Source organism: Monodelphis domestica, chromosome X, assembly GCF_027887165.1.
Source record: "Monodelphis domestica isolate mMonDom1 chromosome X, mMonDom1.pri, whole genome shotgun sequence".
NCBI lineage: Eukaryota > Metazoa > Chordata > Mammalia > Didelphimorphia > Didelphidae > Monodelphis > Monodelphis domestica.
The window spans coordinates 32544054-32616142 of record NC_077235.1 but is presented as its reverse complement, the minus strand read 5'-3'; the positions used below and the strand labels follow the sequence as shown (position 1 = coordinate 32616142).

Sequence of the window (72089 nt, the reverse complement as noted above, 5' to 3'; positions counted from 1 at the left end):
TTTTTTTCTTTTTACAAAACACCTTCTGCCTTAGAATCAGGCAAAAAAGTACTAAAATCTAGAAAATGGAATTTAAGTGACTTGTCCAGGGTCACACAGCTAGTAAGTGTCTGAGCCCAGCCTGGAACCCAGGATTCCCTGTCTCTGGGCCTGACTCTCAAAAGACAGAGTCACCAAGCTGTCCCAATGACTCATTATTTTTCTTTTTGCCCTTTCTTAAAAAAACACTTTTTTACAAAATACTTACCTTCTGCCTTGGAATCAGGCAAAAAAGTACTAAGGGCTAGAAAATGGGAGTAAAGTGACTTCTCCAGGGTTACACAGGTAGGAAATTTCTGAGCCCAGACTGGAACCGAGAACCTCCTGTCTCGAGGCCTGACTCTCCATCCATGGAGCCACCTAGGTGTCCCAACTCTTCATTTTCTTTTTTTCTTTTTACAAAACACCTTCTGCCTTAGATCAGGCAAAAAAGTACTAAAATCTAGAAAATGGAATTTAAGTGACTTGTCCAGGGTCACACAGCTAGTAAGTGTCTGAGCCCAGATTATACCCCAGGATTCCCTGTTTCTGGGCCCGACTCTCAATAGACAGAGTCACCAAGCTGTCCCAATGCTACATTTTTATTTTTTGCCCCTTCGTAATAAAACACTTTTTACAAAACACTTACCTTCTGCCTTGGAATCAGGCAAAAAAGTACTAAAATCTAGAAAATGGAATTTAAGTGACTTGTCCAGGGTCACACAGCTAGTAAGTGTCTGAGCCCAGCCTGGAACCCAGGATTCCCAGTCTCTAGGCCTGACTATCCATTGAACCTCCTCGGTGCCAGAATCCTTTGTTTTCCTTTTCCCCCATTTTACAAAACACTTAACTTCTCCCTTGGAATCAGGCAAAAAAGTAGTAAGGGCTAGAAAATGGGAGTAAAGTGACTTCTCCAGGGTCACATAGCTGGTGTCTGAGCCCAGACTGGAACCAAAATTCCCTGGCTCTATGCCTGACTCTCAATAGACAGAGTCACCAAGCTGTCCCAACTCTTCATGTTCTTTTTTGCCCCTTCTTAAAAAACACTTTTTATAAAACACTTACCTTCTGCCTTGGAATCAGGCAAAATACTACTAAGGGCTAGAAAATGGGAGTAAAGTGACTTGTCCAGGGTTGTACAGCTAGGAAATTTCTGAGTCCAGACTGTAACCCAGGACCTCCTTTCTCTGGGACTGCCTCTTGATCCACAGAGCCACTTAGATGTCACCACTCTTCTTTTTATTATTTTTCCCCATTTTACAAAACACTTATCTTCTGCCTTAGAATCAGGCAAAATAGTACTAAAATCTAGAAAATGGAATTGAAGTGACTTGTCCAGAGTCACACAGCTAGTAAGTGTCTGAGCCCAGCCTGGAACCCAGGATTCCCTGTCTCTGGGCCTGACTCTCAAAAGACAGAGTCACCAAGCTGTCCCAATGACTCATTTTTTTTCTTTTTGCCCTTTCTTAAAAAAACACTTTTTTACAAAATACTTACCTTCTGCCTTGGAATCAGGCAAAAAAGTACTAAGGGCTAGAAAATGGGAGTAAAGTGACTTCTCCAGGGTTACACAGGTAGGAAATTTCTAAGCCCAGACTGGAACCAAGAACCTCCTGTCTCGAGGCCTGACTCTCCATCCATGGAGCCACCTAGGTGTCCCAACTCTTCATTTTCTTTTTTTCTTTTTACAAAACACCTTCTGCCTTAGATCAGGCAAAAAAGTACTAAAATCTAGAAAATGGAATTTAAGTGACTTGTCCAGGGTCACACAGCTAGTAAGTGTCTGAGCCCAGACTGGACCCCAGGATTCCCTGTCTCTGGGCCTGACTCTCAATAGACAGAGTCACCAAGCTGTCCCAATGCTTCATTTTTATTTTTTGCCCCTTCATAATAAAACACTTTTTACAAAACACTTACCTTCTGCCTTGGAATCAGGCAAAAAAGTACTAAAATCTAGAAAATGTAATTTAAATGACTTGTCCAGGGTCACACAGCTAGTAAGTGTCTGAGCCCAGCCTGGAACCCAGGATTCCCGGTCTAGGCCTGACTCTCGATCCCTTGAGCTTCCTAGGTGCCAGAACCCTTTGTTTTCTTCCCCCCCCCCCCATTTTACAAAACACTTACCTTATCCCTTAGAATCAGGCAAAAATGTGTTAAGGGCTAGAAAATGGGAGTAAAGTGACTTATCCAGGGTCACACAGCTAGTGTCTGAGCCTAGACTGGAACCCAAAATTCCCTGGCTCTAGGCCTGACTCTCAAAAGACAGAGTCACCAAGCTGTCCCAACTCTTTATTTTCTTTTTTGCCCCTTCTTAAAAAACACTTTTTACAAAACACTTACCTTCTGCCTTGGAATCAGGCAAAAAACTACTAAGGGCTGGAAAATGGGAGTTAAGTGACTTGTCCAGGGTCACACAGCTGGTGTCTGAGCCCAGACTGGAACCCAAAATTCCCTGGCTCTAGGCCCGACTCTCAATAGACAGAGTCACCAAGCTGTCCCCACTCATTTTCTTTTTTGCCCCTTCTTAAAAAACACTTTTTACAAAACACTTACCTTCTACCTTGGAATCAGGCAAAAAAGTACTAAGTGCTAGAAAATGGGAGTAAAGTGACTTGTCCAAGGTTATACAGCTAGGAAATTTCTGAGTCCAGACTGTAACCCAGGACCTCCTTTCTCTGGGACTGCCTCTTGATCCACAGAGCCACTTAGATGTCACCACTCTTCTTTTTATTATTTTTCCCCATTTTACAAAACACTTATCTTCTGCCTTAGAATCAGGCAAAATAGTACTAAAATCTAGAAAATGGAATTTAAGTGACTTGTCCAGTATCACATAGCTAGGAAGTGTCTGTACCAAGACTGGAACCCAGAACTGCCTGTTTCTGTACCTGACTCTCGATCCCTTGAGCCTCCTGGGTGCCAGAACCCTTCATTTTCTTTTTTCCACTATTTTACAAAACACATACTTTCTGCCTTAGAATCAGGCAAAAAAGTACTAAGGGCTAGAAAATGGGAGTAAAGTGACTTGTCCAAGGTTATACAGCTAGGAAATTTCTGAGCCCAGACTGGAACCGAGAACCTCCTGTCTCGAGGCCTGACTCTCCATCCATGGAGCCACCTAGGTGTCCCAACTCTTCATTTTCTTTTTTCTTTTTACAAAACACCTTCTGCCTTAGATCAGGCAAAAAAGTACTAAAATCTAGAAAATGGAATTTAAGTGACTTGTCCAGGGTCACACAGCTAGTAAGTGTCTGAGCCCAGACTGGACCCCAGGATTCCCTGTCTCTGGGCCTGACTCTCAATAGACAGAGTCACCAAGCTGTCCCAATGCTTCATTTTTATTTTTTGCCCCTTCATAATAAAACACTTTTTACAAAACACTTACCTTCTGCCTTGGAATCAGGCAAAAAAGTACTAAAATCTAGAAAATGTAATTTAAATGACTTGTCCAGGGTCACACAGCTAGTAAGTGTCTGAGCCCAGCCTGGAACCCAGGATTCCCGGTCTAGGCCTGACTCTCGATCCCTTGAGCTTCCTAGGTGCCAGAACCCTTTGTTTTCTCCCTCCCCCCCCCCCCATTTTACAAAACACTTACCTTCTCCCTTAGAATCAGGCAAAAACGTGTTAAGGGCTAGAAAATGGGAGTAAAGTGACTTATCCAGGGTCACACAGCTAGTGTCTGAGCCTAGACTGGAACCCAAAATTCCCTGACTCTAGGCCTGACTCTCAAAAGACAGAGTCACCAAGCTGTCCCAACTCTTTATTTTCTTTTTTGCCCCTTCTTAAAAAACACTTTTTACAAAACACTTACCTTCTGCCTTGGAATCAGGCAAAAAACTACTAAGGGCTGGAAAATGGGAGTTAAGTGACTTGTCCAGGGTCACACAGCTGGTGTCTGAGCCCAGACTGGAACCCAAAATTCCCTGGCTCTAGGCCCGACTCTCAATAGACAGAGTCACCAAGCTGTCCCAACTCATTTTCTTTTTTGCCCCTTCTTAAAAAACACTTTTTACAAAACACTTACCTTCTACCTTGGAATCAGGCAAAAAAGTACTAAGTGCTAGAAAATGGGAGTAAAGTGACTTGTCCAAGGTTATACAGCTAGGAAATTTCTGAGTCCAGACTGTAACCCAGGACCTCCTTTCTCTGGGACTGCCTCTTGATCCACAGAGCCACTTAGATGTCACCACTCTTCTTTTTATTATTTTTCCCCATTTTACAAAACACTTATCTTCTGCCTTAGAATCAGGCAAAATAGTACTAAAATCTAGAAAATGGAATTTAAGTGACTTGTCCAGTATCACATAGCTAGGAAGTGTCTGTACCAAGACTGGAACCCAGAACTGCCTGTTTCTGTACCTGACTCTCGATCCCTTGAGCCTCCTGGGTGCCAGAACCCTTCATTTTCTTTTTTCCACTATTTTACAAAACACATACTTTCTGCCTTAGAATCAGGCAAAAAAGTACTAAGGGCTAGAAAATGGGAGTAAAGTGACTTGTCCAAGGTTATACAGCTAGGAAATTTCTGAGCCCAGACTGGAACCGAGAACCTCCTGTCTCGAGGCCTGACTCTCCATCCATGGAGCCACCTAGGTGTCCCAACTCTTCATTTTCTTTTTTCTTTTTACAAAACACCTTCTGCCTTAGATCAGGCAAAAAAGTACTAAAATCTAGAAAATGGAATTTAAGTGACTTGTCCAGGGTCACACAGCTAGTAAGTGTCTGAGCCCAGACTGGACCCCAGGATTCCCTGTCTCTGGGCCTGACTCTCAATAGACAGAGTCACCAAGCTGTCCCAATGCTTCATTTTTATTTTTTGCCCCTTCATAATAAAACACTTTTTACAAAACACTTACCTTCTGCCTTGGAATCAGGCAAAAAAGTACTAAAATCTAGAAAATGTAATTTAAATGACTTGTCCAGGGTCACACAGCTAGTAAGTGTCTGAGCCCAGCCTGGAACCCAGGATTCCTGGTCTCTAGGCCTGACTCTCGATCCCTTGAGCTTCCTAGGTGCCAGAACCCTTTGTTTTCTCCCTCCCCCCCCCCCCCATTTTACAAAACACTTACCTTCTCCCTTAGAATCAGGCAAAAACGTGTTAAGGGCTAGAAAATGGGAGTAAAGTGACTTATCCAGGGTCACACAGCTAGTGTCTGAGCCTAGACTGGAACCCAAAATTCCCTGACTCTAGGCCTGACTCTCAAAAGACAGAGTCACCAAGCTGTCCCAACTCTTTATTTTCTTTTTTGCCCCTTCTTAAAAAACACTTTTTACAAAACACTTACCTTCTGCCTTGGAATCAGGCAAAAAACTACTAAGGGCTGGAAAATGGGAGTTAAGTGACTTGTCCAGGGTCACACAGCTGGTGTCTGAGCCCAGACTGGAACCCAAAATTCCCTGGCTCTAGGCCCGACTCTCAATAGACAGAGTCACCAAGCTGTCCCAACTCATTTTCTTTTTTGCCCCTTCTTAAAAAACACTTTTTACAAAACACTTACCTTCTACCTTGGAATCAGGCAAAAAAGTACTAAGTGCTAGAAAATGGGAGTAAAGTGACTTGTCCAAGGTTATACAGCTAGGAAATTTCTGAGTCCAGACTGTAACCCAGGACCTCCTTTCTCTGGGACTGCCTCTTGATCCACAGAGCCACTTAGATGTCGCCACTCTTCTTTTTATTATTTTTCCCCATTTTACAAAACACTTATCTTCTGCCTTAGAATCAGGCAAAATAGTACTAAAATCTAGAAAATGGAATTTAAGTGACTTGTCCAGTATCACATAGCTAGGAAGTGTCTGTACCAAGACTGGAACCCAGAACTGCCTGTTTCTGTACCTGACTCTCGATCCCTTGAGCCTCCTGGGTGCCAGAACCCTTCATTTTCTTTTTTCCACTATTTTACAGAACACATACTTTCTGCCTTGGAATCAGGCAAAAAAGTACTAAAGAATAGAAAATGGGAGGTAAGTGATTTTTCCAGGGTTACACAGGTAGGAAATTTCTGAGCCCAGACTGGAACTGAGAACCTCCTGTCTCGAGGCCTGACTCTCCATCCATGGAGCCACCTAGGTGTCCCAACTCTTCATTTTCTTTTTTTCTTTTTACAAAACACCTTCTGCCTTAGATCAGGCAAAAAAGTACTAAAATCTAGAAAATGGAATTTAAGTGACTTGTCCAGGGTCACACAGCTAGTAAGTGTCTGAGCTCAGACTATACCCCAGGATTTCTTGTTTCTGGGCCTGACTCTCAATAGGCAGAGTCACCAAGCTGTCCTAACGCTTCATTTTTTCCCCCCTTCTTAAAAAACACTTACCTTCTGCCTTGGAATCAGGCAAAATAGTACTAAAATCTAGAAAATGGAATTGAAGTGACTTGTCCAGAGTCACACAGCTAGTAAGTGTCTGAGCCCAGCCTGGAACCCAGGATTCCCTGTCTCTGGGCCTGACTCTCAAAAGACAGAGTCACCAAGCTGTCCCAATGACTCATTTTTTTTCTTTTTGCCCTTTCTTAAAAAAACACTTTTTTACAAAATACTTACCTTCTGCCTTGGAATCAGGCAAAAAAGTACTAAGGGCTAGAAAATGGGAGTAAAGTGACTTCTCCAGGGTTACACAGGTAGGAAATTTCTAAGCCCAGACTGGAACCGAGAACCTCCTGTCTCGAGGCCTGACTCTCCATCCATGGAGCCACCTAGGTGTCCCAACTCTTCATTTTCCTTTTTTTCTTTTTACAAAACACCTTCTGCCTTAGATCAGGCAAAAAAGTACTAAAATCTAGAAAATGGAATTTAAGTGACTTGTCCAGGGTCACACAGCTAGTAAGTGTCTGAGCCCAGACTGGACCCCAGGATTCCCTGTCTCTGGGCCTGACTCTCAATAGACAGAGTCACCAAGCTGTCCCAATGCTTCATTTTTATTTTTTGCCCCTTCATAATAAAACACTTTTTACAAAACACTTACCTTCTTCCTTGGAATCAGGCAAAAAAGTACTAAAATCTAGAAAATGTAATTTAAATGACTTGTCCAGGGTCACACAGCTAGTAAGTGTCTGAGCCCAGCCTGGAACCCAGGATTCCCGGTCTAGGCCTGACTCTCGATCCCTTGAGCTTCCTAGGTGCCAGAACCCTTTGTTTTCTTCCCCCCCCCCCATTTTACAAAACACTTACCTTATCCCTTAGAATCAGGCAAAAATGTGTTAAGGGCTAGAAAATGGGAGTAAAGTGACTTATCCAGGGTCACACAGCTAGTGTCTGAGCCTAGACTGGAACCCAAAATTCCCTGACTCTAGGCCTGACTCTCAAAAGACAGAGTCACCAAGCTGTCCCAACTCTTTATTTTCTTTTTTGCCCCTTCTTAAAAAACACTTTTTACAAAACACTTACCTTCTGCCTTGGAATCAGGCAAAAAACTACTAAGGGCTGGAAAATGGGAGTTAAGTGACTTGTCCAGGGTCACACAGCTGGTGTCTGAGCCCAGACTGGAACCCAAAATTCCCTGGCTCTAGGCCCGACTCTCAATAGACAGAGTCACCAAGCTGTCCCAACTCATTTTCTTTTTTGCCCCTTCTTAAAAAACACTTTTTACAAAACACTTACCTTCTACCTTGGAATCAGGCAAAAAAGTACTAAGTGCTAGAAAATGGGAGTTAAGTGACTTGTCCAAGGTTATACAGCTAGGAAATTTCTGAGTCCAGACTGTAACCCAGGACCTCCTTTCTCTGGGACTGCCTCTTGATCCACAGAGCCACTTAGATGTCGCCACTCTTCTTTTTATTATTTTTCCCCATTTTACAAAACACTTATCTTCTGCCTTAGAATCAGGCAAAATAGTACTAAAATCTAGAAAATGGAATTTAAGTGACTTGTCCAGTATCACATAGCTAGGAAGTGTCTGTACCAAGACTGGAACCCAGAACTGCCTGTTTCTGTACCTGACTCTCGATCCCTTGAGCCTCCTGGGTGCCAGAACCCTTCATTTTCTTTTTTCCACTATTTTACAAAACACATACTTTCTGCCTTAGAATCAGGCAAAAAAGTACTAAGGGCTAGAAAATGGGAGTAAAGTGACTTGTCCAAGGTTATACAGCTAGGAAATTTCTAAGCCCAGACTGGAACCGAGAACCTCCTGTCTCGAGGCCTGACTCTCCATCCATGGAGCCACCTAGGTGTCCCAACTCTTCATTTTCTTTTTTTCTTTTTACAAAACACCTTCTGCCTTAGATCAGGCAAAAAAGTACTAAAATCTAGAAAATGCAATTTAAGTGACTTGTCCAGGGTCACACAGCTAGTAAGTGTCTGAGCCCAGACTGGACCCCAGGATTCCCTGTCTCTGGGCCTGACTCTCAATAGACAGAGTCACCAAGCTGTCCCAATGCTTCATTTTTATTTTTTGCCCCTTCATAATAAAACACTTTTTACAAAACACTTACCTTCTGCCTTGGAATCAGGCAAAAAAGTACTAAAATCTAGAAAATGTAATTTAAATGACTTGTCCAGGGTCACACAGCTAGTAAGTGTCTGAGCCCAGCCTGGAACCCAGGATTCCTGGTCTCTAGGCCTGACTCTCGATCCCTTGAGCTTCCTAGGTGCCAGAACCCTTTGTTTTCTCCCTCCCCCCCCCCATTTTACAAAACACTTACCTTCTCCCTTAGAATCAGGCAAAAACGTGTTAAGGACTAGAAAATGGGAGTAAAGTGACTTATCCAGGGTCACACAGCTAGTGTCTGAGCCTAGACTGGAACCCAAAATTCCCTGACTCTAGGCCTGACTCTCAAAAGACAGAGTCACCAAGCTGTCCCAACTCTTTATTTTCTTTTTTGCCCCTTCTTAAAAAACACTTTTTACAAAACACTTACCTTCTGCCTTGGAATCAGGCAAAAAACTACTAAGGGCTGGAAAATGGGAGTTAAGTGACTTGTCCAGGGTCACACAGCTGGTGTCTGAGCCCAGACTGGAACCCAAAATTCCCTGGCTCTAGGCCTGACTCTCAAAAGACAGAGTCACCAAGCTGTCCCAACTCATGTTCTTTTTTGCCCCTTCTTAAAAAACACTTTTTACAAAACACTTACCTTCTACCTTGGAATCAGGCAAAAAAGTACTAAGCGCTAGAAAATGGGAGTAAAGTGACTTGTCCAAGGTTATACAGCTAGGAAATTTCTGAGTCCAGACTGTAACCCAGGACCTCCTTTCTCTGGGACTGCCTCTTGATCCACAGAGCCACTTAGATGTCACCACTCTTCTTTTTATTATTTTTCCCCATTTTACAAAACACTTATCTTCTGCCTTAGAATCAGGCAAAATAGTACTAAAATCTAGAAAATGGAATTTAAGTGACTTGTCCAGTATCACATAGCTAGGAAGTGTCTGTACCAAGACTGGAACCCAGAACTGCCTGTTTCTGTACCTGACTCTCGATCCCTTGAGACTCCTGGGTGCCAGAACCCTTCATTTTCTTTTTTCCACTATTTTACAAAACACATACTTTCTGCCTTGGAATCAGGCAAAAAAGTACTAAAGAATAGAAAATGGGAGGTAAGTGATTTTTCCAGGGTTACACAGGTAGGAAATTTCTGAGCCCAGACTGGAACCGAGAACCTCCTGTCTCGAGGCCTGACTCTCCATCCATGGAGCCACCTAGGTGTCCCAACTCTTCATTTTCTTTTTTTCTTTTTACAAAACACCTTCTGCCTTAGATCAGGCAAAAAAGTACTAAAATCTAGAAAATGGAATTTAAGTGACTTGTCCAGGGTCACACAGCTAGTAAGTGTCTGAGCTCAGACTATACCCCAGGATTTCTTGTTTCTGGGCCTGACTCTCAATAGACAGAGTCACCAAGCTGTCCTAACGCTTCATTTTTTCCCCCCTTCTTAAAAAACACTTACCTTCTGCCTTGGAATCAGGCAAAATAGTACTAAAATCTAGAAAATGGAATTGAAGTGACTTGTCCAGAGTCACACAGCTAGTAAGTGTCTGAGCCCAGCCTGGAACCCAGGATTCCTGGTCTCTAGGCCTGACTTTCAATCCCTTGAGCTTCCTAGGTGCCAGAACCCTTTGTTTTCTTTTTCCTCCCTATTTTACAAATCACTTACCTTCTCCCTTAGAATCAGGCAAAAAAGTAGTAAGGGCTAGAAAATGGAATTTAAGTGACCTGTCCAGGGTCTCACAGCTAATGTCTGAGCCCAGACTGGAACCCAAAATTCCTTGTCTCTGGGCTTGACTCTCAATAAACAGAGTCACCAAGCTGTCCCAACTCTTCATTTTCTTTTTTGCCCCATCTTAAAAAACACTTTTTACAAAATACTTACCTTCTGCCTTGGAATCAGGAAATAAATTTCTAAGGACTAGAAAATGAGATTAAAGTGACTTGTACAGGGTTACACAGCTATTAAGTTTCTGAGGAAATAGTAGAAGACAGGACCTCCCATCTCTAGGCCTGGCTCTCAATCCAGAAGCCACCTAGATGCCTCAACCCTTTTTTCCTTTTTAAAAAATTCTTACCTTCTCTCTTAGAATTCCTAAGCAGAAAACAGATAACGGTTAGGCTTACATGACTTACCTAGGCTCACACAGCTAGAAAGTGCCTGTAGATATTTTGGTAGCCTCCTTATGGGATTCAAGTTACTTACCTGTCCAGTGTCACACAGCCAGGAAGTGTCTGAGGCAAGACTGGAACCCAGGTGCTTCCGTCTCTAGACTTAGCTCTCAATCCACTGAGTCACCCCGATGCCCCCAGAGGGCCGTCAGACGACAGCCTCAGCTGGCTGAAAATGTACCACAGAGCCGCGCTGGCCCAATCACCTGTGTTTGACAAGAGAATGGTTGAAAGACCCTTCCCACTAAAATCTTTACCCTCAGAATCCACTCCTCCAGAACCTCCCTCAGAAACCTCTCCTACTCACCAGGGGAGTGGTACCAAGACGCCAAGTGGAATCATCCTCCTGCTGTGGAGGATGTCGAACTGCTACAATCCTCTCACCGCAAGGGCGAGAGAGAGAGAGAGCTGCACTTCCTCCCGCTCTTTTTTATTAGCCAGCCCCTTCCGGGCCCGCTAGGAATTCTGGGAGAACTGTGATCGCTAGGTCTTTAATGGCTGCCGCCTTATTCCGTTTCTTAGCTAAACACACAACAGGTTAGGCAAGGAAGAAGGACGGGCCTTTTCTCTGGAAGAGAAAAGGAGAGGGGAATAAAATCATGGAAATATGCAGTGTTCTGCAGTTAGTCCCACGGTCTCCCCCACAGTCCCACCAATTCCAAATTAACCTTATCCGACCATCCCAATCAGTTTTGTGTTCTGCTCAAGCACCTTCCATAGGCCCTGGTAGACCACCAATTTATCGTACAATTCATTAGCCTCATATTCCCCACTCTCTATAATCTTCATTTTTCTTTCCATATTTATCTACCATTTCTCCCTAACATGGTCGCCTTCCTCCTCCCACCTCCCCCCCCCCCCCCCCCCCCGCTCGTGCCCCACCCCCATCCCTCCATCTTAACTAGACGACTCACTATTCTGTGAACATTAGCCAGGATTTGCCATGGTCTTTAGCATTGGCTCAGGTTTCTTTTTTCACATGGAAGAATCTTTATTTATATATACGATAAAGATAATTTATTTTTACAAATTACTTGAAATAAATTACCACATAAGTTTTTTCAAGTTACATGATTCAAATTATCTCTGTCCCTGCCTTCCCTTCCCTCACTCGAAAATGGTAAGCAATTTGATCTGGGTTATTATACACATATTATCATGCAAAACATATTTCTATATTGGTGGTTGTTGTAAGAAAATGCTCATAAAACCAAAACCCCAAATGAAAACCCAAATAAATCCAAGTGAAACATCACATGCTTTGGTCTACATTCGGACTCCACCTGTTCTTTCCGTAGTAGAGATAGATAGCATTATTTCACAGAAGTCCTCCAGAATTGTCCAGGATCGTTGTATTGCTGAGAGTAGCTAAGTCTCCCTGGCAATCATTCTAGAATATTGCTCTTACTGCATATGATGTTCTCCTGGTTCTGCTTATTTCACTTCTCATCAGTTCATGTAGGTCTTTCCTGCTCTTTCTGAAATCATCAAAGGAATCATCATTCCTTTGAGCACAACAATATTCCTTCACCATCTTATACCCCAATTTGTTCAGCCGTTCCCCAATTGAAGGGCAGCCCCTCAGTTTCCAAGTCTTTGCCAACACCAAGAGAGCTGCTATAAAGATGTGTGTATATGTACATCCTTTCCCCTTTTGAACAATCTTTGATTTATCAAAAGCCAAAGCTAATTTCCAACAAAATCCTTCAAGACTCATTTTAAGGAATGTACAGTCTATTGGGGGGAAGGAGGGAAGCACCACAGAGTAGTGAAATATGTGCAAAAGTAACCACAATACAAGTTGACAGCAGCTTCAGTGTCTAAGTATGCTCTGGATTTATGGATCCAAACTGTAGAGATTAGGGAAGGCTTCACAAAAATGGTAATCAATAGAAGTAGGACACTTGAAAGCACAATTTCACAAATCAGAAATGTAGAATGGCTCTGCTAACAATGTGGACTTTCTATGCAAATGAAGGGGGAAAAAGCAAACAGTCCAGTTTGGGGAGAATAAAAATTTGGGAAGAGTAGTGTTGGACTGAAAAGACTGGGAAAATAGGTAGGAACCACATACTGGCAAGTCTGCAGTGCCTTAGCAAAGAAGCTGTTGCAATCATGTGATGACCCCCTTTTTTGCACCATAGACAAACCTGAAAACCATATACAAACATACAAGACAGGTCCATAGGATGTCCTCTCCCACTGGTCTGTCCCGGAGAAACACTGGCATAATCTTGTTCTATCTAGAACACTACTTTTTTCTCTTCTTTAAAAAAAAATATTGATTTTTAACATTTAAAAACGTTTTAAGTTGGGGGCAGCTGGATGGCTCAGTGCATTGAGAGCCAGGCCTAGAGATGGGAGGTCCTAGGTTCAAATTTGGCCTCAGACACTTCCCAGCTGTGTGACCCTGGGCAAGTCACTTAACCCCCATTGCCTAGCCCTTATGGCTCTTCTGCCTTGGAACCAATACATAGTATTGATTCTAAGATGGAAGGTGAGGCTTTAAAAAATAAATAAATAAATAATAAAAACATTTTAAGTTCCAAATTCTCTCCTTTCCTACCCTTCCCACACTCATTGTGAAGGCTAGAAATGTGATCTTAAGCATATATATGAAATCATGCAAAACATACTTTCTTACAAAAAAAGGAAGCAAAAGAAGAAAAAATTGTGCTTCAATCTGCTTTCAGACTCTACTTGTTATTTCTATGGAAATGGATAGTATCTTTCATCATATGTCCTCCAAAATTGTCTTGGATATTGTATTGCTAAGTCAAGATGTCTCATCTTCTTGAGTTCAAATCTGACCTGGGACACTTACTAGCTCTGTGACTCTACGCAAGCCATTTAACTTTTGTTTGCCTCAGTTTCCTCATCCATAAACTGAGGATAATAGCACCTACCTCCCAATTTGTTAAGATCAAATGAGATAATAATTATGAAGGGTTTAGCACAGTGCCTGGCACAGTCCATGCCTTATAAATGGTATTTTTATTGTTATTAGTTATTGTATGGATCAAATGAGATATTTGTAAAAAGAACTTGGCACAGTGCCTGGCACATCATTTGTTGTTGTTCTGTAGTGTCCAACTCTCCGTGACCCCACTTGGGGTTTTCTTGGCAAAGATATTGGGTTGGCCCTTTTCTTTTCCAGCTCATTTGACATATAAGGAAACTGCCTGAAGCTATTATGGTTAAGTGACTTGTCCATGTTCACAAAGTTACTATGTCTGTCTGAGACCATATTTAAATTCAGGAAGCTGAGTCTTCTTAACTCCAATCTGGGTGTTCTGCCCACTGTTCCACCTAACTGCCCATCATAGGTGTCATAAAAATGCTTATTCCTTTCCTTCCCTCATTACATAAAATTTTTGCTCTTGAGCTTAGATAGATATTCTTGAAGATGGTGAGAAATAGTTTATTTTTTCCTCTCTTTCTGGAGTTTCTAATAGAAATGGAAGTTGGATTTTGTGAAAATATTATTTTAGCATCTATTGGTACAATCTTGTGGTTTTCACTATATAATGTACTATTAATGTGGTTTATGAAATTTATAGTATTCCTTATATTGAACCAACCTTGTAGTCCTCAAATATATCTAATTTAAACATAGAATATTTTCTTTTTAAACCTTATCTTCTATCTGAGAATCAATACTGTGGTTCCAAGGAAGAAGAGTGGTAAGGGCCAGGCAATGGAAGTTAACTGACTTGCCCAGGGTCACAGAGCTGGGAAGTGTCTGAGGCCAAATTTGAACCCAGGAACTCCCAACTTCAGCCCAGAATCTCTATTCACTAAACCACCTTCTACCCCCATAATATATAATCTTTCCAAATGTGTTGGAGTCTACTTGCTAATAACTTCTTTAAAGTTTTGGGGTCAAAGTTTAAGAATTCTGGTCTGTGGTTTTCTTTCTCTTCTTTCACTCTCACTGAACTGTGTCTCCAGGCCATATTTGTATCAGAGAAAAAGATAGGAAAGAGTGCCTTATTTTACAAATCTTTTTGAAAATACTTTTTTGTAAAATTGGAATTGTTTTTAAATATTTCATTAAATTCCCTTGTCAATCCATCTGGTCCTGGAGGCTTGTCTCTTGGGAGTTTATTTAAAGCTTATTCAATTTTATTTAAAAATTGGACTATTTGAAAAAAATGTGTCTCTTTTGTTCATTTGGGTAATTTTCTATTGTACAAAACTTGTAACATGAAATTCATCTAATTGATTATTTTAGTTAGCTTGTAATTGAACAGAATATTTTATGATTTCTTTTACTGGTTCTTCAACTGGAGTGTTTTTGTGCAGTCATGGGCTAAGTGGAGTTCATAGCTAATTCTCTTTATTTTCAATCTGGTGCATATTGAAGACTTTGCTGTTTTTTGAGAATTTTTGTTCTTCTAGGTTCTCATGTACCACTATTTTCTACTTACTTTAATTTTAAAAATCAAAACCTTTACTGGAATTACTTGTACAAAAAAATTTCCAGTCATAAAGTGTGTGCTAAAAATCTTTGAAAAAGACATTTTGCAGGCATGTATATTCTTTTTGTTTTGAATCATTTGTTTGGACTTTATTTTTCCCCAGTTGTATTTTCTTATCTTTTTCCCCAATTACATGTACAAAGAATTTTTAACATTTCTTTTCCGACATTTTGTGATCTAAATCCCCTCCTTCTCCTGTCTCTAAGATGGGGAAATCAGTTGAGATAGGTTATACATGTGCTATAATATATACATATTTCCAAATTCCTCATGTTGTGAAAGAAGACAAATATCTCACATATAAGAAAAAAATTCCTGAAGAAAATCAACTGAAAAATGGGATGCTTCAATCTGTGTTCAGATGTATATTCTTTAAATAAAAGGATTTTTGCAATTATAAAGTCTGTGTTGTTATCATAGTTCTCAGATGCTCTTCATGAAAATTCATCATCTCTAATGAGGGTTGTGGGTTTTCCCATAATAACTAGTCAACTCAGTAAGTCATTTAAACTTTTTCCCCCTTTAAAAAAATTTAAATATTTTATTTTCCCAATTACATGTAAGGTTTATCAACATACATTTTCTGAAGTTATAAGATCCAAATTGTTTCCTTCCCTCTCTTGCCTCTCCTTTCCTGGAGATAGTAAACAATTTGATCTGAGTTATACCTGCATTATCATGCAAAACATACTTCCATATGGATATAAAAAATAGTCATAAAACCAAGCCCCCCAATAAAAACCCAAATAAACTAAAGTGAAAAATAGTATGCTTTGATCTGTGTTATGACCCCAACGGTTTTTTCTCCAGAGATGGATAGTATTATTTGACATGAGTCCTTCAGAATTGTCCAGGATCATTGTATTTTGCTTGACAGTAGCCAAGTCTTTCACAGTTGATCACTCCACAATATTGCTCTTACTGTATACAATGTTCTCCTGGCTCTGCTTCTATCACTCTGCACATAGTTCATGTAAAACTTTCCAGCTTGTTCTGAAATCACCCTGTTCATCATTTCTTACAAAAGTATTCCACCATCATCATAGACCACAACTTAGTGTTCAGCCATTCCCCAATGGCTAGACATCTGCTCAACATCCAATTCTTTAACCCTATGAAGAGAGCTGCTATAAATATTTTGTACAAGTAGGCCCTTTCCTCCTTTTACTTAGTATCTTTGGGTTACAAGCCTAGTAGTAATATTATTGTGTCAAAGGGGACACATAGTTTTATAGCCCTTTGGGCACAATTCCAAATTGTCCTCCAGAAAAGTTGGATCATTTTACAAACCCACCAACCATGAATTAGTGTGGTAATTTTGCCATATCCCCTCCAACACTAGTCATTTTCCATTACTGTCATGTCGGTCAATCTAATAGGTGTGAGGTAGTACCTCAGAATTGTTTTAATCTGCATTTTTCAAATCCAGAGGGATTTAGAATTTATTTTATATAATTACTGATAACTTTGATTTCTTTGTCTGAAAACTGCTTATTCTTCGCTTTTGATCATTTTGACAAATGATAAGGAAACTTGTGTTCTTATAAATTTGCCTCAGGTCACTTTATATTTCAGAAATGAGGCCTTTATTAGAGAAATTGGTTATGAAGATTTTTTTCAGTTTGTTCTTCCCTTCTACTCTTTTTTTTTTAAAGTAAGAAGACATAGATTTATTTTTTTATTTTATTTGGTCAATTTAAAACATTATTCCTTGGTTATAAAAATCATATTCTATTCTTCCCTCTCCTCCCCCCACTCCTCCTATAGCTGATGGGCAATTCCACTGTGTATTACATGTGTCCTTGATCAGAACCCATTTCCATGTTGTTGGTGTTTGCACTAGGATGTTCATTTAGAGTCTCCATCCCCAACCATATCCCCTCAACCCATGTAATCAAGCAGTTGTTTTTCTTTGGTGATTTTACTCCCACAGTGTTTCCTCTGAATGTGGATAGTGTTTATTCTCATAGATTCCTTCAAGTTGTTCAGGATCACTGCATTACCACTAATGGAGAAGTCCATTACATTCGATTGTGCCACAGTGTATCAGTCTCTGTGTACATTGTTTTCCTGGTTCTGCTACTCTTACTCTGCATCAATTACCAGAGGCTGTTCCAGTCCCCATGGAATTCTTCCACATTATTATTTCTTTGAGCACAATATATTCCTTCACCAACATATACCACAATGTGTTCAGCCATTCCCCAATTGAAGGGCATCCCCTCATTTTCCAATTTTTTTCCACCACAAAGAGCGCAGCTATGAATATTCTTGTACATGTCTTTTTCCTTACTATCAATTTGGGGTACAAACCCAGCAGTGCTATTCATATCCCTTGCCCATTTATCAATTGGAGAATGGCTTGATTTTTTGTACAATTGATTTAGTTCTTTGTAGATTTGAGTAATTAGACCTTTGTCAGAGGTTTTTGTTATGAAGATTGTTTCCAAATTGGTTGCTTCCCTTCTGATTTTGGTTACATTGGTTTTGTTTGTACAAAACCTTTTTAATTTAATATAATAAAAATGATTCATTTTACATTTTGTAATGTTCTCTGTCTCTTGCTTGGTCTTAAATTCCTTCCTTTCCCACAGATCTGACAGATATACTATTCTATGTTTGCCCAATTTACCTATAATTTCCCTCTTTATATTTAAGTCATTTACCCATTTTGAATTTATCTTGTTATATGGTATAAGATGTTGATTTAAACCTAATTTTTCCCATACTGTTTTCCAATTTTCCCATCATTTTATGTCATATAGTGGGTGCTTGTCCCAAAGCTGGGATCTTTGGGTTTATTGAATACTAGCTTCCTAGGGTCATTTACTCCACATCTCTTCCATTGATCCTCCCTCTGTCTCTTAGCCAGTGCCATATTATTTTGATGACCACTGCTTTATAGTACAGTTTAAGACCTGGTATTGTTAGGCTTCCAAATTTCACATTTTTTTCATTAATTCCCTTAATATTCTTGATCTTTTATTCTTCCAAATGAACTTTCTTATAATTTTTTCTAATTCTATAAAAAAAGGTTTTTGATAATTTGATAGGTATGGCACTGAATAAGTAAATTAATTTAGGTAGAATTGTCATTTTTATTAAATTATCTCATCCTCCCCCTGAGTAATTAATGTTTTTCCAATGGTTTATATCTAGTTTTATTTGTGTAAAAGTGTTTTGTAATTTTGTTCATATAATACCTGAGTTTGTCTTGGTAAATCGATTCCCAAATATTTTCTATTGTCTAGAACAGTGATGGGGAATCTTTTGGAACTTTTTAGGTACCACATACCATGCACCCACCCTCCTCAGACTGCATGACAGCGCCTGTCCCCCATTGTGTGCCATGCCCCACCCCCAACTGAATGTGAGGGCATGGCTGCCATGTATACCAGCATATACAATTAGAGGAATATATGATCATTCCCTTCCTGGGGTGACAGGGTTCCCAGTGCAATTTCTACACAGTGCACGAGTCATATTAAAGAAAAAGGGTCAATGACCCAACTCTTATCAAAGCACTTATATTGGTGGGCCTAGGGATATTCAAAGTGAAAAGCTGCCCCTAGAACTGGAGTGGATGCAGATTCCCTGGAAGCCTCAGACATTCCATAGGCCTTTGAGGCACAGAGACCACAGGCTAGGGGCCCAGGGATTTTCTTTGCTTTGAGGCACCCACTTTAGCCACTGCTAATTTAATTAGGTAATTATCTGCCCAGGTAGCTGGGTGTGTATAGTTTAAAACTCAGGAGAAGACTGCCACCTGTTTCTAGGGGGATAAAGGGTTTAATGAGAGAGACATTCCGTGTATTCTGCCCTTCCAGTTTTACAGGGGTAGAGGTAGATAGGATGGCTCAATAGGGACTTGGAAATAACTCAGAACTACCAAGTAGGCAGAAAACTCACTCTATAAACAGGAAAAAAGGGATAGGTCCATTTATTCTAGCCACCATACAGAGTCATGAGCTAGATGCCACACAGAGCCAAAGGCTCTGGGAACCATAGCCCTAGGAGAAAGCACTGTACTAAATGCCAACTCCCCTGGGAGAAGATACCAACTCTGAAGGGAAACTGAACCTGAGAGTCTCTTTATGCCCTTTTGGGAAGCCTACAAAGGCTAACTACAAACAGGTGTGTAAAACCTCTTTGAAGTCTATAGCTGTGATATTAGGGAATGGTCACCTGTAACAAATCAAATGCAAAGGTCAAACTGGGCTTCTTGAGAAGAAACTTTAACCCAATAGAGAAGCCTCAAAAGCAAACAAAAGTCCTTAACATTTCACTATACACAAAACAGGGTGCCTGGCACTGGGGATTTTTCAAAAGGGCAGTGGTAAACTGAGGCATCCAGATTTCATGTTGACAGGACCCTCCCATTGAGATATTAGCAGGTTCCATCCCTTGTTTGGGCTTGGTGTATGAGTTCTCCATTATTCTTTGAAGGATTAGGGAAGATCTGATTAGCATACTTTCTTAGGCTTGGTGAATGGAGCTCAGCCCTAGATTCTCTTAGAGGGTTAATTTAATTAGGGTTAGTGCAATCAGGAGGGCACTTTGTGAACCCAACTTTGTACCTTTTGTAGGGTGATAGGTATGTAAAATCTATCACCAATCTAAGGGGAGTGGCCTCCTCCACTGTTCAGCTCCCAGGAGCCTGGGGATGGATGGGGTGGAGGAGAGCAGCCAAGTCCAGGGCTGAGCCAAGCTCAGCTATGCTCAATCTAGGTGCACTTAACTCCTGCAACAGTGGAAAGAGGCTATAATGCCCCATCCACTCTTTGGGGGTGGGGTCAGCCTCCCAGCTGGTCAAGCCAGGGGCCTGAGCATGCCCATGAAGAGGTCTCCACTTATCTTTGGCACACATAACATAAGTTTTCCATCGCCAGTCTAGAATGATTTTAATTGGAGTTTCTCTTTCTAACTCTTGTTGCTGAGTTTTGTTGGAAATATATAGAAATGCTGATGATTTATGTGGGTTTATTTTGTACCCTGCAACTTTGCTAAAGTTATTAATTATTTCCATGAGCTTTTTAGTTGTTTTTTTTTCTCTAGGATTCTTTAGGTATACTATCATATCATTTACACAATGTGATAGTTTAGTTTCCTCATTGCCTAATTTGAGCCCTTCAATTTTTTTTTCTTCTCTAATTCCTACTCCTAGCAATTCTAGTACAATATTAAATAGTAGTGATGATAATGGGCATCCTTGCTTTACTCCTGGTCTTATTGGGAATGCTACTAACTTATCCCCATTACAGATGATACTTGCTGATGGTTTTAAATAAATATTGTTTATTATTTTGAGAAAAGGCCCGTTTAGTCCTATACTTTCTTCAGTTGCTTTTTTCAATGAGATATTTCATATTTTCTTCTTTTTTTACTCTTTTGACTTTGTTTAATTGTTTCTCGATGTCTAGTGAAGTCGTTAGCTTCTATTTGCACAATTCTAATTTTTAAATTTTTTTTAAAATTAATTTATTTAGTCAATTTAGAACAGTATTCCTTGGTTACAAGAATCACATTATTTCCCTCCCTCCCCTCACCCCACCCTTCCCACAGCCAACACACAATTTCATTGGATATTACATGTGTCTTTGATCAGAACCTATTTCCATGTTGTTGATGTTTGCGTTAGGATGATCATTATTTAAAGTCTACATCCCCAGCCATATCCCAACCCTTGTATTCAAGCGGTTGTTTTTCTTCTGTGTTTCTACTCCCACAGTTTTCCCTCTGAATGTGGATAGTGTTTTTCCTCGTAGATCCCTCCCAAGTTGTTCAGGATCATTGCATTGCCACTAATGGAGAAGTCCATTACATTCAATTGTACCACAGTGTATCAGTCTCTGTGCACAATGTTTTCCTGGTTCTGCTACTCTCACTCTGCATCAATTCCTGGAGGTTGTTCCAGTTCCCATGGAATTCCTCCACTTTATTATTCCTTTAAGCGCAATAGTATTCCATCACCAACATATACCACAGTTTGTTCAGCCATTCCCCAATTGATGGGCATCCCCTCGTTTTCCAATTTTTTTGCCACCACAAAGAGCACAGCTATGAATATTCTTGCACATTTATTTTTCCTTATTATCTCTTCAGGGTACAAACCCAGCAGTTCTATGGCTGGATCAAAGGGCAGACAGTCTTTTATCGCCCTTTGGGCATAGTTCCAAATTGCCCTCCAGAATGGTTGGATCAATTCACAACTCCACCAGCAATGCATTAATGTCCCTACTTTGCCACATCCCCTCCAGCATTCATTACCTTCCTTTGCTGTTATGTTAGCCAATCTGCTAGGTGTGAGGTGATACCTCAAAGTTGTTTTGATTTGCATCTCTCTGATTATAAGAGATTTAGAACACTTTTTCATGTGCTTATTAATTGTTTTGATTTCTTTGACTGAAAATTGCCTATTCATATCCCTTGCACATTTATCAATTGGAGAATGGCTTGATTTTTTTACACAATTGATTTAGCTCTTTGTAAATTTGAGTAATTAGACCTTTGTCAGAGGTTTTGTTATGAAGATTGTTTCCCAGTTTGTTACTTTCCTTCTAATTTTGTTTACATTGGTTTTGTTTATACAAAAACTTTTTAATTTGATGTAATCAAAATTATTTATTTTACATTTTGTGACTCTTTCTAAGTCTTGTTTGGTTTTAAAATCTTTCCTTTCCCAAAGGTCTGACATGTATACTATTCTGTGATCACCCTATTTACTTATAGTTTCCTTCTTTAGATTCAAGTCATTCACCCATTCTGAGTTTATTTTGGTGTAGAGTGTGAGGTGTTGATCCAAACCTAATCTCTCTCACACTGTCTTCCAATTTTCCCAGCAGTTTTTTATAAAATAATGGATTTTTGTCCCAAAATCTGGGATCGTTGGGCTTGTCATAGACTGTCTTGCTGAGGTCACTTACCCCAAGCCTATTCCACTGATCCTCCTTTCTGTCTCTTAGCCAGTACCATATTGTTTTGATGACCACTGCTTTATAGTATAGTTTGAGATCTGGTACTGCAAGGCCACCTTCCTTTGCATTTTTTTTTCATTATTTCCCCGGATATCCTTGATCATTTGTTCTTCCAAATGAACTTTGTTATGTTTTTTTCTAATTTAGTAAAAAAGTTTTTAGTAGTTCAAGGGGTATGGCACTAAATAAGTAAATAAGTTTGGATAGGATGGTCATTTTTATTATGTTAGCTCCTGTGAATCTTAAAAACTACTCAGACTGTACTTTAGAAGATTTTGATTTAGCTATTTCCTTATTATAACCATGGAGATACTTGGTCAAAACAGAATCAGGAATGTGGAACTTTACATTACTCCACCCATACTTAGACATACTTTAGGGGAAGATAAAGTTGTAAACTCCTGATTGAACAATGAATGTACTTAACTCATACCTTATAGTGAAGCTAGAACCTTAAGTTAAGTCTATTTTTAGATCTAATACAAAAGGGTGTTAAGTACCTGTAAAGGTTAAATTAATCACAAAAAGGTCAAGTAACTCACAAAAGGTAAGCTTAATAAAGAAGTGTGAAGTACCTCAAAATATATAATCAAACTAGAGAAGGTGAGAACTGAAGAGTGGTGAGAACTAAGAATGGGCAGTCCTGGAAAAAAGCGTCTACTGTGATTGGTAGACGTAAAAATTTAGGGGGGTGACATAAGAGAAAATTTCTTTAAAAGGAGGCTAAAAAAGTCAGTTGAGGCAATTCAGTTCAGAGTGGAATTGGATTCTGAACTAGTTCAGGAGATTGAGTTCAGTGGAGGACTGGAACTCACCTTGGAAAGGGTCTCGTGGTGAGTGATAAGACTGACTCCCTTTCCCTTAGGTTCAGGGAGGCCACTTTGGCCAAGGCCTTTAACTACTGTCTGCCTCAGCCAGAGCCAGAGCAGTTTAAATTAATTCTCTCTCTCTCTCTCTCTCTCTCTCTCTCTCTCTCTCTCTCTCTCTCTCTCTCTCAACTTTGCTTAATCCCTTCATTTATATTAATTAAAACTCACCATAATTCCCAGCTGACTTGGGTATTTTATTATTTGGGAATTTTCCCTGGTGACCAATTATTATATTTATTTTTAAGTCAAAGTGCCAAAATTATCTTTACACTCCTCCTACCCATGAGCAGTTAATGTTTTTCCAATTGTTTAGATCTAGTTTTAATTGTGTGGAAAGTGTTTTATAGTTGTGTTCATAGAGTTCCTGTGTTTGTCTTGGCAGATAGATTCCTAAGTATTTGATATTGTCTAGGGTGATTTTAAATGGAATTTCTCTTTCTAATTCTTGCTGCTGAGATATGTTGGAGATATATAGAAATGCTGATGACTCATGTGGGTTTATTTTGTATCCTGCAACTTTGCTAAAGTTGTTGATTGTTTTCACTAGCTTTTTGGTTGATTCTCTAGGATTCTTTAAGTAGACCATCATATCATCTGCAAAGAGTGATAGCTTGGTCTCCTCATTGCCTATTTTAATACCTTCAATTTCTTTTTCTTCTCTAATTGCTACTGCTAGTGTTTCTAGTACAATGTTAAATAATAGAGGTGATAATGGGCATCCTTGTTTCACTCTTGATCTTATTGGGAAGGCTTCTAGTTTGTCCCCATTGCAGATGATATTTGCTGATGGTTTTAGATATATACTGTTTATTATTTTTAGGAAAGGCCCTTCTATTCCTATGCTTTCTAGTGTTTTCAATAGGAATGAGTGTTGTATTTTGTCAAAGGCTTTTTCTGCATCTGTTGAGACAATCATCTGATTTTTGTCAGTTTGCTTGTTTATATGGTCAACTATGTGGATGTTTTCCTAAAACTGAACCATCCTTGCATTCCTGGTATGAATCCTACCTGATCATAATGAATAATCCTTGTGATCTCTTCCTGGAGTCTTTTTGCTAGTTTTATATTTAAAATTTTTGCATCTATGTTCATTAAGGAGATTGGTCTATAGTTTTCTTTCTCTGCTTTTGACTTGCCTGGCTTTGGAATCAGTACCATATTTGTGTCATAAAAGGAATTTGGTAGAATTCCTTCTTTGCTTATTCTGTCAAATAGTTTGTATAATAATGAGATTAGTTGTTCTTTGAATATTTGATAGAATTAATTTGTGAATGCATCTGGACCTGAGGATTTTTTCTTAGGGAGTTCTTTGATGGCTTGTTCAATTTCTTTTTCTGATATGGAGTTGTTTTGGTAGTCTATTTCTTCTTCTGTTAGTCTAGGCAATTTATATTTTTGTAAATATTCATCCATATCACCTAGATTGCCATATTTATTGCCATATAATTGGGCATAATAATTTTTAATGATTAGCTTAATTTCCTCTTCATTAGAGGTGAGGTCTACCTTTTCATCTTGCATAATATCAATTTGGTTTTCTTCTTTCCTTTTTTTAATTAGATTGACCAGTACTTTGTCTATTTTATTTTCAAATTACCAGCTTCTAGTCTTATTCATTAAATCAAAGTTCTTTGACTTTCAATTTTATTCATTTCTCCTTTGATTTTTAAGATATCTAATTTAGTTTTCATTTGAGGGTTTTTAATTTGTTCACTTTCCAGTTTTTTAATTTGCATGCCCAATTCAGTGACTTCTGCCCTTCTTAATTTGTTAATATATGAACTCAAGGATATGAATTTCCTCCTGAGTACTGCTTTGGCAGCATCCCATAGATTTTTAAAGGAGGTCTCATCATTGTCATTTTCTTCAATGAAATTATTAATTGTTTCTATGATTTGTTCTTTAACAGATTTTGGAGAATCGTATTGTTTAATTTCCAATTAATTTTTGATTTTCCTCTCCATGTAACCTTACTAATTATTATTTTCATTGCATGGTGATCTGAGAAAGTTGCATTTATTATTTCTGCTCTTTTGAACTTGTTTGCAATGTTTTTATGCCCTAGTACATAGTCACTCTTTGTGAATGTACCATGTGCTGCTGAAAAGAAGGTGTATTCCTTTTTGTCCCTATTTATTTTTCTCCACAAATATACTAACTCTAATTTTTCTAAGATTTCATTCACTTCTCTTACCTCTTTCTTATTTATTTTTTGGTTTGATTTATCTATTTCTGATAGAGGAAGGTTCAGGTCTCCCACTAGTATAGTTTTTCTATCTATTTCATCCTAGCTCCCCTAGATTCTACTTTAGAAATTTGGATGATATGCCATTTGATGCATACTTGTTGAGTACTGATATTTCCTCATTGTCTATACTGCCTTTTATCAAGATGTAATTACCTTCCCTATCTCTTTTAACTAGATCTATTTTTATCTTGGTGTTGTCAGATATCATGATTGTGACTCTTACCTTCTTTTTATCAGTTGATGCCCAATAGATTTGGCTCTATCCTCTTACTTTTACCCTATGCCTGTCTACCTTCCTCATGCTTGTAGACAGCATTTGGTAGGGTTTTGGATTCTAATCCACTCTGCTATTCACTTGAGTTTTATGGGTGAGTTCATTTCATTCACATTCAGAATTATGTTTACGAGCTGTGTATTTCCCAGCATTTTGATTTCTACTCCTGGTCCTGCCTTTTCTTCTTTCACTATTTCCTTCTACACCAATTTTTTTGTTTTTAATCAGTCCCCCTAATTCCCATGCTTATTTTACTTCCCTTTCTACCCCCTCCCTTCTTATTTCCCCCTTTATTTTCTTTACAGTCTTTTTAAACTACCCCCCCACCTTCTCCCTCCCTTGTACTACTTCCCTTCCCACAAATCTGTTTGTTATCCTTCTACTTCCCTATAGGACGCAAATCAATTCTCTGCCCCCAATGGATTGGATTGTTCTTCCCTCTTTGAGTCAATTTCTTTTTTTTTTAAATATATTTTATTTGATCATTTCCAAGCATTATTCGTTGAAGACATAGATCATTTTCTTTTCCTCCCCCCCCCCACCCCCCATAGCCGACGCATAAGTCCACTGGGCATTAGATGTTTTCTTGATTTGAACCCATTGCTTTGTTGATAGTATTTGCATTAGAGTGTTCATTTAGAGTCTATCCTCTGTCATGTCCCCTCAACCTCTGTATTCAGGCAGTTGCTTTTTCTCGGTGTTTCCACTCCCATAGTTTATCCTTTGCTTATGAATGGTGTTTTTTTCTCCTGGATCCCTGCAAGTTGTTCAGGGACATTACACCGCCACTAATGGAGAAGTCCATTACGTTCAATTATACCACAGTGTATTAGTCTCTGTGTACAATGTTCTCCTAGTTCTGCTCCTCTCACTCTGCATCACTTCCTGGAGGTTGTTCCAGTCTCCATGGAACTACTCCACTTTATTATTCCTTTGAGCACAATAGTATTCCATCACCAACATATACCACAGTTTGCTCAGCCATTCCCCAATTGATGGGCATCCCCTCGTTTTCCAGTTTTTGGCCACCACAAAGAGCGCAGCTATGAATATTTTTGTACAAGTCTTTGTGTCCATTATCTCTTTGGGGTACAGACCCAGCAGTGCTATGGCTGGGTCAAAGGGTAGATATTCTTTTGTCGCCCTTTGGGCATAGTTCCAAATTGCCCTCCAGAATGGTTGGATCAGTTCACAACTCCACCAGCAATGAATTAATGTCCCTACTTTGCCACATCCCCTCCAGCATTCATTACTTTCCTTTGCTGTTATGTTAGCCAATCTGCTAGGTGTGAGGTGATACCTCAGAGTTGTTTTGATTTGCATCTCTCTGATTATAAGAGATTTAGAACACTTCTTCATGTGCTTGTTAATAGTTTTGATTTCTTTATCTGAGAACTGCCTATCCATGTCCCTTGCCCATTTATCAATTGGAGACTAGCTTGATTTTTTGTACAATTGATTTAGCTCATTATAAATATGAGTAATTAGACCTTTGTCAGAGGTTTCTATGAAGATTTTTCCCCAATTTGTTGTTTCCCTTCTGATTTTAGTTACATTGGTTTTGTTTGTACAAAAGCTTTTTAGTTTGATGTAGTCAAAATTATTTATTTTACATTTTGTGATTCTCTCTATGTCTTGCTTGGTCTTAAAGTCTTTCCCTTCCCAAAGGTCTGACATGTATACTATTCTGTGTTTGCCTAATTTACTTATAGTTTCCTTCTTTATGTTCAAGTCATTCACCCATTCTGAGTTTATCTTGGTGTAGGGTGTGAGGTGTTGATCCAAACCTAATCTCTCCCACACTGTCTGGGGTCTTTGGGTTTTGTACCCCCAAAACTATACAAGTGTTTCAGGCAAACTATAAACAGGGAAATTCCTTTGCTCCCTTCTATCCTTGAGATTCCTAACCCAAAACATCTGATAACTCCTATAAGACCCTGAGAGAATTATCCTCCTTGGATTGCCCTTTAGATTTTAGATGGACAGAGAGATACACCTCCTTGATATCATCAAGTTATATCTCAGACATCTATCTGTCCTCTAAACTATGAGGGTCATCCCCTATGTCTTCAGGCTAACCTCCCCCCCTGCCCATGCCTCAGTGCATACCACTCAAGACTCATGTCTTCACTGTTGTAAAGAGTAAAAAGACCCCAGAATTGATGTCATCTAGGAAGAGCTTTCCATCCATGCTGTTCCCCCTAGGAGGCAGTCTTCTGGCCAGATTTAACATTACCTTGTAAATTAATAAATTTCTTTTTATTTTTAAGATAAGTTTTGGGGTCTTGCATCCTTGAAAAAGTACCCTTCCTGAACCCCAGAGGTTCACCTCAAGCCCCCCATAACAGTAGGCAGTAACTTTTAGGGGACCAACAAAAAGTAGGCATGGGTTAGGAATACATGAGATGGGTGTCCAAGTAATGGGGTTGGTTTGTTTTTCATTATTTATGTATTCTATTGTAATTTTTGCCCATGAATATAGAAGCTGCCAAATATATAAGTGTTGAATTTTTCCAATGGATAGCATGGAAGAGGTCCATCTTCCTTTGCACAAGTGTGTGTGTTGGAGGATATCAAGTTATAAATCTGGGTCATCTCATCCTGTTCTGTTTGTGAGGGCCCAGTAAGTGGTAACTGGAATGGTCTAATCAATAACTCAGATGTCAATGTCTGGGATAACAATTCTTCTGGGGTATAGGACATAACACCAAAGAAGAGTGGGAAGCCCTTTTCTTAGGGTTTGTTTTGAACAAGGGGGGTAACCTGTGGTTGGTCCAAAGAGTATTTCTGGTGGGTTAGGGTTTCTATAGATATGGGTTGAGGATACAGATTTTAAGATATAAGTATCCTTGTCATTAGTTGTTGTGATAGGGTAATGGTAATCAACCGTCAAACATCCTGTGAATGGGCTGCGAAAGAAAAAGCATATAGGAAAATCTGTAGTGGGTGCAATAAAATTATGTAGACACAGAATAGGAATTATGTCTCCCAGAGGGAGACCTTGGAATAATGAACAATTTGTATAAACAAGTGGTGATTGGTGAAGCCATGATACAAGGTGAGCAAGGTCGGGGTCTGGGAGATAAGCCCAAAAGGTGTTGTTGGTGTGGGCTGGTACATTCATGTCTCCCAATGCTTGAAGTAACTGGCAAGTTAACAATGCTGCCATTGCTACAAAGATTAGGGAGGGATCAGTTCGTCTTTGATCTCCCAGTGGGGCTACCACAAGCTCTTCCACTTGGCCGGTCAGCCTCTTCACTTGTCCCCAGGTGGGTAGGTCAGCCATCCTCATCTGATGAGCCTGGGGAGGGGGTTGGTAAGGTGTGGTCCTTAGGGAGAGCCATTTCATCTTTCACTGCAGCTGCTCCATGGTGCTGTCTCACGAGCCACTCTGGGACCCAGATAGGTGTTGGAGAATCTGTTGGAAAAACACATACAGAGCCTCTTGCCTGGAATGATACTGGGTGAGGACATAGCCATTAATTAGTGAGTACGTCTTTCCACATTACTAGTGGGTGACTGGGAGATTGTGTAGAATGATATTTTCTGCCGGGGATTCACCATTTTATTTGTATTCAGGAAATTTAGAACATAAGTTGCATGTTTTAGAATGTGGTTTGGAGTTCTGTCAAATAAATGGCAAGTTGAGAGGCACTGTATCTGCCTCTTTTAAATTCAAATGAGCTCTTTCCACAATTCCCTGTCCTTGTGAGTTGTAGGATATTCCAGTTTTCAGCTCAACAGAGAACTTGGCACAAAAATCTTTAAAAGGCTGAGAGGTCCGAACCGGATCATTGTCTTGTCTGTTTTTGTTTGGGTATTCACATCACTGCAAAAGCAATAAGGCAGTGTGTGATGACATGCTTGGCTGCTTCTCCAGACAAGCTGATAGAAAACAGAAATTGAGAAAAGGTGTCTATTAGAACATGAACATATGCCAGTTTTCCAAATGATGGAATGAGTGTAACATCCATTTGCCATCTATGATTGGGGAGTAAGCCCTTTGGATTTACGCCATAGGAGGGCACTGATATTGCAGGTGGGCAAGATTGGCACTGTTTCACTATTTGTCTAGCTTGTTCTTTGGTCAGTGAGAACATTTTCCTTAAAGCATTAGCATTCTGGTGACGCACTGCATGGGATTCCTTGCTTTTGTGATAGAATTGGGTGACCTTGTGTTGGTGCAGATAAAGGTGGCTGGGTCAGCCATGAAATTCCCGTAAGTCAGATATCCAGGTAAAGCAGTATGGGATTTAATACGAGCCATGAAAATAGCAGGGTGCTGTTTGAACTAGTTCCTATACATCTTTAAACTGCTGGAATAAGGACTCATCTACTTGTGAAGTAATTAAAGCTGTCTCCATGTATTAGAGAACATGATATACATACTGTCTACATAAAGATTAAGGGGTTCATAAGGAAATAGTGTTCAAGCCAATGACTGCAGCTAGTTCTGCCCTTTGAGCTGATGGATAATTAGTAGCTTGGGAGTAGATTTGGTCTCCTGAATGAACTGCTATCACTTCCATTAGAGAATCCATCTATAAACACTACACAGGCCTATCAGTAATGACAGAAGGGTAGCTGCAAATTGAATGGGTTTATTTGAAGGGTAGGAGCATTTGATTTGTGGGGAATCCTGCAATTGCTATTTGCCAATCATCAGAGGTGTTATTTAATGCAATTACTTGTTTAGTAAATGGGTGTTACTATAATCTGTGGCTCCGTTGCAAATAACTGTATTGTTCTCTTTCTTCCCTGTACTATTTGTTTTGCTACTAGCTGTTAATATGGGGTAAGATTTGCACGGAGTTGATGGAAGATGTCCATTCAAGTGGACCATGCTCCTGATATATTACTGCCCTGGGGATGTAGTAAAAGACTAACAGGGAGGGAATTATCTATTCTGTGTACCTGGGCATTAGTGAGGGCTTGATTAACTAAATATAAGGCTTCTTGAGCTTAGGGTCTTGGGTGAATTTGGCAGAGAGTTTCCTTTTAATATATTAAATAGTGGTTTTAATTGTCCCACAGAAAGACTGAGTGATGGTCCAAGCCAACATCTCTTAATAATTTTTGAAAATCATTTAGAGTTCTTAAATGTTCTGTTCTAGTTATAATTCGCTGGGGTATAACTTTTGATCCCAATGTATCCCAGGTAGAGCCTTAGTCATGGTTAGCCTACCTCACCAGTAGTGCACATAGCAAGGGTTTCCTATCTATGTCATCCCACTAATTTAGATATTCATTAGGCCCATAAAATACATAGTCCATGATCAGAACTACCAACCTGTCCTTATTAACTAAAAGCAAGTAAAGTGGAATATAGTGCCAGCCCTTTGAAATTCTTGGGCCAAGTTCCAAAGCCTCCAGTAACAGCTTCATTTATCTGCTCCATGATCCCAATCCCAGAATATGATCAGAACTATACTTGCTTTATGCTGGTCTATTACCAGAAGAGGTTGCTATACCCATGCACTATATGGGCCCTGCACCCTCTCTCCTTTCCCTTTGATCTTTGGCAATTCTGTCATTGCTGTATATGAATTGGTCCTTTGGGGGAGGAGGATGGAGGTTAGGTCATTTGCTTTTGGTTGAAGCATGATGCCCTCACATAGTGGGGAAGAGTTCAATGTCTCATCAGTATGCTAGGTCTTGGTGTTCTTGATTTAGATTAGCTGGTTGCTGTGGTTACTGCAGGATAGTCGTGTTTTTAACATTCCTTTAACTGTGTCCTTTTCATTTTCTATTAGGAAAGTTCATCTTAATTATAGATTATGATTCATCGTGCCTTATTGCATTTTAAAACTTTGTGCATGAATTGTAGGACCAAAGTTTCCTTTGTTACATAAGACAAAAAAAAAGAAAAGGGGGGAGATGGGATTGAGTGAAGCTTTCTGGGGTTAACCGTCCACTGGAATAGGTTGTATAAGAGTACTGACTGTTAGGTATAAAATTTAGGGTTGGACTGAATATATTTTTAGTTGGTTGCCAAGGATTTGAATTTTAAATCCCAATGAAATACTCAAGTCTGAATGGAATTTTATGGTGGTTTATTTACAATAGAAGGAAGAAATTAAGAAATGAGAGAGGAAAAGGGAAGAAGAGCTGCTCCAGCCTGGTCTGAAGCAGGCAGGAGTTCAGAGGCCTCACCCAAGGGGTCTCTCCAGAAAAGCCAAGGAAAAGGGGAGTCAGCCTTATCACTCACCACAAGATGTCTAAGGTCTCACAACTGAGCGCCTCCATGGTCAACTTCCACAGCCAAAGTCCCTCTCACAGTAAGTGATGTGAAATATAAAGGCAGTTCTTTACCTCACTTCCTGTGTCTTACATGTACCAATGGTGGCTTAAACTTGGCTTTAGGACAGCCCAGGGGGTCAGTCAGTTGTTTCTGATTTGTTACTTGCTAGCACACACAGGTCAGAGACCTTCCTCCCCCACACTTAATCGTTAAGTAGGAGTGTATACATTCCTGGTGGCTAAAATTCTAAAGACTAAGTAGGGTGGAGTAAATTTAAAATTTAAATTAAATTTTAAAATACCCATCAACAATCAGACCCCAAACTATTGCTGGATAACATGAAGCATTTTAGACATAACCATAAGTATGTGAGTCTGCTATGGATCAGCAAGTATCCACCTCACTAGTCCAAATAGGATTTGGGACTCAAAGGCTGAGTTGGAACCAGAGTTAAACCCATCTCACCCATCTAATCTGGTAATAGCTTGTGGCAATATTGTTTGACTATATAAATCCAGTACCTAGCATGATCCATGATAGGTACTTAACAAATAGATGTTGAAGAAGAGAAGAAAAGTCTGAAAGGAGCACCAAGAAAGCAAAGACCTCATCTTAACTTCTTCAAAGCTTAAGAGACAGGCAAACAAAACAAATCTGAGACAGCCATGAAGAACTCTCAACTGAGAGAAAGAAAAAGGAGGGAGAACGACAAGAGAGTGAGCACATCAGCACAGACTCCAAAACCTACCTTAAAATGCTGCATGATAGCAGCACCAGACCCAGGAGACAACAGGAAAGTTGCAAATATGTAATAAAAAAATTTCCATAACACCTAGTTTGGTGACATTGTTTTATTCACCTGGTAAGGGTTTATTTTTTCCCAACTTTCAAGGGAGTATCCATTAAGGTCACCTCAGAGGACCTTTGTAACAAACATCTGCTACCCTTACATTGATGAGAAAGGGCTTTCAATAAAGTTCTGGGAGGTGGTAGCAAACAAAACTGATCCAAGACATCCAGTTCTTCATAGCAAACAAACAACACAAGCAACCTCCAGTGTAAGCACATGTTCCTTCAGGCTGGCTGACCTGAAGGTATTCTCAAAGACTGTAAAAAATTCTGTAAGAACAATGAAAAGTTTATCTAGGAAATCTGGGAAGAAACCAACTCCTGGTTTACCTTCTGCAGTTCAGTAAAAGTGTCCAAGGAACAGAGAAGTAACCTTTGATCCATGGTTTCTTCATCTTCCACATTTCAGTTCAACACAAGTGTCCACAAACACAGAAATGACCTTCAAGCCTCTCAAGGAGGACAGTTCAGGAAAACCGAGAGGTGTTCATGCTTAGTGTAACTTGTGATTACTAACTTCCTAAAGTTTTCTTAATCATTAGTGGTCCAGGTGAACCTGTAAAGAAAAGATGAAAATGTTAAGATGTTCTAGTTTTATTTTCTTTTTATCACTGGATCTATTTTAAAAGATGCTATATTTTTAATGCCCAAGCTTTACTCAAATTTTCACCTTCTTTCACCTATAAGGTAGAGAAGTCGTGTAGCTCTCACTTGCCAGTATTTCTTTAATTCTCATTTTATTCCCATTCCCCATCCTCCTTGGCCCCAGGCCAATGCCTGGAAACCACCAATCCACCTAACTCCTGAGCCCTTGAAAGTAGTTCCATATTCATGAGTTTTGCCAAGTTCTCTCATTATGGTGCTGTGCTTTGAGACATGATTAAAGCTGATAAAATCCTTTAAAAAAAAATGAAAATAAAACATGACGAGTATCTGAGGAAGGAGCCTAGGTGTTGTGTAAATCTAGTTGATTTGCCACAATAATAGTTATTAAATGGGCAAACTTGTGTGCCTGGCTCTGAATATACCTGAAGATATCCAATACAGTTCCTATTAAAGTAATTGTATTTGCAATCTCCTGCTTTCTAGCCAAGGAAACAGATAGGCCTACAGATCACAGGTAGATGCAGCTTTAGGGAAGGGAAAATGAGCCAGATCACACACAATCAGTGCATGTTCAAATACATAAAACTGGGGAGATGTCCATAAGAAAGGTGAAAGCTAATTCTATCTAGGTGGTTTCCCCTCAGAAACTCTGCAATATCCTGACTTCTTTAATTATCTGGGAGAAACCACCATAGGACAAATAAGGACTATAACAATACAAAACTAGAGATATCCTGGATCTCGGTCAACCACACTTTCTTTCTGATTCTCTGACTAGATCTGCTCTTCAGAGAAGGCCCCTGAAGCTGGGCTGGCCAGTTCCTGATCAAAAGTGATGTAATCAACCTTGTAAAAGGATTACAATTTTTCATTTGCTTTAAGTTTTGCTTTTTTCCTTAAAAAAAAAAATCACCATCTGGATCCATTTTAAAAGGATGCTGTTTTCTTTTTAGCGTTCAAATGTACCTCAAAGCTTCAACTTCTCTTTTGTTCCTCCAAGATCTAAAGCTAAAAGTTAATAGTGCTCCCCTTATCCCAGGCCCTTCTCTCCTCTGTAGGTCTTTTAACTATACTGTATTCCTTTTATCCTTAAATTAGCCATACTCCTTACCCACCAGAGCCCAGAAAAAAATGCATTGGAACCTTCCCCTTTTGTACCCTCATCCCTCTCCAGGCCTGAAAGTGGTCTAGAGTTGTTTAGATTTTGTTGGGTTCTCTAACCGTGGTGCCGTGTTTTCTGAGATGTGGGTTGCAAGATGATAACATCTAAAAAATTTGAAACTATACATAAGGGGAAGTAGATGATGAAGAAGCTGTTGTGTAAAGTTGACTGATGTTACCACAGTGATGTTAAATGGGCAAACCCATGACTGTGTTCTATGTGTCTGATTCAATTCTAGCTTAGCTCCAGATATGTCCAAAGACACCCAAGGCAATTTGTAGAGAAGTTAGGGGTGGTCACCACCATAAGGACACGTACTTGGTTGACCAGGACAATTATTGGCAAAGATACTCACCAGGAAAAAAACGAACTTCATCCAGGAGTAACTTCTGGTCTCCTGAATTCCCAAACAGGTACAAAGCAGTACCCAATTTGATTCAGAGGGTAGACAATGATACTCCATGCATGCACTGTAATGTTTCATCAAAAAATTGATTTTGAACAGTTCAGTATATTCTCAATAGGCCCCTTTTACAATCCTCAACTTCCAGTTTCACACTGACTGGTACTTTGGGCCTCCAGTCACCAAAATCTCCCTACTCTGGGAAGCGAGTGTGTGTATAAAAATGTTTATGTGAGGAAGATTATGTCCTCCCAAACAAGTACTACTGTTAAGTGCACCTCCACGTCACGCAAAGCCCCTTAGGACTTAGGGTTCAACTTCAAGAGCTAACTCTTAAGTATGCCCCACAGTCATCATTCAAGGATGGTACTGGCTTCATATCACTCTGGGGAAGGAGGATCACAGCCTCTTTGGAAAGTAACAATCGGGAGAGTAGTAGAGAAGACATTTGAATGTTTCCCTTTCGTGTTGCTATGAGTGTTCTATCCGTCATTGCAGTGTCTTCCTCATGAAAGGAGTCACAGAATCATAATAAAATCCACAGGGTATTCCATGGTCTAGTGGGTATCTTGATATTTGTGAGCAGAATAGGTCTTCAAGGATGGTCTGACCCTTATTTCCATTAAGTTGAAGCTGGGATGTCCAGTCCTAAAACAGGATGACTGTTCTTCACTTACATCCTTTGACAGAAGGATCATATTCAGGATTCCATTAAAAATCTGATGAAATATGATGGGGAAAATGGAAATCAAGGACAGAAAAGTCTCATTCAAACACCAAATTATTAATAGCACTATATTTTATGACAGCAAAGAACTCCACAAGTAGACACGCATCAATGAGTAAACAAACTGTGGTACATAAATATATCAGAACATCACTGTGCTGTAAGAAATAGGAAGAATTCCAAAAAGCATGTTAAGACCTACATGAATAGGACCAGGAAAAACAATATATGACTACACACTGTAAACATAAAGAACAAAAAAGAAATGACAAGGTTTGGCTCTGAAAAGAGATGAAAAAATAGACCTTCCTACACTCTTTGCTGAGGACTTTAGATGTGGAATATTGCATACACTGTCAGACATGATCAACATATTGGCTGACTAGAAAATGGTAGGTACTTATTAGCTATGTGACCCTAGGCAAGTCACTTAAACCTATATTTGACTTGATTTTTTTGTCTATAAAATGGGGATGCTAATGGGATCTACCTCCTAGGCTGGTTATGAGAATGAGATGATATTTGTAAAGTGCTCAGTAGAGTGCCTAGCTCATAGTAAGCACTATATACATACATGTTAGCTTCTCCCCCATCCCCTTTTCTGATGAATTGCTCTTCCATCCTTTTTTCTGCAAGGATAACAAAGAAACACAATTCTGAAGGATTACAGAATTCTGAACAAACAAGGATAAACAGTGATTTCAGAGGGTCACTTTGCACTGTGTCTGGCACACAATAAGTGCTATATAAATACTAACTCTTAGGACCAAAGATGGAGGATGATATCCATTCCGATTCTTTCAGGAAGTGCTAGAAGATCCATTTTGGGATTTAGCCCATGTGGAAATGTGTTTGGCTTGGCAGTGCATATTTGTTGTGAGTTTTTCCAAATTGTGGAACTTGAGGCAGAGGGGAAATGTGGGAAAGAGAAAAATATTTGCTAAAAATATAAAAACTAGAAAAATTAGGAAAAAAAGAGGAAATAATTATGAATCCAAGAGAGGATCAAAAAATTGTTTAGGAACATACTTAAGTGAAATTAATAAGCAGTGACTAAAAAGCATGAATAAATTTGCCAGAACAGGAAATGGGCAGCTGAAAACAATCAACTTCAGATCAAGAAATATGGTAAATACTTCACAAACTGATAAGTTTAAAAAAAAGTATCTGGGCTAATTGGGCTCACAGGTGAATTTTTCCAAATTTTTACAAAAAATAATTCTTCTATTATGGAGATTTGTTTTTAAATATAGAAAATGGTGGTACAATGTCTTATTTTAATCAGGTAAGAAAGTCCAGATTTAAGAACCAAAGGTAATTCTGAAAAAGCCTAATTATAAGCCCAAGCTCCCTAATATATATAAAATATTAAATAAAATTCAAAAATACATTAAAAAGTATTCATTACAATCAGCAAATTATTCCAGGAATGTGGATAATTTAGTCTTAGAAAAATGATCCATATATAACACAGTATATCAATAAGAAAACTATTTAAAATTATAAACTACTAACAATAGACAGAGGAAGTATTTGATAAAATGTAGCCTGCATTCATGATTTCTAAAAAATTCTTCAAAGAAAAGCAGGAGAAATTCTTCCTTAATATGGATAACAAACACCTACTTGGAATTCCACCAACATTATAGGGAAGTTCAGCATGGGTTCAAATGCAGCCTCAGACTCTTCCTAGCTGTATGACCCTGGACAAGTCTCCTAACCCCCACTGCCCAGACCTTACCACTCTTCTGCCTTGGAACCAATACACCATGTTGATTCCAAAATGAATGGATGGATGGATGGATCAAAGGAAGGAAGGAAGGAAGGAAGGAAGGAAGGAAGGAAGGAAGGAAGGAAGGAAGGAAGGAAGGGACTGCAGGCTCTGCAATTCAAAAGCTCTCAAACAAATGCCATCTCTAAAAACTATCAAATATGTGACAAGCAAGCCACCATGAGAGAAAGAGAAACAAAGACTGAGGAGAGCGCACCAGGTTGGTGGTAATGCCAAGCAAGGCAAACCAGTACCACTCACTCATGGCACTATGTGCCCTCAGACCCTGAACATTCCCAGGAGTATTGAGAATAGCCATGCTTCCAGTGCCAGGCCCTCAGTCACCAGGAAGATGAGCCCTGGTTACTACTCATACCAATGCTATAATCACAGTTATTGAAAACTAAGAAAGGAAAAGTTCTTGCCACCCAAGTCCTTGGCAGTGCCAAACAAAAACTGTTATTTTGAAAGTGGAAATGGCATTAAAGAAGCAGTATTACCATCTGTTTTGCCTCCACACCCAAAGATGTCTTTCCCAATCTGACTTGGTGCTACAACCTTTGATAAGTGTTCTCTTAATAAATACTTTAGACAACAGTGCAATAAATAGGATATTCGATAAAGGGCATAAAAGACATCTTTGTTACAATGGATGCTTCACTGGAGTGAGTATGAGGACATACTGGGAAATGAAAGTGTTACTAAAACAAAATATATTAACAAAAATAAGATTTTTTAAAGTGTCAGGCTTAGAGATGGGAGGGTCCTGGGTTCAAACCTGACCTCAGACACATCCTAGCTGTGTGACCCTGGGCAAGTCACTTAAGCCCCAACCCCCCTTGCCTAGCCCTTACCTCTCTTCTGCTTTGGAGTGATACACAGTATTGATTCTAAGATGAATGATATGGGTTAAAAAAAAAAAGATCAGTTGTCATTTTTACCATATTGGTGGGGCCTAATCATGAAACAATTGCTTCTGTGAATTCTTTCATAATGCTATTTCTATAAGACCTGTTAACAAGAATTGTGGCAGATTATCTTCCAGAGAGTTGATGTATTTTGGTTTTTTCCAAGTGGAATTTTGTTTTCTCTTCCCCCCTGGGTTTTGTTAGTAATAAGTAGACTTGCTTATAATTTCTGTATCCAACTTTGCTGAAGGTACTAACTTATTTACATCTTTTTTGGCCTCTACTAAGGAAGACATCACATTATCCACAGAAAAAGATAATTTTGCCTGTACTCAATTCAATGAATTTTTCTTGTTAAGGATTTCTAATAGGGAATAGGAATACAGACTGGATATCTGTGATTTTACTGGCAAAAGGGAGATCTCCCTGACAAGGAAACCCTCTCTTCTAATGCAGGCCACCACCTTCCGTTGCAATTTATATTCTCAGTTTCAGTGCTAGAGCACTGAAAGGGCAAATGATTTGCCTAAGGCATCAGAATCTGGACTTGAACTCAGCTCTTCCTGACTCCAAGGCCAGCTTTCTCTCTATTATATTCTGCTATCTTTTTAATGTCTAATAATAAAGTAATTTCCAATAAAAAAAATACTAGCAAAGATGGTGGGTATCCTTTCTTGATCTTGAGTATTATTTGGGTTATTTCTGATGGTTTATTCCATGACAAATAATCCACATTCTTTTTTTTTAAATATAAGTGGCCATATTAAACAAAGTTCTTCCCATGTCAAAGGGTTTTTGTTGTTGTTGTTGCAGTTATTGATAGAATCATGTAATTTTTACTATTTTTATTAGGCTCATATTTTCCCATCCCGTGCATTCCTAATATAAAGACCATTTAATTATTACAACTTTTTTCTTTATTGCTGTAGTCTCTATGCTAATTTTAAAAAATGTAACCATATTCATTAAGATACCAGATTTATTTCTGAGTTTTACTCTTCCCTTGATTGGGTATCAATACAATACCATATTTCTCTCATGGAGGAATTATAGGAGTTTCCTTTTCTATTTTTGAAAAGTTTAAGCAGAAAAATAATTTATTCTATAAACATTTATTACAATTCACTTTTAGATTTTTTTTTCTTTGTGATTTCATGAAGAGTTTTCTTAATTCTGTTTCTAAGATTAGACTTCATAGATTATTTAAAAAAATTTTTTTTTAGGAGGCAGCTGGGTAGTTCAGTGGACTGAGGTCCTGGTTTCAAATCTTGCCTCAGACACTTCCCAGCTGTGTGACCCTGGGCAAGTCCCTTGACCCCCATTGCCTTACCCTTACCACTCTTCTGCCTTGGAACCAATTCCAAGAAGGAAGATAAGGGTTTAAAAAAAATTTTCTTTTAAACCCTTATCTTTTATCTTAGAATCAATACTGTTACTATATATATATAGCTATACCTCAATTTCATTGGATATGTCAAATGGGATTTTGGGGAGCCCCAAATTTGCCCCTGTCTCATGAGAACTCACACCAATGGAAGTCCCAGACTCACTCATTTCAGACTGAATAGACTTAAAGTACTTGATGACCCCAGCTTAGGTGGGACTAGTAGATCTTATTAAATGTTTAAGCTTTAGTTTTTTAGTCTTAGAAGTTTCCCCATTATATCAGAGACCCATTCCCAAGAAGACCAACACCAGTGCAGGAACCATCCTTTTCCTATCCATTGTAGTAGGCCACTCCCAGCTACCCTAGCCCCTGGCTACAGTCTCTTTCCCAAGCCTGTTTGCAACCCATCAGTGTAGGTTTGATGTCCGGAGTTCCCCCAAAGGTATACAGGATCCCCAAGTTTAGTATTTTTTAGAGAATCTTCTAGCATGTTGATCCTTCCAGGGATACTGTCCCCAGAGCTCCAGGGTTTTGACTCTGTGTAGTGTAAACCTCAAAATTTCTTAGACTTATAAATGTTGGAAATTTCACCATTGGGAAATTTCATACTTGAAAAATTTCCTATTGATAGTGGGTCTTGGCTATTGGAATGTGAACCCCATTGGCATGAGAGTTTCCCCCTCCTCCCTTCTTAAGATTACTTTAGGACAGAAACCTTTTGCTGAACAATGGAAAGGACTTTGACCTATGCTTAAGCATAGAACAGGAATTTCTTTGAGTCATGATTGATTTTAGAATTGATACAATGGAGATACTTGGAATCAATCTCCACCCTACTCAGTCCTAACAGGATTGAGGAAGGGCTGCAGCATAGATCAAAATTTAATTATTCCAATCTCTACCCTACTCAGGTTAACAGGATTTAGGAAGGGCTGTAGCAAAGGATCAAAGATTTAATTATTTGAAAATATGACCTTCAACAGACATGTGCAAAACCAGAGACCTCTGGGCGGTCCTGGGTTAAGCTAGAGCCACCATTGGCACAGGGAAATTGATGGACAGTGATTGGTAGATATGAGAACTGAGGGGGGGGAACTTGGATGGTTTCCTTAAAGAGAGAGGGGTCTGAAGACTGAGGGGGTGGGGGTTGAGAAGTTGTCTGAGTGGTTGGAGTGTGCTCTGAGAAGCTTGCTCTGAAGGAAGCTGAAGGTGGGGGCCTCTGAGACTGTTTCTCCATTTTGGTCACGTGAGTAATAGGGACTGATCTCTTTTCTTTGCCCCAGCTATCTAAGGGCTTGGGCCTTTTGGCCCAGCCTAAACAGAAGGGGTATTTAAGCCCTATTCCCTTCTCTCCCTTTTCTCTCTCTCTCTCTCTAATTCCTTTCTTCCTCCTGTTGTAATTAAACTCCATAAAAGATTGACTGCTGACTTGAGTTTTCATTTAGGAATTACATAGCTGAATTCCTTGGCGACCTTAAATTAATATATATCAGTCTTTTAAAGTGATTTCCTTGTCACAGTAGTTTTTGGCCCTTGGCTCTGTGAAAGCAGCAGATTATTATGGATCTATCTCTTTCCTGATTAAAGACTTGGTTTTTCTGATTACTTTAGTAGTTCTATTTTTCCAAATTGACAGATATAATCATTTCAGGTTATTTTTTTCCTTCTCTAATGTGGTTTCTCTTTCCCTCTCTTTAATCAAATGAACTATTAGTCTGTTAATCTTGTTATCCTTTTCTTTGAGGGTAGAATGGACAATTTTTATTTACCTGCTTTACATTTTAGTATCCCTAGATTCAGTGGTGATTATGACCTCTGCTGAAAATTAAAAGTATATAATGCTAAGAAATATGACATATAGTTCACAGAAGTATACTTCTATGAAATAGCTATCATTGGCCTCTAGAACTTGGTGACTTTTCCTTTCCCTTTCCTATTATTCTTTTAAAATAAATTTCCATAGGGGGCAGCTGGGTGGCTCAGTGGATTGAGAGCCAGGCCCAGAGACAGGAGGTCCTGGGTTAAAATGTGACCTCAGACACTTCCTGGCTGTGTGACCCTGGGCAAGTCACTTAACCCCCTTTGCTTAACCCTTACCGCTCTTCTACCTTGGAACCAATACATAGTATTGATTCCAAGACAGAAGGTGAGGGTTTAAAAAATAAAATAAATTTCTATAGAACCTACTTCAGTAGGAGGTAGCTAGATGATATCTGTATAAATCCAAAGGAAACCTCCCTGAAGCTCTGAATCCTTCCTATAGACAAAACTGCATACGTCCTTGGAAGTTTTCTTTCCATGGACATCTTCACAAAAATTAACCATGTATTAAGATATTAAAAAAATGTAGAAAAGCAAGCAAATTAAATGCATCCGTTTCAGACTATAATGCAATAAAAATATTTTTAAAAGGGTTGTGTGTGCCATAAGAAACAATGAACAGATTTTTAAAAAAAATTTTGGAAAAAATAAATGAGATAATAAAGAGAAATAAATATAACCAAGAGAGAGCATTATATACAGATATAACATTTGAAGAATAACTTGCGAATGTTTAACTCCAGAGATTGAACTAAGAAGTAGAAAGGCAAAAGACATAATTCTGTATTTTACCTGATGATGCCTTCTATGGTATGGGGAGGGGAAGGAGAGGAAGGAAGGAAGGAAATTATATTGATGGAACTGGAGTGGGAAGAACTTTAAATGAATAAAAATAACTGGAAAATAAATAATCTAATCCTAAAAAATGAATGGGTCAAAGAACAAATCATAGAAATGACCAATAATTTCATTAAAGAAAATGTCAACAATGAGACAACATATCAAAATTTATAGGATGTAATACTCAAGGGAAATTTTATAGTTCTAAACACATACATCAATAAAATGAAGAGATGATCAAAAAGTTGAGCATGCAACTAAAAAATGAAAAAAAAGAACAAAATTAAAAATCACCAGTTAAACACAAAGTTGGAAACTCTGAAAATCAAAAGATATTAATAAAATTGAAAGCAAGAAATACATTGAACTAATAAATAAAACTGGGAAATGGTTTTATGGAACAATCAATAAAATAAAAACACCACTGGTTAATTTGACTTTTAAAAAAAGAAAGAAGAAAACAAAATTAACAGAATCAAAAATGAAAAGGGTGAATTCATCAGCAATGAAGATGAAATTAAGGCAATTATTTGGAGCTATTTTGTCCAGATATATGTCAATAAATCTGGCAATCTAAGTGAAATGGATGAATATTTACAAAAATAAAAATTGCCCAGATTAACAGAACAGGATAGGTCTATCTTAGAAAAAGACATCGAACAAGTCATCAATGAACTCCCTAAGAAAAAATATCCAGGATCAGATAGATAAACAGATGTAAAGAATAATTTATTCCAATACTATATTAACTCTTTGGGAAAACAGGCAAAGAGTCAACAAAATTCCTTTTACAACACAAATATGGGGCTGATACCTAAACCAGTAAGAGTAAAAACAGAGAAAGAAAACTATAGACCAATCTCCCTAATGAATATAGATGCAAAAATCTTAAATAGGATACTAGCAAAAAGACTCCAGCAAGTGATCAGAAGGGTCATCCACCATGATCAAGTAGGATTTATCCCAGGGATGCAGGGCTGGTTCAATATTAGGAAAACCATCCACATAATTGACCACATCAACAAGCAAAACAACAAGAACCACATGATTATCTCAATAGACGCAGAAAAAGCCTTTGATAAAATACAACACCCATTCCTATTAAAAACACTAGAAAGCATAGGAATAGAAGGGTCATTCCTAAAAATAATAAACAGTATATATCTAAAACCATCAGCTAATATCATCCGCAATGGGGATAAACTAGATGCATTCCCAATAAGATCAGGAGTGAAACAAGGATGCCCATTATCACCTCTATTATTGAACATTGTACTAGAAACACTAGCAGTAGCAATTACAGAAGAAAAAGAAATTGAAGACATCAAAATAGGCAAGGAAGAGACCAAGTTATCACTCTTTGCAGATGACATGATGGTCTACTTAAAGAATCCTAGAGATTCAACCAAAAAGCTAATTGAAATAATCAACAACTTTAGCAAAGTTGCAGGACACAAAATAAACCCACATAAGTCATCAGCTTTTCTATATATCTCCAACACAGATCAGCAGCAAAAACTAGAAAGAGAAATCCCATTCAAAATCACCTTAGACAAAATAAAATACCTAGGAATCTATCTCCCGAGACAAACACAGGAACTATATGAACACAACTACAAAACACTTGCCACACAACTAAAACTAGACCTGAGCAATTGGAAAAACATTAACTGCTCATGGATAGGACGATCCAATATAATAAAAATGACCATCCTACCCAAACTTATTTATCTATTTAGTGCCATACCCATGGAACTCCCAAAAAATTTCTTTACTGATTTAGAAAAAACCATAACAAAATTCATCTGGAATAACAAAAGATCAAGGATATCCAGGGAAATAATGAAAAAAAACACATATGATGGGGGCCTTGCAGTCCCAGACCTTAAACTATATTACAAAGCAGCAGTCATCAAAACAATTTGATACTGGCTAAGAGACAGAAAGGAAGATCAGTGGAATAGACTGGGGGAAAGCGACCTCAGCAAGACAGTATACGATAAACCCAAAGATCCCAGCTTTTGGGACAAAAATCCACTATTCAATAAAAACTGCTGGGAAAATTGGAAGACAGTGTGGGAGAGACTAGGAATAGATCAACACCTCACACCCTACACCAAGATAAATTCAAAATGGGTGAGTGACTTAAACATAAAGAAGGAAACCATAAGTAAATTGGGTAAACACAGAATAGTATACATGTCAGACCTTTGGGAGGGGAAAGGCTTTAAAACCAAGCAAGACATAGAAAGAATCACAAAATGTAAAATAAATAATTTTGACTACATCAAACTAAAAAGCTTTTGTACAAACAAAACCAATGTAACTAAAATCAGAAGGAAAACAACAAATTGGGAAAAAATCTTCATAGAAACCTCTGACAAAGGTTTAATTACTCAAATTTATAAAGAGCTAAATCAATTGTACAAAAAATCAAGCCATTCTCCAATTGATAAATGGGCAAGGGACATGGATAGGCAGTTCTCAGATAAAGAAATCAAAACTATTAACAAGCACATGAAGAAGTGTTCTAAATCTCTTATAATCAGAGAGATGCAAATCAAAACAACTCTGAGGTATCACCTCACACCTAGCAGATTGGCTAACATAACAGCAAAGGAAAGTAATGAATGCTGGAGGGGATGTGGCAAAGTAGGGACATTAATTCATTGCTGGTGGAGTTGTGAACTGATCCAACCATTCTGGAGGGCAATTTGGAACTATGCCCAAAGGGCGACAAAAGAATATCTACCCTTTGATCCAGCCATAGCACTGCTGGGTCTGTACCCCAAAGAGATAATGGACAAAAAGACTTGTACAAAAATATTCATAGCTGCGCTCTTTGTGGTGGCCAAAAACTGGAAAACGAGGGGATGCCCATCAATTGGGGAATGGCTGAGCAAATTGTGGTATATGTTGGTGATGGAATACTATTGTGCTAAAAGGAATAATAAAGTAGAGGAATTCCATGGAGACTGGAACGACCTCCAGGAAGTGATGCAGAGCGAGAGGAGCAGAACTAGGAGAACATTGTACACAGAGACTAATACACTGTGGTATAATAGAACGTAATGGACTTCTCCATTAGTGGCGGTGTAATGTCCCTGAACAATCTGCAGGGATCCAGCAGAAAAAACACCATTCATAAGCAGAGGATAAACTGTGGGAGTAGAAACACTGAGGAAAAGCAACTGCCTGACTACAGCGGTTGAGGGGACATGACAGAGGAGAGACTCTAAAGGAAACCCTAATGCAAATATTAACAACATAGCTAGTCTCATCAGAGAAAAATATACGAATGTTACCTGGGAATTAGTTGTTCTTAGCCAACAGGTTAGGATCTTCAAATATCTCTTTCCTCATGTTGGTGGCTAAATCCCTGTTCGTTTTTTTTCTGCCTCTCCCAGGTTAAAGATCATTCTCCTTGACAGGGGAGAAAAAATGGAAAATAAAAACTGAACGACTCTATAATCATTGGGTACAAGCATTGGCCTGTTCTTTCTTTCAGTACTTCCTCTTACTCCCACAAATAGCTTTAAAAACTTCTTTGGTTTTAGTGCCCTTCTCTTCTTCCTTCACCAGCCTCAGCTCATTTTGAGCCATATTATGTGTCAACTTGGAGAAACACAGAACCACTAAAGTAGTCATAAAAATCAAATCTTTAATCAGGATGAGACAAGTTCTTAATATTCGGCTGCCACACAGAGTCAAGTGTTCAATATCACACAGAGCCAAAGCTCTGAGACTCTGGGAATTGTGTCTCTGAGAGAATGCATTGCCAAAGATGATTCTCCAAGGGAAGAGAATTTGGGGGTCTTATATACCTTTTGGGAACAAAGAGCAGGGAAGCATGATTGATTAGCTCTACATTAGATACAAGGAAAGGAGGAGTCCAGGGCTTGACTGACAGGAAAAAGCTGAGACTTCACACTTGCTACAAAAAGATGGCTTCCACTCAGGGGCAGGTTAATGTCAATAAACTTTTAAAACAAAAAAAGAATACTTAAGGCTTGATTGACTACTAATCTTATCTAAACTGGGAACATTAAGTACCTCAAAGTCTATTGTTCAGTCTGGAGGTAAGGTTAGTCAGGTCAGTTGGGGGCTTCCCCCAAGGCAAGTTCCTAAAGGCTAAGGGGCAAACTTAGGGTTTCAAAAATCCACGTTTAACATATGCCTGACACTAGTTTTACTGGACCGACTTAAACTCATCTTTATTTACCTGCCCTTCTTTCCATCTTCAAATATCTTTTAAGAATATAAAAAATTGATGAAATCTAATCTTAGAAACAGAAGTGAGAAAGCTATTAATGAAATCACAAAGAAAAAATATAAAAGTGAATTGTAACAAACACGTAAAGAACAAATTATTCCTATGCTATATAAACAAACTTTTCAAAAGTAGAAATATATTCATCTCTTTAGATGACTCCAGCATTTTTTGTGGGTTCCTATCTCTCCTGGGTTGGAAAAACTTAAGAAGAAACAGAATTTTCTGGAAAAATATAAAATACCCAAAATTTATTGAGGAATTGGGGGGGGGTACCCTCAGAGGGCACAGGGAAATATTTACATTATGGAAAAACAAAATATCAATAAAAATGTATTTTATTAGACAGATAAACCACCCCAAACAAATATAAAAAGAAATGCTATCTGTAATAGTTTACTATGTCACAACAATGACCTACTATAATAAATAATAAAATATTATGGTAACTTTAGATGTTAATATATTGCTCTATTATTGATTATAATAAAATAATTTATAATATAAATAATGATAGCAAAAACATCAAAACAAGAAACAGTCATCTAACAACTCATTTTCAGAAGGCAAATGAAAAACCAAAGACGACATAACTAATAGAACTAATATAGGGGGAAAACCCTAGTCCAGACAGATTTTCAATTTCAAACATTTAAAGAGCAAATCTGATCTATATTACAAAAATTATACTTACAATTGGGAAAGTACTCTTCACAACTATTTGTAAAGGTAAAGGCCTTAAAAAAAAAGATGGTGTTTGTAAAACATAAGCATTTTCAGTAAATAGAAGTTTTTCCATAAATAAAATCAAGGCACCCTAGCTTAAGATGAAGATATTTACAAAAAATATCTCTGGTAAAAAGTCTGGTTTCCAATCTAAGTAGTAAATTGACACAAATATATAGGTCCAAGAGCCATTCTCCAAGAAATGAGTGATCAAATATATTAACAAGCAACTTTCAAAAGAATTGCAAACTATAAACTATATAAAAAGAATCTTCCAGATCACTAGTAATAAAAGAAATGTGAATTAAAACATCTCATGTTTCTCTCCCTACTCCCACACCACCCTGAGGCAAAGAATTAAAGACCAAGGGTTGTAGGAGGATCTTTGGGAAGGCAGGCATTTCTGTTCCAACCATTTTGGAAAATGACTTGGAATGATATGAGAAAACTTAATAAACTTATATCCTTTTAACTATTTGATCTTGAAAGACCAAAATACAGCAGCACTTCTTTTAATAGGAAAAAACTAGACAATGGAGGAAGGGCAAAAAAACTCCCCCAAAACAAAAAAAGTCACAAGAGATTTGTATTCAGCTCTCTACCATTAACAAAGCATAAAGGTTTGTTTTATCTGGTTTCTAAGTTCATAATGAAAATAAAATGGGGGAAAATTGTATATGTATACAACTGAATAGTATTACATTTTGATAACAGATTTTCAAGCTTTTAAAATTGATTGGTTTTGCCAAATTTTCTTCTTTTTTACTTTTTTTCTTTCTTTAATTATTTTGTATACATGGGATGGCTCTGAAAGGGATAAAGAAAAGAAATTCTGGGAGAAATAATGGGGATGTAAAAATATCAATAAAACTTATTTTTAAGAAAAAAAAATTGTGAATAGAATTTGCTCCCCAGGACTCTCTTACCCATTATCCCATTTGCATGCTCTGGCTGAGTGGGAACACTACTGAGTATGTAGGGAAAATAAGTTTTGATGTGACCCCGCCCCTCTCTCTCTTTCCCTCAACTTGACTGAAGCTGGCTTTCAGCCAAGCAGGAGAAATTTATACACGTGGTCTTACTTTAGTTAGAAAGTTAGGCTTTGAACGCATTTCTTTTTTTTTTTATTTCTCCTACTTCAAGTGATTAATAAACTTTATAAAATTAATACTTGGAGTTATTGATATTAATTTAAATCTTACACAGTAAATATGAAGAATTAAGAGAAATGAGGAATAAAAAGCAAAGTAGAAGAAAATAAGCAGAACCAGAAATAAACAGAACAAAAACAGTAACTAAAATGACTAAGCAAAACCCCAAATTGAATGAATTATTTAAATATAATTGCTACAATTATAATTAACTATTACATATTATACTTAACATTATATATAAATTTAAAACATATATTTATACTATATATAAATGCATAAATATAGAAGTTATATAAATATGGAATGTTTAAATATTCAAAGGAATAATAAATATTATAGTAATAATACCATTATAGTAATTTCACTAATGTTAATAATTTAAAGGGAGTTTCTATTAAGTAATATTTATTGTTATAGTCAACATATTTGTGTAAAACTATATATAAATATATAACATTTATATACTAAATATCGTATCAACATTTATATACTAAATATTATATCAACAATAGGAATATTTATTATTCATTACATTTAATTAATGGCATTAATTCAACAGAACTATCAATATTATTTATAATTAAATACAGCTAAACAAAACTGCATTATAGAATTATAAATAAATGTTAAACATAATCACATTAAAATATCACTTAATAAATTAATGCCGATTAATAACATTTAAATAATTAACAAATATTATTAATAATAAAGGGCTGCCTAATTCTCCTTCAGTGTAATTATCAAAATCGTAGAACATAGGACAGAAAAGATTACAGAGTTTACCTAACTTCCCTGCCCAGGTAAGGTAGTCCAATAGACTACAAAGTCGGCTTTCTTTACTCTATACCATTACGTTTTAATTAGAGATTTTCAGGCTTTTTTAATTTATTGATTGGTTTGCCAATTTTTCTTCTTTTCTACTTTTTAAAAAAAAGGTATTTTGCATTCTTTGGGTGGCTCCAAAAGTGATAAAGGGGAGAAGTGGGAGCACTTATAGTGATGTAAAAATATCAATTAAATTTATCTTTAAAAAAGAAATTATAGATATAAAGAATTCAAAGAAATGACGAATAACTCGTATAAAGTGGTATAAAGGAAATTAAGCAGAAGTGAAAAAAGCAGAACAAAAAAGTAACAAAGATGACTAAGCAAAAACTAAAAACAACCTAAAAAAGGTAACTAGCATGACCAAGCAAAAAACTGCAACGGACTAAAAAAAGGTGACATGACTAAGCAAAAACCGCAACAGACCAAAAAAGGTAACACAACGCCAAGTGACCAAAAAAGGTAACTAACATGACTAAGCAAAAATGGCAACTACCAAAAAAGGTAACATGACTATGCAAAAACTAAACAGACCAAAAAAGGGTAGCTAAGATGACTAAGTAAAAACCCAACCCAACCCTAAACTGTAACTAAGATGACTAAGCAAAAAACAAAACCAACCCCAGAACATAACTAAGATGACCAAGCAAAAACCAAAACCAACCCCAAAATGTAACTAAAATGACTAAGCAAAAACTCAGACCGACTAAGCAAAAGCCAAAACCGACCCCCCAAAAAAGGTAACTAAGAAGTTTAAGTAAAAACCAAAACTGACCAAGAGTAACTAAGATGACTAAGCAGAAACCAAAACTGATAAAAACCGCCAAGATTACTTCAAACAAAACCAAAAACCAAATTATTAAATAGATTCCCCTTTCTTAAAATTGAAAACTAACTTGACTCCCAACCAGAGGCAACATTGTCCTTATATAATTACAAGAAGGACTTACCAGCACAGGAACAGATAATATATACATAGAAGGCAATTTTGCTTAGAATCCACCATATCCTATACATATATATAGGACTATAGGTTGGCGGGGCAAATCTTTTTACTACTATTTTACAAATAGGGAAACTAAGACCCAAGCACAGAGTCTGGGGCAGAAAGAGGAGCAAGCCAGGGTGGGCTCAGACTCAGGCTCAAACTCAAGTGTGAAGATAGAGCGAGGTCGGGAATATAGCAAAGTCATTGTCTTCGCATGGGGGATTTGGAGTTAAACTGAGATCCCGAGATAGGGCCCAGAGGAGCAGAGTACATCCCTGCCCTCACCCCCAAAAGCCCAGGGCCAACAGGAGAGGGTAAAGAAAAAATTTTGTCCTAAAACCCCCAAGATAAGACTTAACCCCAGACCATAAGGCATCAAAGCCTTGGAGCCCCAAACACTTACCTCCACCAAGGAGAAATGGCGGCCAACAGGAAGTAGCGGAAGTGCCTTGGAGGGTGGAACAAGACAACGCCCAAAGCACGAAACACTCTTCCCTGGCTCAGGAACTCCGCCCGCTTTTATCCTGGTGCCTCTCTAGGAGGTCCTGGAGGTCTCAGAAATGAAATCTCAGTGATTCTGCTCTCCTTTTCCTTCCCCTCACCCTAGGTTTAGGGCAGGCAAATAAAGCAAGGAAGGGAGATGCTGGGTGATGAGGTGGGATAAAGAGCTCTAGACTGGATCCGAGTCAAAGCTGGCCACTGGTACTAGCTGAGTGACTACTCTTAAGGGCCTATCTCCTCTGGTTTGCCTTACTCTCCTGAACTGTAAAACAAGGGTGGGGGTGGATGAGTTGCCTTAGTGGTAGAGTCTAAGAATTTAGCAAGAGCTCAATCAAAGTAATCTGTCAATTATCTTTTTCAACTTCATATTTAAGTTCATCACCCTTTGTAGAAAATATCTCAAAACTTTGTTTTTTGGTCTTTTTTGACAAAAAAAAATGTAGGCATGAAAAAAAAAGTCAATTCCAACACCTACATTCCATGACGCACTGGGATTGGCTGATTTTGCTCCCAGGCTGCAGTTGGTGGCTCCATTGTGGTCCCTCTCCTCCCTACTACAGGCTCTTGGGTAGATCAGTGGATAGAGCATCAGGCCTGGAGTCAGGAAGACAGGAGTTCAAAATCTCCTGACACTTATTAACTGTGTGACTCTGGGCAAGTCACTTAACCTCTGCCTCAATTTCCTTATCTGTAAAATGGGTATAAGAATAGCACTTCCAGATTATTGTGAGGACCAGTTGAGTTTGTAATGTGTTATAAGCTTTAAAGCATTAACTTTAATCACAAGAACTGGTGAGGGCACTACACAACTTGGGACATACTACCCCCTTTTGATAGCTAAAGATATATATATATATATAAGTGTAAGGTAAAATAGTTCAATCTGAACACAAAAATTCTGCCACAAACCCGGCAAAGTCTCTCCTTCTGGGTAGCATTTATCTATTGACCAGTTTATTCTCTAATATCACAGCAGGGACTCTTGTCAGGTATTAATTTCATGCTACCCCAAGCCCTCTGCCATTCAATCTTCAACTCCAGAAAGTGCTTCTGTGCATTGTCCCAGAAGAATCTGAGGGGCCACTTCCTCCCATCACAGGTAATCTCTAAGGGCCTTCCTCATGAGATGCTGTGACAAGGAAATCACTTTAAAAGACTGATATATATTAATTTAAGGTCGCCAAGGAATTCAGCTATGTAATTCCTAGATGAAAACTCAAGTCAGCAGTCAACCTTTTATGGAGTTTAATTACAAACAGGATGAAGAAAGGTATTAGAGATAGAGAGAGGGAGAGAGAAAGGGGAGAGAAGGGAATAGGGCTTAAATACCCCTTCTGTTTAGGCTGGGCCAAAAGGCCCAAGCCCTTAGATAGCTGGGGCAAAGTAAGGAGATCAGTCCCTATCACTCACGTGACCAAAATGGAGAAACAGTCTCAGGGACCTCCACCTCCAGCTTCCTTCAGAGCAAGCTTCTCAGAGCACCCCTCCAACCACTCAGAGCCAAAACTCTCCAACCACCCCCCCTCAGTCCTCAGATCCCTCTCTCTTTAAGCAAACCATCCAAGTTCCCTCCCCTCCATTCTCACATCTACCAATCACTGTCCATGTCTTCCCTGTGCCAATGGTGGCTCTAGCTTAACCCAGGACCGCCCAGAGGTCTGTGGCTTTGTACATGTCTGTTGAAGGTCATATTCTCAAATAATTAAATCTTGATCCTTTGCTACACCCCTTCCTAAATCCTGTTACCCTGAGTAGGGTAGAGATTGGAATAATTAAATTTTGATCTATGCTGCAGCCCTTCCTAAATCCTGTTAGGACTGAGTAGGGTGGAGATTGTAATTTCCAAGACCTGTTTCTGTCATTCCAAGTATCTCTATTGTATCAATTCTAAAATCAATCATGACTCAAAGAAATTCCTGTTCTATGCTTAAGCATAGGTCAGAGCCCTTTCCATTGTTCAGCAAAAGGTTTCTGTCCTAAAGTAATCTTAAGGGAGGAGGAGGAACCTCCCTTGCCAATGGGGTTCATATTCCAATGGTGAAAATTCCAACATTCACAAGTCTAAGAAATTTTAAGGTTTACAATGCTCGAAATCTTACTATCAAGGTGACACCACAGACCTTTCTTGAACAGTGGGAGAAAATTTTCCTGGCTCATTTTTAATCAATTGGCTAAATTTGCTGATTATAGTGTCTTTTTCACATATGGGCAGTGATGTAGGTCACAGCTATCACAATAAAAGGTGGGTGTGAATGCACAAATTTTAGAGTGCAATAGACTGCCAACAAACCTAACTTACTTTTTGATTCTATTGTAGTTACTGGTATTAGGCAGCTAGAGATGCCAAAATTTTCATATGCTTTATGGTATGCCAGAACATTCCTATCCTCTTTAACTAGCTTCAGGGCAGAGCCTCCCATGAAATGTGCCTTAATGTCACCTCCACAGTCCTCTGGAATTCAGGGTTTAAGATCAGTGATTTGAAAAGGCATACTGGAACAGATTCTTCAAGGAAGCTAACACAGCAGTGACAAGCTTTCTACCTGTAAGGGGGTGGGTCTAAGTCTTTAATTGATAATAAGTGTGACAAAGTTTTCAACAGATTAACAAAGACACAGTCAATTCTTTTCAATGCTAAAACAATCAATACTTTTATTTTTATACGTCACAATACAAATATAAGCTGCATTTCTGCCCCACTCTTCCTTTTTAAATTGTTTCTTTGACAGGAAGTGGGAAGTCTTCTTACATGTTTGGAAACCACCTCTGGGGCAGTTAGCAAAAAAAAAAACAAAAACTGGCAAGCTATCAACAATCATGACAGAATGCTCCAACTCTCTAAAATGAGAAATGCAAATTAAAACTCTGAAGCTTCACTTTACACAATTTTTGAGAAAGATGACAAGAGGAAAATGGTCAGTGTTGGAGGGACTGTGGAAAGATAGGCACACTAATGCACTTTTGGTGGAGCTATGAATTTGACAGTTCTGAAAAATGATTTGGAATTACTCTAAAAAGTCACTAAAACACATCTTTGACTCAGTGATACCACTATTGGCATATAACCCAAGAAGGGCAAAGATAGCGGGAAAGGTCCCATATACACCAAAATATCAATAGCAGCACTTTTTATAGTAGCAAAGAACTGCAAACCAACAATACCCACCAATTGAGAAACACCAAACATATGAGATATATGAAAGTGATGGGATATTGTTTTGCTGTAAGAAATGAACATGGATTAGAGAAATACGTCATGGCTTCTATGAACTAATGGTAGAGGGAAAGTAAGTAGGAACAGGAAAAACAATTTACACAATCACCACAATATTAAGGAACACAACACTGATAGACTTCAAAACTCTGATCAATGAATGTATTATGCGATTGTGACTTCAGAGGACTGGTAAAGGACGTTTCCATTCTTTTCCTTTGGCAGAGAGGTGTTAAAACTATATAGGTACAGAGAAAGAGAATTTTTAGACATGACCAATATGCTCATTTTTTTTTTTCACTGTGCTTATTTATCACAGGGGAGGGAAATACTGAAGGGCAGGGGAAGGGGAACCACTGCAAAGTTAAAACTGTTGGTGCAGAAAAAGGGAGAATTTTTGGACATGTCCAATATGCTTTTTTTTCTTCACTGTGCTTATTTATCACAGGGGAAGGAAATACTGAAGAGTAGGGAAAGGGGTCGGACCACTGAAAGTGACTGATGTAAAAGAGTGTCAATGTTTTAAAAAGGGGAAGGGGGAAAAAAAAGGAAAAAAAAACATATCTGAGGCCCAGCACCATGATGTTCTGGTGAAATAGAACAAAGAATTGAAAACTGAGAAATGGGCTTCCTTGTATTTCCTTTATTTTATCTGTCTGGTCTGGGCATCGCTGGGCGAGTGGGGACCATCATGGGATGGGGAAGAGGTCTCATCATTGGAGGGCCAGGCATCATAGGCATGTGACCTCCCATGGGCATCCTCATGCCAGGAGGAGGCCCCACAGGCATCATCCCAGGAGGGGGAGGCCCCATCATGCTAGGGTGAGGAGGTGGGATCATAGGCCCTCCTAGTGGAGGAGCAGAGAAAAGATTGGGAGGGATTCTTCCTTGCTGAAATGCAGTGGTAGTTTTATCAATCAGGCTCTGGGCTTGCTCTTCCATCCATTTTTGATAGTAGTCTCTCACATTCTCTTTGTGCTTCCTTCCACTACAGTGGGTCTTCCTCACAGATGGAGAATCGTGAGTGAGATAGGTATCGCAGTAATCACAGTAAAACTTGGGCATGATGTTCACAAGTGCCTTATTCTGTTCCAAGAACCTTCAGAATAGCCAGGCTGTTTTCCCCACACTCTTCCACATAGAAGGTTAACTTCAGGATGCTCTTTATCTAATGAAACATGAGGGGAAATGAGGAGGTCAAAAACAGAAAACCAAGAAATATTCAAAGCAACATTTGTGTGTGTGTGTGTGTGTGTGTGTGTGTGTGTGTGTGAGATCAAAAATCTAGCAACACAATGAGTGTCCACCAATTGGGGAATACTGAAAAGGAACTTGGCAGAGAAAGGAAAACAAAATATATGCCACTTAATTACAACATAAATGCAAGGGAGTAATTAAGGTAGCTGAGCACTGTGGCTCAGTGGGTAGACTGCCAGACCTGGTGATAGGAGGTCCTGGGTTCTCATTTGACCCCAGACACTTCCTAGAGCCATGGGACCCTGAATAAGTCACTTAACCCCCATGGCCTAGCCCTTACCACTCTTCTACCTTGGAACCAATATCCAATATTGATTCTAAGATGGAAGGTGATAGGTTAAAAAAAAAAGACAAAAAACCATGAATATAAATGCAAGCAAAGCTAAAAAACATCTGAACTCCAACTACAATAACCAATCTTGGTTCCAGAGAGCAGATGAACCCATTTTCAGCAGAGATGGAACGGCCTACACACGAGTAAAGTCCCATGTATTGAGACAGACTATTAATATAATAACTAATAGGTGACTATTGCTACTTAGTTAAGTCCATCTTAATTGCAATAGAATAATCCAGAGCTGGCTGTGGGTTTCATTACATTACAATGCCACAAACCCAGCCATATGGCAACTGTTACACCCCTAGTTCTTCCCAGCTTGGGCTTTCTTTTGTTACTTACTATAACATAGACTGTTATGAACAACATATTTTCTTTTGATAACGTTTTCATGGGATTATTGGACCAAATGATGTAATTTATTAATTTTCAGAACCCAAGTCTAGAATTTTATGTGAATCCTTATCTCTCCCTTATGGGATTTGGCTCAATGCTCTAGCTTGTCAAGATCTTTCAGAATGACTAAGCCTCTTCTCAACAAAAATCAGACACTTGTAATAACGATAAAGACTATGACAAATTGGAAACAAAGGTGCTTAAAGTCTAAAGAGTAGCTAAACTACAATTTCTGTAGCTTAACCCTCAAATCCAATTCTTTTAATTAGGACATTGGACACGTAGTTATAGGAAAAAACCCAACCAACCCAGAAACATTCCTTTATAGGACTGAAGTAGAAACTTTAGCTCAGGGACCTTGTTTCCTACCTTTCTTGGTTTCTTGACAGTGCCAAGTTCCTCGAAGGCAAGGATTGTTTCATTTTTGTCTTGATTTCCCTAGCAAAATATCTAACAGGCACTTAACACCCCAGCCCCCCCCCCCCAATGGAACTGTCACCTAACTGGTGTCTTGCTGCAAAAAACCCCACATAACATCCCATTCCAACTTACTGAACAGCTAAAACGGAGTGGCTCTTCAGACAGACCCCTCAGCAGGGACCCTAAAGGATGGACAGCACCTAAAAGACAAACACAAACTCAGCATTAAGATAACAGCTGACATTCGTATGGAGTTTTACAATCCCTTCTTTCACTGGAATTAGTATTGACACTGCTAAAAAGAGTCAACAAGTCCAAGAGGAGAAGCTTGGCAGCACTAAATTTAGGGGTTGGGCTGAGGCAGGCTGTTTACAGAAACAAGCTGTCTGTCCAACCACTTCACAACAGTGCCTGGTTCAAAATCCCTTCCTTTCTTCCTTTTCATTTCCTCCTCTGTCTACCAAGCCTCTTCTTACACATGCATTTCATTTACTCGTTCAAACAAAAAGCATTCATAAAGCACCTACTATATTCAGCAGGAACTAGGTTAGTAGTCTGGATACCAAGAAATAAAAATCCAAACAGTTTAAATGTGGGAGGGAGGGGGAAGGAAAGAAGGCGATATCAACCTAGACAAGGAAACAGAAAATATCAAAAGCATCTTTTTTTAAGAGGAGGGAGAGAAGGAAGTGAAGGTGAGCTCTCCTAGGAGATGGTGCTTCAGCAAGGCCTAGAGGGAAGTTAGAGATTTTACAAAGCAGAGGTGAGGAGGCAGCAGTGTACTAAGGGGCATTAGATGTCACTAAGCTATCTCCCCTACTCTAAAAGCTCAAACTACACAGGTGCTAAGTAAAAGCCCAGCTTCTAACTCCAAATGCAGTGACCCCTACTGTACCTGCTTTCAGAAGGGTCCTGGAAAATGGCACCTACCACCTCTCCTAGCTAGAGCATTCTGTAGCTCTCCTCCCTTTCCCAGTTAAGGCTCTAGAAAAAGTTGTCTTACTCCCTCTGCCTCCACTTTCTCTCTTCTTCCACCCCCCACCCCCCCACCCCCATCAAACCATTGCTAATCTGGCTTCTGCCTTTCTTCTCTCAAGTGAAAGCAGATATGTCCAAAGCCAAACTTACTAAACAGAGAGGGTGAGGATGATGCAAAGTCTTCGTATTTTGTATTTATTTCACCCTCCTATTAGGACTGAGTTACCACTTAGATGGAGAATCCCAGCAGGGACAATATGTAATACCCTCTGCCCACCGGGCTGGCGGGCTCCCTCCAAATACAATCTGGCAGGGAACTGAAAGGAACATGCCCAGCACACCTGAGTCAGTAACAGTTTTTCCAGTACAAGGAGAGAAGGCTGGGAAGCCATCTTGTAAACTGCCACTCAGGACTAGGAGGGGAACTGCAGTGCCCTCATGGAGGTCTGCACTGACCACATCGCAAATAAACATCTCATCTGGACTGCAAGGCTAGTACCAGGCTTTTTTTTTTCTTCCTTTTGTTAGTGTAGACATAACTTCGCACAAAATCATTTGCTTGGCCAGACCCTTCCCACTAAAAGGAGGGGATGAAATGGGAATAACTGAGCAATCAGGTTTATTCTAAACCCCCCAATTCAGGAGGCTGAGTGGCCTTAATTCAAAGGTCAGCTAATTTGACAGCGCTTTGACAATTTACGGTCTTTCTCCTGACCAAATAATTTTCTATCAGAGGAACCTGATGCCCAGAGAGGTTATGTGGAGCCATCCAAGAGCTGGTGGGGAAAAAAAAAGAGACCATATCCAGGGGTTCTGCCTCCAAATCCTGCTGTGGGAGGGAAAAAAGAAATAGATCGGCAAGCAATTTCTGGGCACCCACTCTGGTAAGCGGCAGAAATGAGAACTGAGAGAGGCAGGTCACGGTTCTCACAAGGGGGGCTGGGGGGCACCAAGAGGAGATGTGCCGTCAATGAGGACCGTGGCATCATCCAGGTCTAGAGCTGGGAAGCCATCTTACCCCAAACCCTTCATTTTTACAGAGAATGAAATTCAGGCCCCCCAAAGGTCAAGAGACTTGTACAAGGTCACAGAAATAGGGAGAAATTTGAAGCCAGATCTAAGGACTCCAAATCCGGAACCCTTTTGCTGTGACAAGGACCTTTTTGGGGAGGGGAGAGGGGCGGGGGTTGAAAAGAGGGAGATTCGTTTTTACGCAGAATGGCCGACAGAGAGCTAGTTTGGGAATGAATCAATCGGGGCAAGAGCGCGAAACGTAGGCAAGGAAGGGACAAAAGCAGAGGGCCGCAAGGGTGAGCGCCATGCGGAGCGCAGTAAATGCCGCAATGGACGCCACAAGGCACCCCTCCGACCGCTCTCGTCCTCCCCCTCCTTCCTTCCCTCGCTCCTTCCCTTCTTCCTCTTCCAACAAGAAAGAAATCCCGCTAAAAGGAGAGAAATCCCCATGGGGAAGAGCAGCGAGAACCTCCGGAGGCTCATCCCCATGCATGCACTTACTTACCCCAGCAACGAGGAGCAGAGGAGACGCTGCCGCCGAACGCTAGAAGCTCCCGACCAACTGGAAGAGGGAGAGAGAAAAGGAGGGACGGAGGGAGGGAGAGAGGGAGGGAGGAAAAAGAAAGAGAGGGAGAGAGAAGGAGAAATCGAGAGGACAAGCAAGCAACCGCACCCAGCTAGCTCAGGCAGAAAGGCGGGGGCACTGCAGAGCAAAATGACTTCCGTTCCCTAAGAGCTCACTGCGCAACACCCACAATTGCCAATTACTAGGCCAGAAGAGAGGCGGGGCAGAACAATGGGCGGGGCGAAGGGAGGGGGATTGGAGCAGACTGTAAAGAAAGTGGGAAGCCTTAAACCCCTCGAGAAGGAACCTTTTTTTGTGCGTGTTAAATTAGGAAATTGGCGGTCTAGGAGTCAGGACTTCGAAAACCGTAGCGTTATAGAGCCTGGGAAGACTCCCAGAGATTATCTAGGCCAGGCACTCATTTTAAAGGACTTCTGAGAGGGAAGTGATACATAATGGCCAGTTTATTGTAATCATGTCCCACTCCTTCATTTTGTGAAGGAGGCAACATGTGTCCCGGGAATAACATAGTAAGAGCTTGCTAAATGTTATCGACTGGGGGCAGCTGGGTGGCTCAGTGGATTGAGAGCTAGGCCTAGAGATGGGAGGTCCTGGTTTCAAATGTGGCCTCAGATGCTTCCTAGCTGGGTGACCCTGGGCAAGTCACTTCACCTTACCACTCTTCTACCTTGGAACTAATAGGTGGTATTGATTTTAAGGTGGAAGGTAAAGGTTTTTTTAAAAATCTTGTCCAGCCCCTGCAGGGAGAAAACTAAATCCAAAATCATTTACATGATTTTTTATTTTATTGGCATAACCCAGCCATATGTAGTGGATCTCTATTTATTTGTCACCCTTTATCGCTGTACACTGTTTTGGAGTTGTATTGATAGAAGTATTGTGTCTTGGTAATTTAACTCCCAAATAATGTCTGAATTGTACAACTATTTCGACCCCTTCTTTTGTAATTAGTGAAACTGTAAAATGTAAAATTAGCGAAACTGTGGCTTGAAAAGATGAAGGGACTTTTAGGAGTGGAAGGGTCATTAGTGATATCTCTAACATCTTCATTTTACCGATTAGGAAACAGGAACTGAGAAATACAACTATTTACAGTATTTAGAACTTTGAGCTAAAATGATCTTCCATTTTCTATCTTTTCAATTGGGAAAACTGAGGTTTAAGGGGATAAATATCAACTTCCTAAAGCAAAACCCCTTAAGGAGCTCTAAGTTTAAGGTTTGATTTTTTTGTGAATTTGACTTAGTTCCTTATATATTTGGGAAATTAAACCTTTATCAGAGAATTTTGTTATAAAAATGTTCTCTAGGTTTGTTGCTTTTAGGCCTAGATTATTGAAATAGCCTTCTAGCTATTCTCAGGCTTCAAATCTCTTCCCATTAAAGTCCATTCTGTTCTCCACTGTCAAAATGCTCTTCTGAAATCACCAGTGACCAGGTCACTCCCCTTTTCAATAAACTCCAGTGGCTCCAGGATGATCAGATATAAAATCCTTTGGAATTCATTACCTGGCCTCCTCCTACCTTTCCTATCTTAATTAAGCCTTACTCCTGCTTCATTTTCTGTAATCCAGTGATACTGGTTTTCTTGCTCATACAAGAAGCTCTATATACAGATTCAGAGCATTTTCACTGTTGTTCCTCATGTTGGGAATTTTCTCTTTCTTCATCTCTACCTTCTGGATTCCCTGAAATCAGTTAAAATTTCATTTTCTTACAGGAAACCTTACCTGATCCCCCTTAATTCTAGTGTCCTCCCTCTGTTGATGATTTCCAATTCATCCTGTCTTGTGGCTTGTTTCTACATAGTTGTTTGTGTGTTGTCTCCTCCATTAGACTGAGTTCCTTGAGAGAAGGGACTGTCTTTTGTTTCTCTTTGTCTCCCCAGGGTTCAGCACCTTACCTGGCATATAGTGAGTGCTTAGTATTAAGACTTTTGGAATCATGGGATTATTAACTAGAAGGGCTCCTTCTAGTTCTAGTTCTAGCAGTCATCTTTTCTGACCCATTCTTTTTTATAGACGGTGAAATTTAGCCCAAGAGAAAGGCAAGGACATATAGCATCACAAGATTATGAGCTGGAAGGACCCTCAGAGATTGTTTTGTCCAATTCTTTCATGTTACTGATAGGAAAACTGCAGGTCATTGGGGGCAAATGACTTAAAATATCATATAATGTTGGAACAAATGAGGGCACCTTATCCAATCCCTCCATTTTACAGTGTCGAAACAGATTTAGAGAGAGAGGAAGAGACTTGTAGGATTATGAGCTAGCTGGCCATGTCACTTTATGGCCTGTGTGAAGTGGAATTAAGGGGATCTTGAAAATACAAGATGTATCCTTTTTAGCCAGTATTCAGGAAACCAATTCAAACGCAAAACTTTATTGAGAGAAAAAGAAAGAAATGTGGGACAACAAGTCATTGACATAAGACACTGTCCCCAGATTTACAGAAAACCCCCTTATTTATAGGAAACTACAACCCTTAAATGATTAAATGAAATCATTCTGACACATTCACTGGGTCACTGAGTGGGAGATTGCTACCTCTGACAAGCCACTATTGTCCTTTCCCAGAGTTTCTAGTGCACTTGGTCTCTCAGGTGGGCATCCCTTTGAATGTAAATTGCACAGTCTAGATGAGAAAGAGGGGAAGGGAGTAAGAATGCAAATTAAAGCAGCCAAAGGTTGCTTATGAAAGAAACTGGGGAAGGGAGCCATAGAACAGGAAAGAGGCTATTAGCCTAGCCCAGTGATGGCCAACCTTTTAGAGATGGAGTGCCTGGTGCCACCCTTACCACCACCCCCAGACTGAGTGCTCTGCCTGCCCCCACCCAGAGACCATGTGCCATGCCCCTCCCTGCCACCAAATGCTGGGCAGACCAAGTCCCTCTGCCTTTTTAGCCCACAGAAAGTGCTCTGCAGGCCATCTTTGGCACCTTTGCCATAGAATTGCCATCGCTGGCCTAGCCTCTGGTTCATAGAACTTATTCCTAAATCACTAACCTGCAGTTTTGAACATTTTTAAAGTACAAATTAAAAAGGCATGTCCTAAAACACTTCCTATAGTAAAGACACAGGTTGTTTCTGATAGTAAAGACATAAATTGTTTAGATCTCCCTCAGGCCAAAGGAGATTAAGAGGCCTTTGTATTCTGAATGGGATGGGGCAATAGTCCTGCAAGAGATGCTGTCTTGGAGAGACCAGCTTTACTCTTACCCGGGTCCTAGGCATTGGAGATATTCATATTGCTAATATATTTGAGAATAACACTAATTTTTCACTTCACACATAGTCTATTTTTCTGATTCCTCCATTCTATAGATGGGGAAACTGAAGCCCAGTCTGGACCAGAGTCAGAAAATACTTAACAAATAACAAAGCCATGTGTGGAGTAAGAAATTAGTGTGTTATTCCCAAAGTAATAGTTATTAATATCTCTAAGATCAAAACCACTAGGACCTCAGTAAAAGTTAGTAAAGCTGGTCCCTTCAAGACATTCTTCTTCCTGCAGGACAAGATTACCCCGCCCCAGTCTTCTCCTGGCAGGACAAGATTACCCCACCCTATCTGAAATGCAAAGGTCTCTTAATCCCCTTTGGTCTGAGAGAGACAAAAATAATCAGTGTCTTTACCAGTGATGGGAACCTTTTAGAGACCCTGTCCCCACTCCACCCCCTAGACCAGTGATGGTGAACCTATGGAATGGGTGACAAAGATGGCATGCAGAGCACTCTTTGCGGGCATACAGCCACCCTCCCCACCAACCTAGTTCCTTATTAGAAAGGTGGAAGGACTGAAAGGGAATTGTTCCCTTGCCCCTTTCCACCACACCTGATGACATTTTTTCACACCACCTACCCCTCTGCCCAGCAGTCCAATGGGAGCACACAGCTGGTAAAGTGGGCAGCTCACAGGCAGCAGAGCAGGGGGGGAGAAGAGAGCTTGGGCCTCTCCCCTTGTTTACACTTGCTAAGGACATTCCTTATTTCACCCACCCCTCTGCCCAGCAGCCCAATGGGAGCTCTTCCTCTCTCCCCTGTATGGGGTAGGGGCATGCCTGGTACTTGGTGGGGAGGATGGCATGCAGTCTCTGATAGGGGGCGGGCACAGCACTTAGTTTGAGAGGTGGGTTGGGGGTGGGAACTGGCACTGTCTCTAAAAGGTTCATCACTGCTTCCCTAGACTGAGTGCTGTGCAGGCCTCCCATCAGAGACTAAGTGCTGTGCTATGACCTATTCCCTTACCCCAGATGGGCTGCTGAGTAGAGGGCCAGGTGATGAGAGGCATGAGTGGAGAGGGGGAGGGAAGTGGCCAAAGTGCTCTGTTCCCCTCTACCTCTGTTGCCTGTGAGCTGCCTTCCTTACCCTCTGTGGGCTCTCATTGGGCTCCAGGGCAGAGGGGCAGGTGATGAGAAAAAATGCCATCAGCCTTGGGGGAGTGGAGGAGAGGAAAAGCTCCATCAGATTCCCTCTGCCTTTCTAGTAATGAACTTGGCGGGGGAGAGAGGACAGCCACATGCCCACAGAGAGTGCTCTATGTACCACCTTTGGCACCTGAGCCATAGGTTCCCCATCACTGGTCTTCATCATAGGAAGTTTGTACTTTAAAATGTTATTAAGTTTGCCCTTTCTCCCAGTTTCTGTAAACCTTACTCCATTTACCTCAATCTGCATTCAAAAGGTGCTAGCCTGAAAAGACCCAGGCACAAATTGTTCTAGGTTTATATTCAGATTAAAATCTCTGTCTCCTACCCTAGACCATTTCTTAAAAATGTTAATTTGAAGGATACTTCCTTCTGGGAGGCTTGATTGTATCAGGATTTTCCTATAAATAAATTATTCTGTAAATCTTTGGGCATTTGTCTTAGGTCAATGACTTGAGGCAGTGCCCCACATTTCTCTTTTTTTCTCTCTCCCAATAAAGCATTGCATTTTAATTGATGGTCCCCCCTCTCATTTTGAAAAGTGGTTGAAAGGAGTATATATTGCTATTTCAAGATCCCCTTAAATTTCCTCTGCACACAGCCAAAACTGAAACTTGGACAGACATGTATTCTTTCTATTCTATCCTGTCGTGGATGAAAATACTGCAGCCAGAAGTTGATGAGGTCTCCCTCCTGGGGACCAGGTTGCCTAGCAACAAGAAGATCTAGAACAAGGATGGAGAGAAGAGGGTGTACCCCCAAATTAGGAAAAATCCAAAGGACGGCTCTATGTGGCTCAGTGTTGTGAAAAGACCCAGATTTCATTGTCTCTCCTCCTGTATCTTTCAATTCTCTTTTTTAAATCTCTGGGCCCCAAGGTAGCTCGCCAAAGGCGATTGTAAGCCTCCACTACCAAGACGCAGAGGCCTAGAGCGGACCAGGAAGTCGTCCGAGGAGAGCCTGCTGGCTTTCCGTTGCTCTGCAGCTAGTGGGCAGGCCCTGGCTGCAGCGCCTTCACTGTCGTAGAGTTTTCCTGAGTGGGCGTAAGTGTAAGGTGAGGGGCTAGCGGCCGTAAATCGTAGGTCCCAGGGCTTAGTCTTTGCCCCCAAATCTCTCCCCTTCCTAAGGAGCTACTCCTGCAGGGAGTCAGGTGGGGCCCAGCGGGGAGCTCACGGACAGGCGGGCTAAAAGCCCACAAATTCCCTCCCCTTTAACGAGCTAAGGAGGGGTCCTGGACTCTCGGAGTGTCGTAATCCCTCCCTAGTTCCCGAAGATAAATATGAAAAACTATTCCTTGCCCTCTAGGAGTTTACATTCTACTGGGGGGGGGGCACAGTATATATGAATATGTGTTAACTTGAGGAGGGACAGAGCACTAATGGCTGGAGGGGTTAGAAAAGGCTTCCTTAATGGGTATACTCGAAATAAATCTTGAAAGAAGCTTTTATTCCTTCCTTCCTTCCTTCCTTCCTTCCTTCCTTCCTTCCTTCCTTCCTTCCTTCCTTCCTTCCTTCCTTCCTTCCTTCCTTCCTTCCTTCCTTCCCTCCCTTTCTGTCTGTCTCTCTCTCCCCTTCTTTCTTTCTTTCCTTTGTTTTAAAAAATGATATATTATTCTCAAGATACACTATGAGATAACATTAGGAAGCCCCTAGTAGAAATAAGTAGAGCCAATTCCCCACCCTCATATTCTTACCAAAATTTCATAGCTTTAAGGGAGGCTACCTGGGAATTGCCCCAGGCATGAGTCCCGAGCTGCCCCCAAAACTAAGGATTCTAAGAGGATGAGGTAAAAAGTTTTGTTAGGAGATAATCTTGTCAGGCTTTTCATAGAATTTCCCTACTTCCTCCACAATCAAGCATAAGTATCTACTATGTTCTGGCTACTCAAATAAATTGCTTTTATCTTTTTTTAAACCCTTCTGTCTTAGAATTAATACTTTGTATTGGTTCTAAGACACAAGAATGATAAGAGCTAGGCTATTCGGATTAAATGTCTTGTCCAGGGTCATACAGCTAGGCAGTGTCTGAGGCCAGATTTGAATCTAGACCTGCCTCTCAATCCACTGAGCCACCCAGCTGCTCCCTAAATCGCTTTTATCTTTTTTTTTTAAGTTGCCAACATTTTATTTAGAATATTTTCCCATGATTCCATGATTCATAATTCCCACCCCCTCTTTCCTCCTCCCTCTGGAAGCTGACAAGTAGTTTCACTGGGTTATACATGTATCATTGTTCAAAACCTATTTTCATGTTATTCATATTTGCAGTAGAGCCATCCTTTAAAATCAAAACCGTAATCATATCCCCATTGATTTATGTGATCGATTCTATGTTTTATCTTCTGCATTTCTGTTTCCACAGTTCTTTCTCTTGATGTGGATAGTGTTCTTTCTCCTAAATTCCTCTGGATTGTCCTGGGTCATTGCATTGCTACTAGTAGAAAAGTCTATTACGTTCAACTGTGCCACAGTGTATCAGTCTCTGTGTACAATGTTCTCCTGCTTTTGCTCCTTTTGCTCTGCATCAATTTCTGGAGGTTGTTCCAGTTCACATGGAATTTCTCCAGTTCATTATTCCTTTGAGCACAATAGTATTCCATCACCCAACATATACCACAATTTGTTCAGCCATTCCCCAATGAAGGGTCAACCCCTCATTTTCTAGTTTTTTGCCACCACAAAGAGCACAGTTATAAATATATTTATGCAAGTCTTTTTCCTTATTATCTCTTTGAGATACAAGCCAGCAGTGCTATGACTGGATCAAAGGGCAGACAGTCTTTTAGCACCCTTTGGGCTTAGTTCCAAATTGCCCTCCAGAATGGTTGGATTAACTCACAACTCCACCATCAATGTATTAGTGCCCCAATTTTGCCACATCCCCTCCAGCATTCATTACTTTCCTTTGCTGCCATATTGGCCAGTCTGGTACCTCAGAGTTGTTTTAATTTGCGTTTCTCTAATCAGGAGTAATTTAAAACACTTTTTCATGTGCTTATTGATAGTTTTGATTTCATCATGTGAAAACTGTCTATTCATGTCCCTTGACCATTTATAGATTGGGGAATGGCTTGATTGTTTGTGAATTTGACTTAGCTCCTTATATATTTGGGAAATTAAATCTTTGTCAGAGAGTTTTGTTATCTAAAACTGTTCTCCCAGTTTGTTGCTATCTTTCTAATTTTGTCTGCAAAACCTTTTGGCTGTTTAAAACCTTTTTAATTTGATACAATCAAAGTCATTCATTTTACATTTTGTGATGTTTTCTATCTCTTGCTTGGTCTTAAATTCTTCCCTTTCCCACAGATCTGACAGATATGCTATTCTATGTTCACCTAATTTATTTATGATTTCACTTTTTATATTTATCTTGGTATAGGGTATGAGACATTGATCTAAACTTAATTTCTCCCATACTGTTTTCCATTTTTGCCAGTAGTTTATATTGAATTATTGTCCCAAAAGCTTGGGTCTTTGGATTTATGGAACACTAGCTTGCTGATGTAATTTATCTCAAGTCTATTCCATTGATCCTCCCTTCTGTCTCTTAGCCAGTACCATATTGTTTTGATGGCCATTGCTTTATAGTATAGTTTGAGATCTGGTACTGCTAGGGCACCTTCCTTCACATTTTTTTTATTAGTTCCCTTGATATTCTTGATCTTTTATTCTTCCAGATGAACTTTGCCATAATTTTTTCTAATTCTATAAAAAAGTTTTTTGGTAGTTTGATAGGCATGACACTGAATAAATAGATTAATTTGAGTAGAATTGTTATTTTTATGAGATTAACTCATCCTACCCAGGAACAAGTAAAACTGTTCTCCCAGTTTGTTTCTATCTTTCTAATTTTGTCTGCAAAACCTTTTGGCTGTTTAAAACCTTTTTAATTTGATACAATCAAAGTCATTCATTTTTTTTCTAGTTGTTTAAATCTAGTTTTAATTGTGTGGAGAGTGTTTTGTAGTTGTGTTCATATAGTTCCTGTGTTTGTCTTGGCAGATAGATTCCTAAGTATTTTATATTGTCTAGGGTGATTTTAAATGGAGTTTCTCTTTCTAGCTTCTGCTGTTGAGTTTTGTTAGAAATATATAGAAATGCTGATGATTTACGTGGGTTTATCTTGTACCCTGCTACTTTGCTGAAGTTGTTAATTGTTTGTACTAGTCTTTTAGTTGATTTTCTGGGGTTCTTTATATACCATCATATCCTCTGCAAAGAGTGATAGTTTAGTTTCCTTGTTGCCTATTTTAATCCTTTCAATTTCTTTTTCTTCTCTAATTGCTATCACTAGTGTTTCTAGAACAAGATTTTATTTTTTTATTATTAAAAAAAATTAATTCATCTATTTATTTAATTTAGAATATTTTTCCACAGTTACATGATTGATGTTCTTTCCCTCCCCTTCTCCCCCCCCCCCCTCCCGTGGCCAATGCGTAATTCAGCTGGGTTTTACAAGTATCATTGATCAAGACCTATTTCCATATTATTAATATTTGCAATAGAGTGATCATTTAAAATCTACATCTCCAGTCATATCCTCATTGAACCATGTGATCAAGGAAATGTCTTTCTTCTGTGCTTCTACTCTGTTTCAAGAACAATTTTATTAATATTCCCTTGATATTCTTGATCTTTTGTTCTTCCAGATGAACTTTGTTATAATTTTTTCTAAATTGCTTTTATCTTGATACCCTATTTTGGGGGTATCTGTCTTTTCATACTCATAAAGCGAGATGAGCAAGTATCCCAGCAAAGTATTTCTTCTTAGTGGGTGCTGTTTCATTTTTTGTATTTTTATTCCAATCTCTTGACAAATGCTTGTTCACTGATTAATGGAGTCATTTTTGTCTCTGTCAAATCTTTTATCTCTCAAAGGAGAATCTGTGAGCCATCCTTCTGTTTAGCTTCATGTAAAAAAAAGGCCAAGGTTTTCTTGCTTCATTCATTTTAAGGATTATCAAATGAGATATTTGTAAAGTGCTTAGCATAGTGCCTGGTATATAGTAGGAACTTAATAAATGCTTGCTCTCTTCCTTCCTCCCCCTAGAATGGCAATCTAGATCAGTTTCAGTTCTAGTAGTGTGTTACTGGACAAAAATCATGCATTAAGAGCATCAGTTGTTAATGTTTGTTAGATAATCCAAGAATTTTATGGGTTTTAGCATCCTTTTCTGCCAATCTGTTACTTTGCCAAGGAGCCAATAGAATTAAGAGATTTTGTCTTTTTTCGTGTCTAAAACCGTTCATTATCTGGTGGCTAGCCTACTTGCAGTGATCTTTTGTATACTTAACGAAATTGGTCCTTGAACAGAAGATATATCCTGGAGCTAGAAGCGTATTTAAATTCTTTGCCATTTCATGGAATCTGCCAAATACACTCTGCTGGCTGGCATAGCCTTTTGTAACCCAAGATCACTTCCATGCTACAATGTGGGTAGATGCAAAGTAGCTAGAAAAATAAATCCAAAAGATCTAAGAACCAAGGTAAACCATTCCCAGAATATACCTAGTATAGTAAATACTCTCCTAGTAAGGTGCTCTAGTCATGAGGCCAATGGTATGGTGGATGTCATTAGAGAAGTTACTTAACTTTAAAAAACTTTTCTTTATTTTATTACAGGAATAAATTTACACATAAGTTTTCCATGGTTCCATGATTCATGTTCTCTCCCTCACCTCTTCCCTCCCTGCTCCTGGAGTGGACAAGCAACTCCACTGGGTTATTATGCATGTGTTATCACAGAGAAGTTATTTAAAATAGAAACAGAAAATGTTATCCTACCTTTATGTACACAACTGTGATGTGATCCCATCTGGAATACATTTTTAAAAGTGTTTTAGTTATGCCTTAAAAATCTCCCTATCACTTTCCAATGACTTTTTCCCCTTCCCTCCCAAAAGAACTCTCCCTTGTAAAAAGAAATATATACTTAAGAAAAAATGGACACATTGGATGTTTTATACAGTGCATATTTTATGAAATGTAATTTCACTGAACCCCAAGGATGGCAGGAGTGAATTGTAGAAGAAACAAATAAGGACTAAAATGAATGAAGAAATTATCATAAGGTTCCAGTCATGTAATCCTTGATTTGTGGAGACTGGAGAGCTATTTATTTTGCAAAAGCTAAAGAGGACCTTTTCTGAAATTTTTACTTGGGAGGCAGCCAGGTGGCTCAGTGGATTGAGAATCATGCCTAGAGACCAGAGGTCTTAGATTCAAATCTGGCTTCAGATATGTCTTAGCTGGGTGACCCTGGGCAAGTCACTTAACCTTAGTTCCCTGGCCCTTATTGTTCTTCTGCCCAGGTGTTGATTTCAAGATGGAAAGTAAGAGTTTTAAATAAAAACATTTTTTTTTTGCTTGGGGACTCAGAATTTAACTGTACTACTGGTCTGTTTTTTTTGAGTTGTGCTAAAATCTGAGGATAGTCTGATTTTACCTTAAATCACTCCTTTTTTTCTAGATGCATCAAAATTATAGTAATGTTTCAAGATAAACAGGTAGAAGAATGTTTTGTGTGAGTCATAAGTAAAATCTTTGGACCAAAGGTGATCTTAGTCTAAAGGTTTCTTTCTTTTTTAAACCCTCACCTTCCATCTTAGAATCAATACTGTGTATTAGTTCCAAGAGTGGTAGTTAGTTAGTTAGTTAGTTAGTTAGTTAGTTAGAAAAGTGGTAAGGGCTAGGCAATGGAAGAATCTGATTCAGATTCGAACCCAGGACCTGGCTCTCGGGCCTGGCTCTCAATCCACTGAGCCATCCAGCTGCCCCCAGTCTAAAGGTTTCTGCTCCAAATTTGAAGTTTGAACTTTAAATACTTTGTCTCGGTAGCAAGTCATCTTCCTCTTATTCCCTCTCAGTCTTTGTCAGTTAGTCAATTAACATTTATGAAGCATCTACTAAGTACCAGGCCTGGAGTCAAGAAGACTCTTCTTCAGTTCAGATCTGGGCCTCAGACACTTCCTACGCATACGACCCTAGGAAAGTTACTTAATTGCCTCAGTTTCTTCATTTGTAAAGTGAATTGGAGCAGGAAATGACAAACCACTCTAGTATCTTTGCCAAGAAAATCCCAAATGGGTTCACAAAGAGTCAGACAGGACTGAAACAACTGAACAACAGCTGTGTTCCAGGTATTCTAAGTCCAGGAAATACAAAAAGAGGCAAAAGATAATCTCTACCTTCGAGGAGCTTCCAGTCTACTAGAGAAACTCAGGCTCTTCATTTTTCTACTTCTCTACCTTTGTGTCTATTTCTGTTTCTCTGGTTCTCTTCTTTCTCCTTGAGAGGTATTTTTACTAACTAGTCTATAGTAACCCTTACAGTATATTCACGTTTCTCCTTGTATTTGAATTCTAAAAAAAAGCAGAAATATGTCAGCTGCTGTGTGAATTCTATAAAACCAGAGGAGAAGTCATAGGCAAAAGGAATGGAAGGTGGTGTTTGCAGCTTCCTTTCAAGTTTGAGGTTGGGTGACAGCTTCTTCCTTTTTTAAATCTTAGGAAGTATCTGAGGGCAGATTTAAAATCAGGACCTCTGGTCTCTAGGCCTGCCTCAAAGTCCACTGAGCCACCTAGATGCTTGGAGGAGAGCTTCTTAAGTTGGGATCTTGACCTTCTTTCCCCTTGGGCTCTATGGATGAATTTCAGAGGTCTGCTCTTGGAGGAGGGAAAATGACTGTTTTAGTTTTACTAACCTCTAACTTTGTAATCCCATCTGTTTTATTTTATGAAGTTCAAAATGTGACTGAGAAAAGGACCAGAGATTTTCCCAGACAACCAAATGGTCCAGGACACAAAAAAGGGTGAAGTACTTCTTCTCTGGGAGGTTGAAACAATGTCTTTTGAAGATGCTTGACTCCATTGCTAATTCTTGTATTTACCACAGTTTACCATAGGACAGGCTTCAAACCTTAGCTCAGTGCAGTGACTGGCACATTGTTTTTAAACCCTTACCTTCTATCTTAGAATCAGTATTGTGTATTGGCTCCAAGGCAGAAGAGTGGTCAGGGCTAGGCAATGGGGGGGGGGGGGAGTGACTTGCCCAGGGTCACACAGCTGAGAAGTGTCTGAGGTCAGATTTGAACCCAGGACCTCCCGTCTCTAGGCCTGACTCTCAATCCACTGAGCTATCCAGCTGCCCCCTCACATTTGTTTTTGTTCAGTCGTTCTTCTTTGTGACCCCATGACCTATGACACACCAAGCTCTTCTGATCTATACTGTCTCACAAAGTCTGTCCAAGATCATATTCGTTGTTTTCATGACACTATTTATCCACATCATCCTCTGCCATCACCTTTTCTTTTTGCCTTTAGTCTTATGTCTGACTTCTTGACTCTGTGGACCATAGAGCATCAGGCTGTTCTGTCCACCACTATTTTTCAGTCCATCCAAGTTCATGGTCATTGTTTCCATGGCAGACTTTATCCATATTGTCCTTTGCAGTCCCTTTTTGGGTCTTTTCCACTGAGTCCTATCTTTTATTATGTGGCCAAAGTATGTAAGCTTCAGCTTTAGTATTTATCCTTACAATGAATAGGCTGAAGTAATTTCTTTAAATATTGACTGATTTGGTGTCTTTGCTGTCTGAGGGACTCTCAAAACGTTTCTCCAGCACCACCACTTAAAAGCATCAATTCTCCAGCACTCAACTTTCCCTAGAGTCCAACTCTCACAGCCATATATTACTAGTGGAAAAACTATCGCTTTGACTATTATAAACCTTTGTCAGCAAAGTGATGTCTGCGTTTTAGTACACTGTCCAGATTTGCTCTAGCTTTCCTCCCAAGGAGCTACCGTCTTTAATTTCATGACTGCAGAGT

At 39.3% G+C, this 72089-nt stretch overlaps 1 protein-coding gene and 1 long non-coding RNA gene across 2 annotated transcripts; both read right to left on the bottom strand.

Annotated features, from left to right (window-relative positions):
* Positions 1-32511: 32511 nt before the first annotated feature.
* LOC103099267 (uncharacterized) lies at positions 32512-45599 on the bottom strand. The gene is made up of 3 exons (XR_474695.2): positions 45472-45599; positions 34665-35431; positions 32512-33097 (listed from the first exon to the last, which is right to left on the bottom strand). It is a non-coding gene; the product is annotated as an uncharacterized LOC103099267 (long non-coding RNA).
* A 7659-nt stretch (positions 45600-53258) lies between these two features.
* LOC103099455 (U1 small nuclear ribonucleoprotein C-like) lies at positions 53259-59004 on the bottom strand. The gene is made up of 3 exons (XM_056809606.1): positions 58755-59004; positions 56390-56457; positions 53259-55015 (listed from the first exon to the last, which is right to left on the bottom strand). The coding sequence occupies exon 3, from the start codon at positions 54910-54912 to the stop codon at positions 54496-54498; it is 417 nt and encodes a 138-aa protein (XP_056665584.1). The 5' UTR covers positions 54913-55015; positions 56390-56457; positions 58755-59004; the 3' UTR covers positions 53259-54495.
* Positions 59005-72089: the final 13085 nt, after the last annotated feature.

Bases quoted from the DNA above. Each gene is read 5' to 3' on its own strand.
- LOC103099455 (XM_056809606.1), bottom strand. From the start codon at position 54,912: ATGCCCAAGTTTTACTGTGATTACTGCGATACCTATCTCACTCACGAT.